This window comes from Haliotis rufescens, unplaced genomic scaffold (genome assembly GCF_023055435.1).
Source record: "Haliotis rufescens isolate VD_foot unplaced genomic scaffold, xgHalRufe1.0.p SCAF_13, whole genome shotgun sequence".
NCBI classification, from domain to species: Eukaryota; Metazoa; Mollusca; class Gastropoda; order Lepetellida; family Haliotidae; genus Haliotis; species Haliotis rufescens.
The window spans coordinates 29716293-29788381 of NW_025963813.1; the positions used below are offsets into that span (position 1 = coordinate 29716293).

The 72089-nt window shown below is 41.8% G+C and overlaps 2 protein-coding genes across 2 annotated transcripts; both read left to right on the plus strand.

Moving 5' to 3' along the window:
* Positions 1-5892: 5892 nt before the first annotated feature.
* On the plus strand, positions 5893-7026 carry LOC124152240 (uncharacterized transmembrane protein DDB_G0289901-like). Its single transcript, XM_048394663.1, has one exon. The coding sequence runs from the start codon at positions 5893-5895 to the stop codon at positions 7024-7026; it is 1134 nt and encodes a 377-aa protein (XP_048250620.1).
* A 19150-nt stretch (positions 7027-26176) lies between these two features.
* LOC125378720 (formin-like protein 20) lies at positions 26177-34389 on the plus strand. The gene is made up of 2 exons (XM_048394664.1): positions 26177-26533; positions 33292-34389. The coding sequence occupies exons 1-2, from the start codon at positions 26177-26179 to the stop codon at positions 34387-34389; spliced, it is 1455 nt and encodes a 484-aa protein (XP_048250621.1).
* Positions 34390-72089: the final 37700 nt, after the last annotated feature.

Consider the following 72089-nt stretch of genomic DNA (forward strand, 5'->3'; position numbering starts at 1 on the left):
CGACCCCTCAGCTGTCGATGATCTTTCTGATGATCCCTTGTATATGTCATTTTATAATCAAATCTGTGATTTACCGATTGCGAAAGGGGGGCAATAAAACAAATTAACCAATTATTTCCACAGAATCAATTTCATAAATTAAATAACATTATTTGTTACTCTAAATGCGGACTGTTCTTTGCGTGAAATTAATTGTTGCGTGTATGCTGTTGGTCGAACACTGGAGGACGGCATACAGTTTCCAAAGACATTGAAACACAAAAGGATAAAAAACAAAATCATCAAAAGAAAAACCGGTTGCAAATTAAACGAAATGAAACAAGGAAAGACATATCCTTGATAGAACTTACTTACAATAACGTTCCTAAGGGCAATCAATGTCAAAACGACCAAAAATCAATTTAGAAAACAAAATACAAGACAACAAAAGAGAACATTTTTAATCAAATTCTTGATTCTCAAAGTTAAAGGTTTGGACAGAAACAAAAAGAAAGTGGGACAGGAAAATTAATTTCATTAAACAAAACAAATTATTCAAATCTAATGAAAAACAATTTTACAGGCAACAAAATGCAACCAATTGCAGTGATGAGAAAAGACCCACCATCGATTCCAGTGAAAGGTTTTAGGAACAGGTGTGGTCTATACCCGGCATCTGTAACCTAGAGGAACCATGGGTAGAGAAATATAATGATTGTGAACGCGAAAACATAAGGTCAGTGTTTCATAACACCTGATTGCTTGGAAAATGTAATTAAAAAGTCCAAATCTAATACGGCGTCAGAGCCTGATGGTATCCGAAACCGGTTTCTGAAACTATTCCCATGTGTCCAAACACCATCACTTCACTGTTTTAATTCTCTTGTGCATACAGGGGATGTTTCGCCTTGGTTGTGCAAAGGTCGAACAATACTTCTCCCAAAGAAAGGTGATTTGACACATCCAAAAACACTTCCGCCCTATTACTCGTCTGAATACACAATTCAAAATATTTACAGGTAGTCCTACACATCTTGTGTCATCATACTGCCGTTCCAATGACATTATTTACACAGAGCAGAAAGGAGCCAGAAAGGGAAGTTGTGGTTGAAAGGACTAATTGCTAGTTCAGAAAAGGATCCTTGAAGAGGCTAAAGATTACCAACGCAACCTCTCAATGTGTTGGATAGACTACAGAAAAACTTATGATTCGGTACCTCACGAATGGATTTTGAAGTCACTGGAATGTATTGACCTTCCCTAACGACTACTTGTTTTACTTTATGAATTGCCCGTCAACTCAACTTGAGATGTATGTAACCCATTTCTGTTGGAAGAGGAATATTTCAGGGCGATTCTTTTAGCCCTTTGCTTTTCTGTTTGTCACTAAATCCTTTAAGCTTTTAGCTTAGCAAAGAGGAAGATTATCATCCGGAACCTCCTCAGCACAGATCCCCAACACCCCTTACTCACCTCCTTTACATGAGGCCCGTGAAGACGCCGGGGAAGAATAGGTCTTCAGCAACCCATACTTGTCGTAAAAGGCGACTAACGGGATCGGGTGGTAAGGCTCGCTGACTTGGTTGATACATGTCATCGATCCCAATTGCGTGGATCGACGCTCATGATGTCAATCACTGGACTGTCTGGTCCAGACTCGATTTTTTTACAGACCGCCGTCATATAGCTGGAATATTGCTGAGTGCGGCGTTAAACAACAAACCAACCAACCTTTACATGGATGACCTTGAACTCATTGCCAATGGAGGATCCACACTCAAAATTCAGATTCTCATTGTCGGGTCTTTTTCTGATGATTTCGGCATGTCCTTTGGACTCGGCAAATGCAACATTCTTCATCTGAAACGCGGCAAGGTAGAAGAGGGAGGATCAGTCAGTTTACTTGGGGGAGGAGTTATTGACCATCTCGTGGAAGGTCAGGCCTATACGTACTTAGGGATTCAGATTAGGGAAAAACTCCAGAATGTCCATATCAAGGAAAAACTCGGGCAGACTACAATTGTAGACTTAAGAAAATCTGGAGTTCAAGAGCTGAACTCTCGCAATGAAGTTAGGGCCACAAATACGTATGCTGTACCCCGGACGAAACAAGAAATTCAGGCTACTGACACCCTCTTACAAAGAATCGTGTCAGACAATAGATACCCCCACCCGCATGACAGAATTGTATTGCGCACTTTTGCACACATTTATTTGTGTGATGATCCTCTTGTGAAGCATGTCAAAACTCATGGTGAAAACAGGGCATTCCACAGTTTTCTCAAAAGAGATAAGGATGTGGGTCATAATCTCAATGTCGGTGTTGATTTTTTTGTTGGTTCTGTACTGCTGGACGGTACAGAAATGAGTGTCAACCAAGCGAAGTGCCATATCAAGTCGGCCCAGGCTCAGTTTTTCAATGAGAGGCTATCTGAATGACCACTGCATCGGATTTATGTGCAGTTCTTGAGAAGATCAGCGACCCTTCGCTTTGAGTGAAACAGAAGATTTCCCAAGTAGTAAGTTGTCAGACTCCCCATTATTCTCGGTAATACCAGGAATAGAGCCCTTCTGACAATCTGGGTAATGCAGAAGGCTGCAGTGTTGGGGAATCTTCACATTCTCCTAAAAGTTTTGGGTCGGTTTGACTAGACAGCGCTTCCTGGGAGAAGTCCCATTCGCTGTCTGGGCTGCGTGTAGAGGGGGCAAGGGCCCTGAGCTGATGATGAGCCTAACCAGCCTGACTTGTGCCAGGATCACCCAAACCCCCTCTGCTGCATTTTTTATTTTAATCTGTGCAAAATAATTATAACTATAACCTCCCGCTTTAAGCTGACATGCAGTGACATAAGTGGAATACTGATCAAAAGCAAACTCACTCACTAACTGAAATTACAAAATGAATAATAACTTGTGAATAGTTTTGAACAGTGTCTCCCCAAAGTGTATAACAAAAACTGTCACCAAAAATATAACTAACTTATTTTTTCAAACATCACTTTTTTTCAGTAATCACGATATGTACATCAGGATGCTACCGTTTAAGAGTGAGTGAGTGAGAGTGAGTGAGTGAGTGAGTGAGAGTGAGTTAAAATGTAGAAGGTGAGACGAAATGGCTTATGCCGCTTTGTAGGACGCTTTGACCTTGATCGTAAATATATGACGAAGTGGATCCCAGGCTATCTGTTAAAAAAACCCTGAGATGTAGAACGAGGTAAATGACCTCTCTAGCCCCACCTCATATGGAATCATGCCTTTTTAAATCGAAAAATAATGATACGACTTTTTGTTTATGACAACATTTTAACAAATGTTTCCAATCTAACCAAACAGTCAAGAGTAGTTTTTTTAAATATATCATTGTGTATTGTTCCACATGGAATATTTGGAACAGGATTAATTGTTTCTATGTACAAAGTAATCTGTTATTGACCATTCTTTCCATGGCCTTACGAACACAGCTAGGAAGTGATATAGGCCTATAGTTAAAAGGATTAGTATGATCCCGGCAAGGTTTAGATATTGGAATTATAATACACTTGCCTCTTGAAAGGTAAATTTTGAATTGATCAAATATTTATATATATTTCTAAGCATGAATCAGGTAAATGTTTACGAAGTTGATAATGAACATTATCAGGCCCTGAAGCAGTATCATGAGCTTGGCCCAAAGCAGTATGCATCCCATGAATGGAATAGAATCATCATTATTAAAATTAATTTTCATTTCTTCTTACTTTTTTTTTTAATTTTTAAAATTGGTGGATAATTCGATGATCATGAGAGTTTTCATAAAGTTTCACCCAATTTATTTTCTTTATCTTTCGAAACACTAGAATTACAACTTCCCCCTCATCTTTTGCACCACATTGGAGATATCATCCAGATGTCGGTGTTCGCGAACACCTGGTATCATCACTATTTGATAGGGAGTCATAAACATATGCTCAGGATATAGTCGGAACCATCGCACAATGGACTTTTGACAAATTTGTCTTTTGATAATGACATTATTTTTTCGCTTTTATCTTTCTTGTAACAGTTTTACCATGACTGTTTCGTTTAATGGAATGACGAACGCGTTTTGTTTGTCCGTTCAGCGTTCAGAAATATTCCAGCTATGTGACGGCGATCTGTAAATAATCGAGTCTGGACCAGACCCAGTGATTGACATAATGAGCATCGATTTACGCAATTGGGATACGATAACATGCTTCAACCAAATCACCGAGCCTGACCACCCGATCCCGTTAGTCGCCTCTAACGAGTGTTGCTGAAGATCATTTCTAACCCTGATCATCGCAGGTGCGGAAAGCGAGTATTGTGAAGGACGAGTTTCTATGTATGAGTCAATATGTAGGACGTAATACCCCTGACACGTGTTGAGGGGTCACCCAAACCCTGAACCTGCCAATCCCTCTGATCCCCAATCAAGGTCATCGGTAATGCTGTGTCATATCTGTATTTCAGTGGGACAGTCAGTATGTGTGTCAAACTCACATCGCCGCATATATAACCACATTTTCGTAAGAAATCTTTTGTCAGTTTTTATAAACAATCAACTGTATAATTTTACTCATGACAAGCATTGACATGGTGAGTATTTGTTAACAGGTGGGTATTGTAACAACCCTCAATTGTTTTTTCATTGGACACGAATTGATCACATCCAATAAAAATATATAAACCTATTCAAAGTATTACAGATGGAAGCCTGACAAATCGAAGACATATCGAAGAGCTTGGACCTTTTGTCACCGATCTCCAGTCTGCTGAGTCATGGTGAGTTGCTTGTTTGATCCATCGACTAGTAAGAATGCAATCAGCGATCTGACACCCTTTCAATGAGATACCTGATGCCTTTGATAGATATGCGTTATTGAATCTAGAATAGGCTTTATTCGAACTCTTTGGTGCCAAGACCAGGCATCAATCTGACTATGGTATCTTGAATAGACGACCCGTGAAGATCCGGGGTAGAATAGCTCTTCAGCAACCCATGCTTGCCGTAAAAGGCGACTATGCTTGTTGTAAGAGGCGACTAACGGGATCGGGTGGTCAGGCTCGCTAACTTGGTTGATGCATGTCATCGTATCCGAATTGCACAAATCTGTTTTTTTATTGTTTAACGCCGCAATATTCCACCATGGTGACGGCGGACTATTATATATAATCAAATCTGGACCAGACAATCCAGTGATCGATATTGTGAGCAACGATCCGCGCCGTCGGGGTACGAGGACATGCTTTCAACCAAGCCTGATCGATCGCAGGGACTGATTCATTGTATAACAAGCATAGGTTGCTGGGGACTTATATTCCTACCAATAATCCCCACGGGGTTTGGTAGAGCGGTGCACTCGTCGTTACATGTTGATCGAACAAGTGAGTGAGTATGATTTTACGCCACTTCTAGCAATATTCCACAGCGGGGGAAACCAGAAATGGATTTCACAGATTGTACCCATGACGGGACTTGAACTCGGACATTCGGCGTGACGAGCGGAACGTTTAACACAAGGCTACCCACCGCCCTGTTTGAACAAGAAGATGCTGCGGTTAAGTAAGGGGATATTGGAATGAGGCAATGTCTGTCCAACATTCTCAGAATAAACGGCCAAAGGAGGATCGATACAGTTTGGCATATCCAATGTACGTAAACGGCTGGAAATATATACTGCTGTTTCGCAATATCCCTCTCGGCAATGAATTTCCCGCAATACACCATCATGTGCCGTTATCCCGGCGTGCTATTTGTAGATGTTGTCGCACAGAAATTTTGTCATTTCTTGTTTTTAAGGTCTGACAAATAAACTTGGGGAATCAATACATAATATATATTGGGACAACAGTATTTTTTCACAGGCAACAAGGTTAACACGGGCAACACAGGCAACGCGAGTAAAACAGGCAATGCAGGCAACAAGGATAACACAGGCAACACGAGTAAAACAGGCAACACAGGCAACGCGAGTAAAACAGGCAATGCAGGCAACACGGATAACAGGCAACACGAGTAAAACAGGCAACACAGGCAACGCGAGTAAAACAGGCAATGCAGGCAACACGGATAACACAGGCAACACGAGTAAAACAGGCAATGCAGGCAACACGGATAACACAGGCAACACGAGTAAAACAGGCAACACAGGCAACGCGAGTAAAACAGGCAATGCAGGCAACACGGATAACACAGGCAACACGAGTAAAACAGGCAACGCGAGTAAAACAGGCAATGCAGGCAACACAGATAACACAGGCAACACGAGTAAAACAGGCAACGCGAGTAAAACAGGCAATGCAGGCAACACGGATAACACAGGCAACACGAGTAAAACAGGCAACGCGAGTAAAACAGGCAATGCAGGCAACACAGATAACACAGGCAACACGAGTAAAACAGGCAACGCGAGTAAAACAGGCAATGCAGGCAACACGGATAACACAGGCAACGCAGGCAATACGAGTAAAACAGGCAACGCAGGCAACGCAGGTAACACGGGGAATACAGACAATACAGGTAACACAGACAACGCAGGTAACACAGGCAACGCGAGTAAAACACGCAACACAGGCAACGCGAGTAAAACAGGCAATGCAGGCAACACGGATAACACAGGCAACACGAGTAAAACAGGCAACACAGGCAACGCGAGTAAAACAGGCAATGCAGGCAACACGGATAACACAGGCAACACGAGTAAAACAGGCAATGCAGGCAACACGGATAACACAGGCAACGCAGGCAATACGAGTAAAACAGGCAACGCAGGCAACGCGAGTAAAACAGGCAATGCAGGCAACACGGATAACACAGGCAACGCAGGCAATACGAGTAAAACAGGCAACGCAGGCAACGCGAGTAAAACAGGCAATGCAGGCAACACGGATAACACAGGCAACGCAGGCAATACGAGTAAAACAGGCAACGCAGGCAACGCAGGTAACACGGGGAATACAGACAATACAGGTAACACAGACAACGCAGGTAACACAGGCAACGCAGGGAACACATGCAATACAGGTAATACAGGGCAACACAGGTAAAACAGGCAACAGCCAACATAGGTAACACAGGCAACGCAGATAAGAGGGGTAACACAGGCAACACGAGTAAAATGGCAACGCAAGCAACAGCCAACACAGGTAACAGGCAATACGGGTAACATAGGTAACACATGCAACACGGGTAACAGAGGGAACATGGTAACGCAGGCAACACAGGTAACACAGGCAACAGGGATAACACATGGGTTCGAATCCCAATGTTTGTGTGTCAACATCATACCCTGCCTGTGGCTGTCGCCCACATAAACGACCTACATCAATGTGTCGTCAACAGTCCGATGACAAGCAGTATATCACTGACACGCGGCTCACGGCGGACTTATATGAAACTCCCTCACTTACTCCAAAGCCAGAGTCTCGTATTCCAACTTACTTGGCCTTTACATTGACATACAAGTAGCTGTAGTTTCGTGAATAAGGGGACCGGTGGGTTAGCCTAGTAGTTAAAGCGCTCGGTCGTCACGACTAACACCCCGGTTCGATTCCCCACATGGGTACAACGTGTGAAACCTATTTCATGTGTCCCCCGCCGTGATATTACTGGAATATTTCTAACAGCGGCGTAAAACCATACTCACTCACTCATCGTGAATAAGAAACGCCGAAACCCGCAGGTATGTATGTTTTCTAACTTTGAAAAAACCCATCCCTACTTTCACAGGCTTCAAATACATATCCCTTCTTTCACAAACTTTAAAACATCCTTACTTTTACGAACTTAAAACACAAACATGAACCTACTTTCACAGACTTAAAACATATCCCTTCTTTCACAAACCTGAAACACTTCCTTATTTTTACGAACTTAAAACACATCCTTACTTTCACACTCAGTCACACTTAAAATGCATACCTGCTTTTAGACTTTGACAAAGCATATTTTTGTGGAAAAGATTTGAACTCTAATCCAGAACTCTTTGTAGTTTTCATTCATGCTGTGAATCGCCTTTGATTGACGAATCCGTCTTTACAATGTCTGGTAAAAGGCTCCTTAAATTTCGTGAAATCCCTAACGGTTATTTTATCAATCGATTGCTTGTTTTGGAATCATACTGATATGGATTACAGGAAATCTGGAGCCCTGAACAAGGATATAATCTTTATCTGGTGCACAGTTTTTCTCATCAACAGTTTTGCTAATTGCTTCAACATGAGTGAGTGAGTTGGGTTTAACGTCGCTTTTAACAGTATTCCAGTTATATCACGGCGTGTCAGCTAAATGTGGGAGGAAAGCCCGAAGTGATACAGGTCTTAGACGTTTACCACTTTGGTGAAACCCACGAGCACGGGTATGGTGATGATAAACCTAGAAACATAATCGGGGCGAAATATGTTTTAGCATGAATATCGTTATAGGAAGCATAATGTGTAAACAAATATCTGTTGATTTTTCAGTGTTCTGTCATGTGACCCTGTAACCGACATTGGCTGTCATCACACGGGACAGGTTCGAGTCCCGCCGGCGTCACACGTTTTCCAACAATATTTCAAATCATTCACTTGTTTGTAAATTCACTTGTTAAAAACGTCTTTCTTTCTTTCTTTGTTGTTTAACGCCGCACTCAGCAATATTATAGCGATATGACGGCCTGTAACTAATGGAGTCTCGACCAGACAATACAGTGATTCATGAGCATCGATACACACAATTGAGTGAGCGTGAGCGAGTATGGTTTTACGCCGCTTTTAGCAATATTCCAGCAATATCACGGCGGGGGACACCAGAAATGGGCTTCACACATTGTACCCATGTCGGGAATCGAACCCGGGTCTTCGGCGTGACGAGCAAACGCTTTAACCACTTGGCTACTCCACCGCCCCTCCACGCAATTTGGATCGATGACATGCATCAACCAAGTCAACGAGTCTGACCACCCGATCCTGTTAGGCACCTCTTACGAAAAGCATGATCGCCTTTTACGGCAAGCATGGGTTGCTGAAGACCTATTCTATGCCGGATCTTCACGGATCTGTTAAAAACTAGTTCCGTCGTTCCAAGTGGTATTTGTAATGTGGGTTCAAGATAATATCAGAATGAATTATAACTGACAACCATTTGTCTATTCGTAAACATCAATGGACCGTTAAAACGATAATAGCAGCTCCACCAGCATCATTGAAGTGCTCTACATATATTCTACATATATTCTAATAAGAAAGCTCAACTATAACAAAATACAGATAAATTGTTATCATATATATATATATATATATATATGTGTGTGTGTGTGTGTGTGTGTGTGTGTGTGTGTGTGTGTGTGTGTGTGTGTACTAACAAAGCTTTTTGAAAAGCATTTAGAGTGAGTGAGTGAGTATGGTTTTACTCCGCTTTTAGCAATAGTCCAGCAATATCATGGCGGGGGACACCAGAAATTGGCTTCACACATTGTACCCATGTCGGGAATCGAACCCGGGTCTTCGGCGTGACGAGCGAACGCTTTTACCACTAGGCTACCCGCAAAAAAAGCATTTAGAAGTGATACACATATCACCTGAATCAGACGTAAGTATACACTCCGAAACGTTGTGTTCCTCGTAATAAAAAAAAGTTGCCATCCCTAAAATCTCTTCCTTAACTAACAAGGGCTTCACCAGCCTCCTAAAGCATAACAACACACAACCTTTCGTACAGCGTTTTACCATCGCGACCTTCAACGCCAGGGCTACACATTATAAAATGTCAATTAGACAAACTCAGTTGTAAAATTATTCAACCAAGCGATCACAAACATGACTTTAATTTGATACAAGCTGAATACACGCGACCTTTATCGGGCGATGAACGGAAATCAATAAAAGACGTACGTAAAACGAGTAGAACTGAAGTCTGTATGTATTTCCCCGGTATAAATAATGTATTGATGTCCAAGGCTGTTGTCACGTTGTGCGCCGTGTGAGACGACGTCTGTGAAAAGGCACGTACGCAATAATAAGCTCATCTGTGGACAGATGTGGACTTTAGGGGTCCAAGCTGGACAATGTACTCTGCTTTTAGCATATATTTTGATGCGGACAATTCCAAATAGTAAGTGAGTTGGGTTTAACGCTGCTTTTAACAATATTCCAGTTATATCAAGACTTGTCAGCTTAATGTGGGAGGACAGCCCGAGGTGATGCAGGTCTCAGACGTTTACAAATTCGGTGAAACCCACGAGCACGGGTATGGTGCTGACAGACCTAGAAAAATAATCAGGGTGAACCGGGATTCGAACCTACAATCTTAGATTTCTGGCGTGCCCAAGGGACGCAACTCTGCACAGCGAATAGCGGCGCCTTAGACGATCCAGTGATCCAGTGATCCAGTGATGCTTAAAACTGTCAAGGCCAATCAGCAGCACCCACCATGTTTAAATGAATAATGAAAAAAATTGAAAGTGAACACAGCGTTTTTGCTTGCTTAAGATGAATTAGGGATACATTTCATTTTTCATTTTTTTATTACGTGTTTGTATCGTTATCGTGTAGTACTCCGATTTTCGATCACGTACGTTGATACTACTTAATTTCGTTTATCCGACATACTCGTTAATCCGACATAATCATATGCAACCAACCCTGCGGCTTAACGGGACTTGTTTGGATTGTATTTGTACCAAAAGGAACAAATAAAGTTTCAAATTAAAAACTTGACAAATCATGCAGCGTTACAGGGATGACACCTAGGCCCACTTGCACAAAGCGATCTTAGCGCTAAGATGATCGTAACTCCCACACTTTAACATAGGCTTACAATTGTCGTAATGCTAAGATTGCTTTGTGCTTTTAAAGCCCATTTCTCCTACCCCATTCGTATGCACCGTTCTTTTAACGTCAACAAACGTCGCATGGCGGGAGTAATGCTGTGCGGTGTCAGACAACGAACACGTGTTAACATTTTTTATACAAATTGTGTAAGTTGCGGTGCTATCGGCAGGGCATGACATGCGAATCCGCGAACACCCCGTGTCATTAATGTTTTCAGTGAACCAATATTCAATTTTCACAATGTTTTGATTTTACGCCCAATGGCATCAGGTTCGGCGGACAACCGTTACCGATTATACCGACTGACGTTGTATATTTCCACATGACAGTGACCGGATTTACACTCAGTGGAACGTTGGAAGGACGGTCTCCAGGGGATGGTACCTCCTCGAGAAACGTTGTGATGGGAATTAATTATTCCGTTATTATCGAGAAGATCATCCGTGAGTGAATTGTTTTATGCCGCCTTTAAAACTCATTTTAGGAGACGACAGCGGGGACACCGTGAACTTTTCAACCAGTGTGTTATATTTATCGATCCCCTTGAAGAGATGGCGGCTGCAGTTTGTAAACAGATTCAAGAGAAAAACAAATTGGCACTGCTATTACTCCATGTGTGTCTAATTTCGGGTCAGCAGATCCATGTATGTTTTGTTGTTTGTTTGTTGTTTAACACCGCACTCAGCAATATTCCAGCTATATGACGGCGGTCTGTAAATAATCGAGTCTGGACCACACAATCCAGTGATTGACATCATGAACATCGATCAACGCCATTGGGATACGATGGCATGCATCAACCAAGTCAGCGAGCCTGACCACCCGATCCTGTTAGTCGCCTTTTACGACAAGCTTAGTCGCCTTTTACGGCAAGCATGGTTGCTGAAGACCTATTCTAACCCAGAACCCATATATACCATGTTTCATATACACAGCGGAATTCGTTAATTCAAAATGAAATCATCCGGATTAACGAATGTCCGGATTGGAAAATCACGGGTACAAAGTAAAGTCCCCTTTGGATATTTTGAGCATTCCGAGTACTTATCTTTCAACACCACCTCGTGGTCTAGTGGATAGGGCGTCTGCTTGTAGAGTATAAGATCGGTGGTTCGATCCCCGGGCGCGTCAAACCAAAGGTCGGTAAACGGTTGTATTTGTTGTGACCCAAACTGACGCTCGACATGAAGGGGCTAAACCAAGGACTTGCCGGATTCAGTAGACTGTGTTGTATGCAGGTTAAGCTGTTGCATGGTATCTCGGTGGGCTAGCCAGATGAATCTGACATTAATCCTGACTGGTACAAGCACACACACACACACACACACACACACACACACACACACACACACACACATACACATGCATGGGTTACACTGTAGTTGAAAAACAATGATACAGTGAAATCTCGTTAAAGCGGACCCCGTGTATCCGGAAACCTTGCATTCGGACCATTCAGTACCTGCACCACTGTCTCCGGATTAATGTTCTTTCAATGCACTTGTACAAAAATCCATATTCTCTCTTTCTCATGGATCGAACCGATATATATATATATATATAATATATATAATCGTTCCCTTCTGAACAACGCCATCTGTCCCTTTCTAAATTTTGCTTAAATCGTGCCTTATCTTAGTGTCCTTGAAATCCGATTGCTTGATTTGTTTCATAAGCTAAATGGTAAGGCTCGCCCGCGGCCTTGGGACCGATGTGAATCGATTGCTGACGGTGTTTTGTAACTTCGCTTGATATGCACCTGTAGTGGAACGTGCGTCTACCTCCCGGCCGTAAACGGAAAATGTCAGAATAGATAATAATATCAAGATATCGCCTTTCATGACAGACGTTTGTTGTTGCCTTGTTTCTTTAAGTTAGTGATTGGTGTATTCCAAGTACATGTGTACCTACGATAGAGGTACATGGACGAGTGAGTGAGTGAGTGAGTTGGGTTTCACTCCGCTTTTAACAGTATTCCAGTTATATTACGGCGTGTCAGCTTAATGTGGGAGGAAAGCCCGAAGTGATGCAGGTCTCGGACGTTTACCACTTCGGTGAGCACGGGTATGGTGCTGACAAACCTAGAAACATAATCTCGGCGAACCGGGATTCGAACCAACAATCATAGGTTTCTGGCGTGCCCAATGGACGCAACTCTGCACAGCGAATCGCGGCGCCTTAGACGACTGGGCCACCCGTGCCAACCTACATGGAGGACCTGTGGTAATATCTACTATAAGTATAATTATACATATGGAAATGATACATCATGTAGATAGGATCCGTGAAGATTCGGGTTAGAATTGGTCTGCAGGAACCTACGCTTGTCGTAAGAGGCGACTAAAGGGATCGGGTGGTCAGGCTCGCTGACAAGTCCGTTGTACGATTCCGACTATATCATAAGCAAGTGTTTATGAATGACTATCAAAACGTAATGCTTCAAGGTGTTCGCGAAAAGGTGGCACCCGTCACAAACCCATTAAAAAATCTTATCACCTGAAAAATACATATGGTAAAAGTAAAAAATAGGGAATTGCATAAGATATCAACTTTGCCACTGAATCGTTCTCCACGTGTCTTCCAAAGAACGCCTGAAAGCTTTACTAGGACCTTGAATGTTGTAGCCCTGATCAAACAACTTTTGAGCAAGAGTTCTATGACGTTGTTTGAATCTTTGAAAAAGGAGCATGATCGATTGTACGTCACAAGCTGTGAAATATAGAACCAAAGGCTGGAGCTGCTGGAATATTGCTGATAAACGGAACATTGACTTTTGGAAAGTGGCAGTCATCCATCTGTAAACTATAAAACTATTTTCATAATCATAAAAAAATCCCCGCGGAATGCCGAGTCTATTGTACCATTACAACTCAACTGCCCGGCGAAAGACTGTACACACCCATGTTTGATGGTGGCTAATATGAGTGAGTGAGTGTGAGTGAGTGAGTGAGTGAGTGAGTATGGTTTGACTCCGCCTTAAGCAATATTCCAGCAATATCACGGCGGGGGACACTAGAAATGGGCTTCGCACATTGTACCCATGTCGGGAATCCAACCCGGGTCTTGACGAGCGAACGCTTTAACCACTAGGCTACCCGACCGCCCGGCTAAAAAATGAAGCAAATGGTTATTCGATGGTGATGTATTTCCTCCAGGTATCACAGCTGTAATTTTGACCTTAAGTTTGTAGCGTTTCAGCTGTTTTCAGTAAAGTTTTGATAACGTTTGTTATGTTTTGGTCAACTCCAAGATTTAAGCGTAAGCTTTCTTTTGCCCGGCCGTTTATATCATAAGCATGGCAACGTCCAATGGACCAGGTAAGAAAAAATTGTCGTGTTGAATAGTGGTATATAGCGTGATTAGGGGGGAGGATCTAGACCCGACATGAAGAGTGGCTTCTATGCCAGAGCCACCCGGGGGATTCCGGGTATGCATGTGTCCCCCTAGCAACCCGTGCTTGTCCTAAGCTGTGAGTGAGTGAGTGAGTATGGTTTTACGCCGCTTTTAGCAATATTCCAGCAACATCACGGCGGGGGACACCAGAAATGGGCTTCACACATTGTACCCATGTCGGGAATCGAACCCGGGTCTTCAGCGTGACGAGCGAACGCTTTAACCACTAGGCTACCCGACCGCCCCCTAAGCTGTGACCAACAAAATCGGGCGGCTGATCTCGCTGACTAGATTATATACATAATAAGAACAAGTTGTCCCTGTAAGAGACTCAGCCCATGCTTGTCGTAAGAGGCGTCTAACGGGATCGGGTGGTCAGGCTCGCTGACTTGGTTGATGCATGTCATCGCATCTCACTTGCATGGATCGATGCTCATGCTGTCAATCACTGGATTGTCTGGCCAGATTCGATAATTTACAGACCGCTTTCATATACGATAGCTGGACTATTGCTTAGTGTGGCGCTAAACAACAAACAGACAAACAAACAACACAAAAATCATTTCCAGACCGAACCTCTGATGGCAGATTTACGGTTTAAGATCAGTTGTAGTTGTACTGGGTGAATGTTGTTTTATGCCATTGTCAAGTATTCGGCTATGTCACGGCAAACTGTAAATAATAACATGTGTCTGAGGCTAACCAGGGGGCAAGAGTTTACTCCATCAGTGAACGATGCTATTCACCAGTATCTTCTATTGATGGCGGATCGGGAACATCAAGATGAGGGAGTATACGTTTCTTACACTATTCCGGTCGTATCACGACCGGCAACATTACGAATTGGTTTCACAAGTTGTATTATTTAACCAATAAGCTCCCCCACCGGCCCCAGTAGTAACAGGAGTAAGTGAGTTGGTTTTAACGCCGCTTTGAACAGTATTCCAGTATCGAAGTGATGCAGGTCTTAGGCGTTTACCACTTTGGTGAAATATAGTCTATATGAAGGGTGAATGAATAAGAAAATGTACGCTTGGTTTCATGCAATAGGGAGGTGTGTGTGTGTGTGTGTGTGTGTGTGTGTGTGTGTGTGTGTGTGTGTGTGTGTGTGTGTGTGTGTGTGTGTGTGCGTGCGTGCGTGCGTGTGTGTGTGTGTGTGTGGGCGGGCGGTGGGGAGGGGTGGTGGTGGTTGTTTTAGGCGTGCCAGAATCCTATGAACGCTTGTTCGAATTTCCATTCATCCCGATTTTTGCTTGTATGTTTGTCAGCCCATACACGTGGGTTTCACCTCTAAAACCTCTAATATCTGCATCACTTCTGGCTTTCTTCCCACATCAATCGAACACGACGTTATATAACTGTAATTCTCTTCAAAGCGGGTTTAAACTATTTCGACTCATACCCACGCTTCAACACCAACAAAGCATCATTCACGTACCTTTATTCAAAGAAACGAATGTATAAACGTGCATAATGGCTACACATACATCTGAATGCCATCTGTTTTAATGCCAATCTCTAAACGACCCAACCACATTTAAATGTTGGAAATAAAATCACTCCTCTTTTAAGTTCTGCAGTAAACCATAATCCCGACAGTCCCTAACACAGCCTTTGCCAACAACGGTGTATCAACCGTTAAGGTTTGTATTATTAAACATAAAGCCAGAAATAGTTCCATACTTTGCGGTTAAGCTGACTTCACTCTCGCTTCCCGCTGAGTATCGATTAAAACAAGTTTGAATGGCGACAGGCATCATTCAGTTAGCGTTGTACTGGCACTGTGTCGCAGAGCGGCTATTTCTAGCCTCTACGAGCGTCACAATCTATTGATCCAATCTCACTCACGGTATTTCTGCAGGGTCATACATTTCGGTCAATCAATGCGACACCTCGTAGACGTAGTACGCATGCGTCGACCAAATGACGTCAATAGGTGTCGTCTGCTGAGATTTCCCGCCATAGGAGCAGACGTGGAAGAAGGGTTGATTTGAGAGATTGACCGTCGGCTTGACTTTAGGGGCTACGATCGTCTGACCCAGACGGGGGTCTATTTGGGTTAATATGGGGATTAATAAATATCACAAAAGAAGAGCAATTAAATAGGAATGCATGAGGCATGCGTAAGGGAGGTGATTGCTTTGATACCCCAAGTGACGTGTGTCATACCACATGCAAAGTTCAGGATTGCTGAATTTCAAATAAATGGCATTTTCGACTCTTAATGAGTTTGCAATACCCTTAAGACTGACAATGCTCAATCTGGAGAATTCTGGCTTGATCTTGATTGTAGCAAAAGAAGATGTGATTAGAAATCGGCAACGTTTGGAAGCTGACGATTCAGGCTTAGTTTTAAGTATAATTATGTATAGTTCAATAACTTCAAAATAGCTTGAGTGAGTGAGTGAGTTGGGTTATATTTTATAACTTCGTGTCATATTGACGTTGGATGGTGAAGCATTTGCGCATGGGCGTGTGGTGCAGTTGGACTGATAACGATAATCAGAGTTAATATGAAACCTGAGCCCATGATAAGCCGATCCTGTCACAGCTAAGGGAGAAGGTGTCACTGGTGTCGCCTCCAAATGTGTGTTCGGGTGAGGGACATCAGTGATTTTTTAAACAGACAGGGTGTTTTACGGCCACCGCTTCAAAACATCTTCTGTGAAAGGAGGCGCCGTTCAAGTAATTGTGTTTAGTAACACAACACAACACAACACAACACAACACAACAACACGCCATCCTCCGTACTGATCTGCTTATATATGCATGTCGATGATCTGATGTCGTTCAATAGCGGACAATAGCCAATTCTCTTCCACTGATTTACCCACCTGAACTAGAAAAAATAGACAAGTGAAACCGCCTCAACTGTTTCATATTTAGATTTATGTATGAAGGTTGAGTGGCAAAACTGTATGCATCCATAAGACTGTATGACTTATAAGAGGGATGACTTCAACTTTTCAATAGACAACTTTCCAAAAGACATCTTTCCAATAGACAACTTTCCAATAGACAACTTTCCAAAAGACAACTTTCCAATAGACAACTTTCCAATAGACAACTTTCCAAAAGACAACTTTCCCAAAGACAACTTACCAATAGACAACTTACCAATAGACAACTTTCCAATAGACAACTTTCCAATAGACAACTTTCCAATAGACAACTTACCAATAGACAACTTTCCAATAGACAACTTACCAATAGACAACTTACCAATAGACAACTTTCCAAAAGACAACTTTCCAATAGACAATTTTCCAAAAGACAACTTTCCAATAGACAACTTTCCAATAGACAACTTTCCAATAGACAACTTTCCCTCTATGTCGAGCAATATCCAGTAGCACCAGCTTTTGATGTCCACAACTTTTGAGGTTCATTCGAATATTTTCGTTCTGCGACGATTTCAAAGAGCGCCTTGCCCCAAAGTTGTTGGATAAGGGTTACAACATTCAAGAAACGCTTTCAGAACGTTTTACAGTAGACATGGGGATGACATTTCAAAAATGACGCATAAGTGACAAAATCAAGACGATGCAATTCACTATTTTGACCCGTACCAATGTTCAAGTGAACACTTGCCTTGCCTTTGCATGTGTTTGTGAAATGTGTCACCGGTGGGGCAGGATACGTTACCTATTTCGCGAATATCTAGTTTTCATGACAATTTGATAGTGATTCATAATGACATGCTTTATATAGAGTCGGAGTGGCACAATGGACGTTTTCTACAGATGTCGTAAGATTGTGAAAATGTATTTTTAGAAAGAAAATATGCTCGTGTCGGCCCTTTTATAATTGTTTAATCTTTTTTATACCAGTATTTCAAGGTTTTCGGAAATTTGCCATTTCCTGTTGACAAGAACTTCTTTATCCTCCCACGCCTTTTTAAATTAATATAATTCATTGCACGCGTGTCGTGAGGACGTTGTCAGTGGTATTGTTCGCCACCTGCTTTTTTCACTGATGACGTCAAAGGATAGAAGGCATATTAATATCCATTAATTTACAGTTTTTGTTTTATTAATTCAGTACCATGAATCACTGCATTTATGATGGGAATATTTTAGCTGGGCTAACCCAAGGGCTGAAATTGCATTTGTAGCCAATGTGTGAAGTCCTTTGTTCGTCTAGCAGAAGTCTCGGGTTCCCTGTCTTTGTGGAATAGGAGATGTCAAATGACAAGGCGGCCACATTGGATAACAGTCAAGGCCAATGGTCAAATCAAATCAACATTTCTAAATAACTTTCTAAAACAACAACGCAATAACGACAGTAAAGCTTGTTTCCAAAATTAACCATTAATATTTCTACCAGTATTATTCAACCCTTGCTCAAAAGTTGGTTCATTAAAGTTAGAACATTCGAGACCTTAAGAAAGTTTCAAAACAGTTTTATGGAGATATGTAGATAATGTCCAAATGTGACGCATCATTGATAAAAAAAACTTATGTCCGATGCAATTTCTTACTTTGTCATTGACCATGTTGTTTTGTAGGCGAACAATTGACTTGCCTTTGCATGTGTTTGCGATAGGTGCCACCGGTAGGACAGGACATATTTGATAGTGATTCATAAAGAAAATTAAATTTATAAAGAAAACAAATTAAAATGCCAACAAATCACACACAAGCCCACACACATATCAACAGTTGACAATATGTTGGTTGGTTGGTTGGTTGGTTGGTTGTTTAACGCCGCACTCAGCAATATTCCAGCTATATGACGGCGGTCTGTAAACAATCGAGTCTGGACTAGACAATCCAGTGATTGACAATATGTACAGTAACCGGAAGATAACTACTGGTCAAGCTGTCATGTATGCACGCACATATACACACACCTGTCATTCAGATGGAACCTTTATTTTTATTAAAATCCTTTTTTTTCTAAATCTCGTTTTCTTAATGTTAATGTAAATGGTACTACTTAAAATGTCAAGACCTACGTTGTCATTGGCACCAGACCACTTAATGTTCAACTTGATATAATATAGTTGGAATTGAGGCAGTCGGGTAGCCTAGTGGTTAAAGCGTTCGCTCATCACGCCAAAGGTTCTATTCTCGACATGGGTACAATGTGTGAAGCCCATTTCTGTAGACAACAGTCTAAAAGTTTCACAAAATTCTTTAAGAGTTATGCCATCTATTATCTGCCATGCGTCCTACTTGTTTATACTCTATCACTCACGTTTAGCCGAAAAACGTGCTTCTATTTATTTATATTGCGCATATTATCAATGGTTATTCGTCTTCTTCAAGGTCAAGATCAATGCCACAAAGAGCCTTAAGCAGAGAGTCATGAAGACAGAGCGGCAGCTTGAATATACTGTATCGATTTTATACCTGTTTGTGTTAAAGATACACATATTTCACAATAATGTAGGTATTTGTGTCTCACAAATGTGTTTCGTGTCCAGCCGCCATGATTTGTGACGTTATATAGCAAGGGTGTTCACTTTCTTCGGGGGCGGTCGGTAGCCTAGTGGTTAAAGCGTTCGCTCGTCACGCCGAAGACCCGGGTTCGAATCCCGACATGGGTACAATGTGTGAAGCCCATTTCCGGTGTCCCCCGCCGTGATTTTGCTGGAATATTGCTAAAAGCGGCGTAAAACCATACTCACTCACTCACTCACTCACTCACTCACTTTCTTCGGCGCGGCACTAAACATCTAGCGAAATTACAATGTCCGGGTTTGATATTCAGCATCCCATGCTTATCCTTAGAGGCGACTAACGGGACCGGGTGGTAAGGTAAGGTTGATGCACGTCATCGTATCCCAACTGCGTAAATTGATGCTCATGATGTCAAACACTAGATTGCCTGGTCAAGACTCGATTATTTACAGAATGTAGCTGGAATATTGCGGCGTTAAGCCACAATAAAACATACTTTTTAACATATGAATCAGATCCAAAACATCAAACTTTGAGGGGCGTTTCATACGTTTTAAAAACAAATCAGAGTAATATTTGTTTGAGTCATTGTATACACACAGTGGACAATTTAGAGTAATGCTTCGATTTCCCGCTCTGAGATTCCAAGATTATGAGGGGCGGTCGGGTAGCCTAGTGGTTAAAGCGTTCGCTCGTCACGCCGAAGACCCGGGTTCGATTCCCGACATGGGTACAATGTGTGAAGCCCATTTCTGGTGTCCCCTGCCATGGTATTCACTCACTCACTCACTCACTCACTCAAGATTATGAACCTTGGCCTGACAGCATCCATGACAATGTTGAACTCTCCGTCGTGATGCAAGTGGCATATTGTTAAATCTCACTCACTCACTCACTTTACTATTTCTAACAGAAATGTTGCGACTACGTTTACTATTGCAACTACTAATATAAGGCCGGACTTTTTAAAACTTGGTTAACGAATCCGCCAACTCTCAAGATTGAAAAGTGAAAAAACCCGAAAAGCATTGTCTTTGTATTCTGCCGACCAGAAATAAGTAAATTGTTTAAAAAAAACCTCGTTTACTGTCGCTGTCAACATAAATAACTCATTAAAATACAATGATTAAAATTATTAAAAATGTTTCATAAAAACTACTTAACATTTTGAAGAAATCAAATATATTTTTACATATTAAACGCAACATTAAACCCCATTTTACCCCTCCCCTTTCTGCAGCCTGCTCTATCAAAGCATTACAAAGCAGTCCTGTGCCTGGCAAGACCACGATTTAATATGTAGATGTATTGAAGAAACCTCTGAAACCGCACCTTTCATAATTCGAGGACAGACCTCTAAAAGTATTTGTTTTGAGTAGTGTTAAACAATTATGGGCTAAATTCGTCTCAAAGTAGTCAAGCACGAACTAATATATATATATCCAAACACGTGAAGGATATTCACGTGGAACACTTTGGAACCCACGTTAAACGCGTCCACTATTACACCCCCACACTTGTAGATTTCAATGTCAAGTTCAATGTTACGTACGTCACACACGGTAACCGAAAACGTTGTCTCTCGAGTGTTATTCTGGAATGGCCATGAAAACCGCTCGATACTACAAAAACAAGACGAAGTGGATTTTAATGTACGCTGTCTGAAGTTCAAATAACCAATTACTGTGAATACAAAACAATTATGCGTTTATGTGGGAGTTAATAGACAAATGTTGCAGCATCCTGTCTTTGCCAAAAGAAGACGAAGTTGCCATGGATTTGGGGTTGTGAATGGAGGGAGAAGGTAATGGAATATAAAAAAGCTTTTTGAAACTGTAAGCTGTTCCCGAAAATACTCATTATTTGTATCATAGTAATTGGAAACGTGAAATTGGCCTCCCTCTCCAAACGTCTTTCTTAATGAATTGTTAGATATGAATCCGCTGTCGATGCTGTTGTCACTTCTGGCAGATAGTCAGAGTTCCATTGACCATGGGGAAAGGGTATCAATACATGCTGATACAATACTGATGTGACTAACATACCATATGCAAATCTCTCCATCTATCGCTATTGCTACACAATACGGCAGTCAATACAACAGTGCCACTTGCCACCAGATCTGTGCCACCTGCCACCAGAACTGTGCATGACGTCTTTGAAATTCAATACAACAGTGCCACTTGCCACCAGATCTGTGCATGACGTCTTTGAAATTCAATACAACAGTGCCACTTGGCACCAGAACAGTGCATGACGTCTTTGATATCCAATACAACAGTGCCACTTGCCACCAGATCTGTGCATGACGTCTTTGAAATTCAATACAACAGTGCCACTTGGCACCAGAACAGTGCATGACGTCTTTGATATCCAATACAACAGTGCCACTTGCCACCAGAACAGTGCATGGCGTCTTTGATATTCAAAACAATAGTGCCACTTGCCACCAAAACAGTGCATGACGTCTTTGATATTCAAAACAACAGTGCCACTTGCCACCAGAACAGTGCATGGCGTCTTTGATATTCAAAACAACAGTGCCACTTGCCACCAGAACAGTGCATGACGTCTTTGAAATTCAATACAACAGTGCCACTTGCCACAAGAACAGTGCATGGCGTCTTTGATATCCAATACAACAGTGCCACTTGCCACCAGAACAGTGCATGGCGTCTTTGATATTCAAAACAACAGTGCCACTTGCCACCAAAACAGTGCATGGCGTCTTTGATATTCAAAACAACAGTGCCACTTGCCACCAGAACAGTGCATGACGTCTTTGATATTCAATACAACAGTGCCACTTGCCACCAGAACAGTGCATGACGTCGTTGAACTTCAATACAACAATGCCACTTGCCACCAGAACAGTGAATGACGTCTTTGATATTCAATACAACAGTGCCACTTGCCACCAGAACAGTGTATGACGTCTTTGATATTCAATACAACAGTGCCACTTGCCACCAGAAAAGTGCATGACGTGTTTTTGTTATTCAATACAACAGTGCCACTTGCCACCAGAAATGTGCATGACGTCTTTGATAGATGGTACATATTCAACAGTGACGCTGAAGTGAACGTGACTTTTTTGGTACTTGTTCAGTACAATCAGGACAGACATTTTCTGTTACCAGACATGGAAATGGCATTTTCGTACTTTATGCGTACAGAAGTGTGTCACGGTACACGACAGCGTCCCCCAAGGGACTGGTGCGTGCCAGGGATCCCATCCTAGCTGCGCCTAGGGGTATCACAGGCACCACTGAGACACTCGCGACAAGCAAGACAAGACAAGACAAGTCAGACCACATGCATGCATCCTAAACTTTCTGCTGGTAGTTAACAAGAGCGACAAAACATTACCATCATCATTAGATATATTTTCTTAAAACAGAGTTCACTGTACGGTTCGGACTATGTCATACGCATGTGTTTATGCAACAACACGAATACCAACTGAAGTAAGACAAAGTATTCAACTAAGACCAGGGCGGTCGGGTAGCCTAGTGGTTAAAGCGTTCGCTCGTCACGCCGTAGACCCGGGTTCGATTCCGTCTAAGGCGCTGCGCAGAGTTGCGTCCCTTGGGCACGCCAGAAACCTATGATTATGGGTTCGAATCCCGGTTCGCCCTGATTATGTTTCTAGGTTTGTCAGCACCATACCCGTGCTCGTGGGAACTGGTAAACGTCGAAGACCTGCATCACTTCGAGCTTTCCTCTCACATTAAGCTGACGAGCCGCGTTATAACTGGAATACTGTTAAAAGCGGCGTTAAACCCAACTCACTCACTCACTCACTCACTCACTCACTCTCACTCACACACTCACTCACTCACTCACTCACTCACTCACTCACTCACAAATGTACCCATATCCAGTGAACGGCCCGAATCAGCTGTGGTGTGACCCCACCGTGGGGAACTTTTCCATGGAAGGGACACGACCGCCGTATTTTACTCTGACTCGGACCTAGGAGGAAACAATAGCAAGGACGTTGTACAAGATACTAGTGGAGAACATCTTGGTGGCAAAGTGTGTTTGTAGTAGATTTAATTTATCAAATTTACATAATCAACAATTAACAAACAATAATGTTTTAACACCGTTTCGAAGTGCAGAGTAGGGCACAATTAGACAACTTTTAATTAGAATCAGAGCATAATTACTGACGTCATGTCTCTTGTCTCAGTAGGAATACTATTTTCATAATCGTAAATGTATCTTTCAAATCTCCTGGGATTTATGAAATGCCCACTTCACATGTATTTAGCAACAATATTAAGCTATATTACGGCAGTCTGTAAAATAATCAAGTCTGGACCAGACAATCCAGCGATTGGCATCACTCGCACCGATCTCCGCATTTGGTATACGATGACATGCATCACACAAGCCAGCGAGCCTAACTCACTTCAGCCTCGTCAAGCATGGGTTGCTGAAGACAAATAATTATCCTAACCCGGGTCTTCACTTTGTACATGGCGTCTTTGACTCTTGGTGAGGTGGTGAGATGAAATGGGGTTTAACGTCGCGTCCAAGATTATTGCACTTATATAGCGACGTGCATGCACGTACGTGTGTGTGTGTGTGTGTGTGTGTGTGTGTGTGTGTGTGTGTGTGTGTGTGTGTGTGTGTGTGTGTGTGTGTGTGTGCTTGTACTAGATCGGACTGATGCCGATTTATAGTGCTAGCTTACTGAGATACCATGCCGCAGTTTAACATGAATATCCCACTCAGACACAGTATACTGACTCCGAGCCGACCAGTCCTTGTTTTAGCCCCTTAATGCCGAGCGCCAGACAGGGTAACCACAAGTACCATCTTTTAACGTCTTTTGGTATGACGCGGGCGGGGATCGAACTCGGATCTTCCGCTCTCCGGGCGAACGCTCTTCCACTAGACCACAGAGGGGGTCTGACTCTTATAAAACAGTAATACTGACACCAGAACTATCCTGGTCATCCATGATACCTAGAACAACTGTGACATTTAATGCACGACCAAAAACATTTCCCGAGCTGTATCAGACGTTCTTACTCCAAGTAAATAATTAAGAAGCTAATTGTAGTGATCCTGAAAAGTAAAACTATATTGAAATTGTTTTACTGCGATTCAAAACAATAAATTCTCTTGAGTTGAGAAATCAAATGAAGAACATGGCTTCAAGGCATTCTGGTGTTCTGAAATTGGTTTCTCAAGATTCACGTGATTCACGTCTTTGCATCCATTGAAAAAAGTAGCTGGCAATCTCCTGAAGTTTTGTCTTTGTCACAAACATAACAAAGTGTTTATGTAACACCGAGATTAAGGGAGAAGGCCAGTGCCACATGTGTCCCGGCCTCACACGTAACGTTAGACTGCGAGATACATAGCTTCCTACACGCAGCTTTGACGATTCAAGGTCAAGTTCGAGCTCTTGGTAACCACCATGAAATACAATAACAAGTTCAGGGGCTTTTCATATCGATCGCGGTTTTAGAGCTACCACATATGTTCCAGAGATAAACAACAAGCTTATAGAGGACATTTCTTTTCGAATCATGGGCGTTTTCTCAGATAAACTCATAAGTATACCTCTCTGGACCGGTAGCGTCCGCCCGGAGAGCGGAAGGTTCGGAGTTCGATCCCCGGCCGCGTCATACCAAAAGACGTTAAAAGATGGTATTTGTTGTTACCCTGTCTGGCGCTCGGCATTAAGGGGCTAAAACAAGGACTGGTCGGCTCGGAGTCAGTATACTGTGTCTGAGTGGGGTATTCATGTTAAACTGCGGCATGGTATCTCAGTGTGCTAGCACTATAAATCGGCATCAGTCCGGACCAGTACAAGCAGCCACACACACACGTGCATGCACGTCGCTATATAAGTGCAATAACCTTGGACGCGACGTTAAACCCCATTTCACCTCACCTCACCTCTGGACCGGTTGGTGTCGAAACGTGAAAAGTTGACTTATGTTTTCCTGAGAGTGTATTCGTAATGCTCCACTTGTTTGTAGTGACCGGGTCTGTATGGAACCAAGAGGGAGATTGGCGGTGCAGTGTCCACTATTTTTTCATTACACATATAGGTTCAGAATATACACGCATTTGTTGTTTGGGATACTGGGATGTGTAAAAAAGTAACTACATATTTTTATTGTTAGTCTATTTGAAATACATACATACATACGTACATACATACATACATACATACATACATACATACATACATACATACATACATACATACATACATACATACATACATACATACATACATACATGCATACATACATGCCACCCATGCGGACATGGTGTCCACTTTAGGGGATAGCACTTCTACCTTTGTCACTATGAAGAGGTGGGCAGCGTAGATCAAGAGGGGAAGAAATAGCCCCGAATTTGATCCAAGATCACAAAGACATTCAACTGCCACCACTTAGGGGGAAAAAATACATATTATTATTATGGATATGGGATATCGACGGCTCACAGCACGTTACATAGCCAATGCAGTAAGCACATCTCATGAGTGGTTTGAGAACATCCTGAGGAATGAACTTGGCACGACAAAGGTTCAGCACGCTGGGTTCCCAGGGTTATGAGTCTTCATCAGAAACGCTCCAGGTTCAGCATATCTCGCGAGAATGTTCGTCGTTCTGAAGCAGACACAACTGATTTTGTTGAGCGATTTGTAACTAAAGACGAGTCTTGGGTTCACCACTATCTGCCAGAACCTACAACAGCGGAAACGTCTAACGTCTCCTCTTCCGGGGCAGGAGGTCTGTTCCATCAGGAGGCAAAGTCTGTTCAATCGGGAAGCAAAGTCTGTTCCATCAGGGGGCAACGTCTGTTCCATCAGGAGGCAAAGTCTGTTCCATCAGGAGGCAAAGTCTGTTCCATCAGGAAGCAAAGTCTGTTCCATCAGGGGGCAAAGTCTGTTCCATCAGGAGGCAAAGTCTGTTCCATCAGGAGGCAAAGTCTGTTCCATTAGGGGGCAAAGTCTGTTCCATCAGGAAGCAAAGTCTGTTCCATCAGCTGAAGAAGGCGATGCCTTCATTTTTCTGGGATATTAAAGTAATCCCACAGGTGTTCTAACTCCCGAAAGGTCAGTCCATAATGACCAATAATATGCTATGAAAACTGCGTGAGAAGGCTAAACATTGAGGAAAACTCATCAAAAATGTCTTGTTTCACCACGACAATGCACCTGTACATACCTCTGTTGTCGCCATGTCTGCAATCCATGACTGTTGCTTTGAACTAATTTGAACATCCTTAGCAGAACTGGCACTGTCAGATTTCATCCTCTTCCAAACCTTCAAGAAAGAATTGTCTGAGAAGCAAATGATTTCTTCTTCTTCACTTTTTACGCCATCTTCTATACCGCCTTCTGTACCAACGATCTAGGCACTTCGGCATCGTCAGGAGCTCGAACGGATTTATTTTGAAAATTAAAAGCAACATACTCCACCATCTCATGTATGATAGCTAGCTCAGAACTTTAAGGTTGTCCGGAAACAAACTGAGGTATAGTTGTTCGACTCTGTAATGTCTTTCCCCTTACGCCTTGCATTGTGTTGGCAACGCCGTCATGTTTGAAGAGAGCAGACCGCTTCCGTGGTCTAGTGGTAGAGCGTCCGCCCGGAGAGCGGAAGGTCCGGGGTTCGATCCCCTGCCGCGTCATACCAAAAGCCGTTAAAAGATGGTACTTGTTGTTATCCTGTCAAAACAAGGACTGGTCGGCTCGGAGTCAGTATATTGTGTCTGAGTGCTAGTACAAGCACACATACACACACACACACACACACACACACACACACACACACACACACACACACACACACACGTGCATGTCGCTATATAAGTAAGCAATACTCTTAATAATCTTATAAAAACGTTAAACCCCATTTCACCTCATCTCACCTTTGAAGAGAACACGTACAAACATACAGAGGTACATTTGCTGGACCCCCTCACTGTATCTCACTTTGTGTCGTGTATGCTGTCGACAAAGCAACGATTCTTGAATAGACATTTGACGTGATATTCCTTGAGGCAACAGACAAACACGACCAGTAGAATAAGACATGCTCTAATACCCCTCCCGTGTCCTTACTGATGCTCGGTGATCCATTCATATAAATTGTAATCATTATTTTGACTTTTACTCTAAATGGAATCTGTTTCGGCAGATAATCAAGATTGATTATTCTCTGTTGCTGATGTTCTTTATTTACATTTGAACGAAATACTATACGTTACTTACACGATTCGACTATTGATATAATCTTAAATGGCAGAAACTTGTTGACAAAAAGGTAAAGGATGCCATTACATTTTTGTTGGATGTTTGTTTGAGCAGGGTTACAACTTTCAAGGCCTTACCAAAGCTTTCAAAATGTTTTTTGATAGACATGTGGTGACACTTCCTAATTTGACGCATCCGGGACAAAAAATGATGTCCTATGCCCTATGTTCCCGTGTTTCTTCAGGTGAACAATTGACTTGCCTTTCCGTGTGTTTGTGACGGATGTCACCGTTGGGGCAAGCTACGCTCACATTTTCGCGAACACCTCATAATCACATGATCCTGCTGTAGTGGGAATCGTAAATCGATTCGCGATTGCTTGTAACTACGGAAAGTGCTTTGTCGCTTTTATTAAAATGTTCTTCACCCATGGTAATATTTTCATAAAGGCTCCAGTAAGTCTTTCATTATTTGCGATATTTAGTACCATTTAGGAACCTGTTCAATTATATAAATTATGTTAAATACATTATGTTCCTATCCATATGACTCCTTTACAGACAAGCAACTATAAATAATCATATATCATTGCCGTTTTAAATTTAGTGTCTTCAGTTTTTTTAACTGACTAATACACCATAAAAGTATCCTATTTATCAGCCCAAAATATCATTTCTTCTTTGAAACACGTGGCTTGTTTGCACGTGAAGAAGGTTATGTACTGTTAGCAAGTGGCTGCGCAGAAATAATATCCCTGATATGGTCAGCGTATATTGCGATTCTCCCACACATAATCTATTTGAAAGTCATTGTCAAGTTTACTCGTGGCAGCTCTCACAACCTACACGATTATAATTTTCAATGTCATAGGATCCGTGCTTGTATTGTATGCTTGCCGTTAAAGGCGACTATATTTGTCGTAAGAGGCGAATGACGGGTCAGGTGGTCGGTCAGGCTCGCTGACTTGGTTGATGCATGCCATTGATCCCAATTGCGTAGATCGATCCTCATGATGTCAATTACTGGATTGTCTGGTCCAGACTACACAACAAACAAACAAACAAACAACAAATATTATTGCGTTGTCTTGGTGACAACATTTGCGACTGATGCTACCATTATTGAAATGGCGGCGTACGGTTTTCAAACACCTTCTTTAAACAAGCAGCATCCATTCTGATGCAAAAGGAATACATTAATTTGTTAAACGTTTTTCATTAATTATAAGCAGCAGAATCTCGATCTGCACTTGTACACAGCAGACATAATTCAAAATCAACTATCGTTTTTATTAGTCTCAACAAATTCAGTAAATGTTCTATAGTGTCACGGATTTTCTGGTTCATCGATCACTTGATTGTCTGGTTTGTTTACAGGACGCCGTCCAAGCGTGGCGTCAGACAATACATACTTCCTTTTTTATGCACATTGTGTGAGTGGTGGGTTCTTCAGGTAGGGCAGGACATGCTTACACTTTTCGCGAGCACCTGGTGTCATCACAGATTTCCAGTGATCCATTCATAAAACTTTCACAGTTATTTTGCCAAATGGAATCTGTTTCAGCGGATAATCTAGACTGACTATGTCCTTGTATTGACTATTTAATTTGTCATATTCAGAGAAACGAGTTTAAGCAACGCCATGAAATTAACCTTTAAAATCAAAATATTTGTTTCAGGAAAACTAGTCAGTTATTTAAACGTTCCCCAAACACCATACCGATGCAGATACATTAATCACACTTTGTAACTAATTTCAGTAAATTTATATAAACATTTACCATAATTGATAACATGAGTCACCAGTCAATCTATCTCACTGTAATTCGACAACAACAGAAACAAACATTTTCAATGACTTTTAAACACAGACGCCAAAATGTATCATTTTTTTTGTTCGCATAAACATAAACTCGTTGTGAAAAGATAAATATCTTTTCCAAACATGAATTTCCCTTTAAGCACTGTACAAAAGTTGAAGGGCAATGTCACCTACAATCTGCTTCTATGTTCTACACGCAATATTGACGTTTAAAGTCACATATATTATACTTCTTATATTAAAATCGACCTTAAAAGCTGCACGAGACCGACCATCACGTGTACGACTGTAACCTTTTCTGACTGGTCCTTTAGGTACCTTGAACATAACCCACGTAACGTTGTCCTTGTGGTACATAAAGCTTTTAACTTCTAAGCCCTTCCCACATGCTAAGTCTCCCAAGACCAACCAACCAGCAACGGTTCATAGATTCACGTAAACCAATCAGAACGTACACTGAGAGCGTCACCCTTGACAACCCACGCCAACTCCTAATACGGGTGTTAAATATCGAACCGGATTGGCTAAAATATCCAAATGATTTCATATCGATTATGATTACCTGACCCTGACCTGTTCACGTGCTTGAACGGCTTTAAAAACAATCTCCATAACCCAATTTCATGAGAATAGAACTCCAGCCGACCTTCCTTTACCTTCGTGCTCTGGTTTCACGTGATGCGTGGTCGGCATAGAACAAGTCATTTGATTGGATTGAAAACAAAAAAAAACCTTTTAAGAAGGTTAAGGTCTGTTGTTGGGAGATCACATGACCTAAAGCGTATTTACGGCGAGGTGCACGGGCAAACTGGCTCCGGTAAATACAAGTGGGTGAATATACCATGATTATGAATATGCAAGAGGCTACATGAGAAAAACGTGTTGACCAAGATGAATAACAAATGACAATACCTTCAAAAATGGCCAACAGTGACATTTATTATCCAACATAAAAACAATATTTTTTCCACTGCAATGGTAGGAAATTTATTGTTTATGTATTATTGTTTTTCATGTTTGTGCATTTATTGAATGATGACGGTAAACAATTGTGTAAAATTTGTATCATGATAAAAGAAGGAGTTATAATCAGAGCTGAATCACAGCCATGTCACCTACTGATCGGCACCTGGCATTCCATCAGATCTACTGGTCACATGTAACCATGTGGGCATTAAAACGTGTGTGATCTTGAAGCCGACAGAGCCTTATAGGCGATGACCACCCACTGTTACTGAACAAGTATGAATCATTGCCAATGTCAATGTCAAACCTACGCATCCCCAAGCCCGCCGCTGAGATGCGCAAGGAGTCACGATCTTCTAGATAACAATACAGCAACACGTTTTTAAAGAAATCGCCAAATGTCGTTGATGTTTTTCTTTTGTTGGAGAGCTGTTTGCAGCATCTACAGAAAGACTACCTCTTCGAAAGTAGGCTGTGGTAAGGATTAGAAAAAGGAGATTGTTTATGTTTTTTTTATTCGATACATGAAGTGTTCGTTTGGAGGTTATCCGACTAGTTAAGAATAGGAAACTTCTGTTTTAGTTGTGCATCACACATTCCGATGACGTCTTGGACATAACACTGCAAAGAAATCCGATATTTGGCCATTTAAGTTGATGAAACAGCGGGCTGTGATCCTTCAGGTGGTATGTTTATATCCAACATTTGATTATGATTATATCCGTTGTTTATTGATTACTGTTTCCTAGAATTCAGAAAAAGGATGACTCACATTATGTAGTCTAAGGCTTTGAGGGACTTTCGGGGTAGCCTAGTGGTTAAAGACCCCGGTTCGATTCCCGACATGGGTACAATGTGTGAAGCCCATTTCTGGTGTTGACCGTCGTGATATTGCGTGAATATTGCTAAAAGCGGCGTAAAACCTCACTCACTCACTCACTTAGGCTTTGATTACTCATATGATACTATGTCGTTAATAGTTTCAATGCAAGAAGTCACACAAAATACGACTCACTGAATCACACCACACCGTACTTCATCACACCGCGCCAAGCACATTGCAAGCAAATTCATCACACACCAAAGACTCGATCTGCCCAACCCATCGAAACTCCAAACAATATAGGAACATAAAGAACGTTCTTATCACACAGACCATAACCTATTTCTTACTCACCACCCCAAACCAATATTTTTACACCACCCATATTACGTGTCGATTCCCAAATTGAAACAACATGTTAACTCTGACATCTGTGCGTAAAAGAGCTTAGTGTGAAATCAACAACCAACCAACAAATGGTATACAATCAACAATTGCATTACAAAATTCACAAGGTTTACAAATCAATACAAATTACTACACAGCATACAATGGCAGTAAACAATAGAGTGGTAGTACAATACCCAAATGGCAATAGATCATATGATTGCAGGGGTCAGTATCAAATACACAAATACAGTGGTATAGCAAAAGTTAGTCACAATAATATATATTCACCCAGCGACGACAGTCTTCAAGCTTCCCAGATGGGCTGGGCAGCGAATCAGGAATGATGAGCGATCCTCACATGAAAGCTGGTTCCGATGTGATGACAATGCGTTAGAGATACATAAACATTCTTGCACCACTAAATATCCAGCCTAAACTTTTGCTGGAAATTTCACCATAGTCTACAGCCAACAACACAACACTCGACAGCCAACAACACCACGCTCCACAGCAAACTAAACAACAGCGCTCTCCCTTTACAAAAGAAAATACAACATAGCGAATTAAATGAGGTTTTAATACATCATTTGTAGTGTGGAGATTGGTTTGGTAACACTATCAAATAGTGATGACGCCAGGTGTTTGCGAAATGGTGAGCCTAATCCTGCTCCATCGGTGGCACTCGTCACAAACACATGCAGAGACGAGTCAAGTGTTTACCTGAACATATGGTGCAAGACAAAATAAGGAATTACATCGGACCTTATTTTGGCCACTGATGCGTCAAATTTGGAAATGTCCTCCCCTTGTGTTCCATTATTTGTTGAAAGCTTCACTGATGCCTTGAATGTTGTAATTTGTGGTGGCACGTGGTCCTGTGCACAGCGCACAGATCACAAATCAGGTAAAATTAAGAAACGTCGGTCTCGGAGAGTAGTTGGATGGGTGACCACGTTAAGCAGCTTGACTGAGAGATTCTAGGGCTTCGTTCCTGCCCCACACTGAAGCACATGTACCACATGTGGTGCCTCCTTAGGCAAGTGACTTTGTTCGAAATGTGCCTCTGTTCACCCAGCAGTGAGTGGGTACCCGGTATGATGAGATGGTAATCTGGCTGTTAACCTTCCAGCGCCTTACAGGCAGCTTGGGTTGTATACTCCCCAGGGAGGTGAGAATGAAAATCGAGTGCTCACTGATCCATTGACCGGGTTAATAATAGTGTAGCGCTATGAGCATCCACTTGGTGAATGGCTTCTGGCGCATTATAAATGCACTTATTATGAACCCTAATTAAACACCTTTTGAGCAAGAGGCGTATGACGCTCTTTGAAATCTTCGAAGACAGAACCTGCTCGATTGTACCTCAAAAGTTGTGAAATGTAGACCGAAAAGGGTGGATCTGCTGGAATATTGCTCGACATTAACAAAACTTGACTTTTGTCTTGTTCTCCAATGCCTACCATAGCCTTCTAAAGCACACCCCAACACGCCACAACCCCCACCCCAACATTCTAAAGCACACCCCAACACGCCACAACCCCCACCCCAACATTCTAAGGCACACCCCAACACGCCACAACCCCCACCCCAACATTCTAAGGCACATCCCAACACGCCACAACCCCCACCCCAACATTCTAAGGCACATCCCAACACGCCACAACCCCCACCCCAACATTCTAAAGCACACCCCAACACGCCACAACCCCCACCCCAACATTCTAAGGCACATCCCAACACGCCACAACCCCCACCCCAACATTCTAAGGCACATCCCAACACGCCACAACCCCCACCCCAACATTCTAAGGCACATCCCAACACGCCACAACCCCCACCCCAACATTCTAAGGCACATCCCAACACGCCACAACCCCCACCCCAACATTCTAAGGCACACCCCAACACCCCACAACCCCCACCCCAACATTCTAAGGCACATCCCAACACGCCACAACCCCCACCCCAACATTCTAAGGCACATCCCAACACGCCACAACCCCCACCCCAACATTCTAAGGCACACCCCAACACCCCACAACCCCCACCCCAACATTCTAAGGCACATCCCAACACGCCACAACCCCCACCCCAACATTCTAAGGCACATCCCAACACGCCACAACCCCCACCCCAACATTCTAAAGCACACCCCAACACGCCACAACCCCCACCCCAACATTCTAAGGCACACCCCAACACGCCACAACCCCCACCCCAACATTCTAAGGCACACCCCAACACGCCACAACCCCCACCCCAACATTCTAAGGCACACCCCAACACGCCACAACCCCGACCCCAACATTCTAAGGCACACCCCAACACGCCACAACCCCCACCCCAACATTCTAAGGCACATCCCAACACGCCACAACCCCCACCCCAACATTCTAAGGCACATCCCAACACGCCACAACCCCCACCCCAACATTCTAAGGCACATCCCAACACGCCACAACCCCCACCCCAACATTCTAAAGCCCACCCCAACACGCCACAACCCCCACCCCAACATTCTAAGGCACATCCCAACACGCCATGGTACACCACAGCCTTCTAAAGCACACACAACGCGCTACACCCCATCCCAACATTATTCCATTGACCACACCGGACCACAACGGACCACAACCACAACCACATAACACCACACCACACCACACCACACCACACCACACCACACCACAGTGTCTAAGCTTCACATCCAACAACACCTTACGCCACAGCACCCACCCTCCAAGGCCAGAGCCCAACCCCCCCCCCCCCCCCCCCCCCCCCCCCCTCCGCCCCCACTACTCACCCATCACCACCTTTCCTTGTGCACACAAGTGATTATAACACTACCCCTGCTAGTTATGTGAATAGCGCCTAGTGCAAACGTTTAGCAGCATACCCATAGGTAACAGTAACAAGACATATAGTACCGTTAGTATACCCCAGGAGAGCCGTTACCGCAGTTCTTCAGCAAGACACCTCGTTGACTAGTGTTGGGGAATCAGATCCCCAATTGCAAAATCTCTTCCCAGTGAAATGAAAGTTAGATTAAAATATCTTATGGATAAAATGACAGCAATGCGTGGATCGTGTTCCATCTCTGACGCAGAGAACGTAGTCACTTATTTAATATTTTCTGGCAGATGATTCTAAAATAGCCATACAAAAATGAAGATGGCGTAATTTCGTTTGTATTATCATAATGCTTGTTTCAAAACGAGGCTGGGAAAAAAGTGGCTTTGTTAACTTTCAATGATTACAAGGTAGACGTTTTGTAAACATACGCGACAAAACAATGGTGATTCGTAAATACATGTTCATGATATAGTCGGAATCGTACAAGGGACTCTGCTTTAAGCAGAGGCTTGTTTTGATTATAGAAACTGTATGTCGTTGTACTTATGATTTTGTTTGTTTATTTGTTGTTTAACGCCGCACTCAGCAATATTCCAGCTATGTGACGGCGGTCTGTAAATAATCGAGTCTGGACCAGACAATCTAGTGATTGACATCATGAACATCGATCCACCCAATTGGGATACGATGATATGCATCAACCAAGTCAGCGAGCCTGACCACCCGATCCCGTGAGTCGACGCTTACGACAAGTATAGATGAATGCATATCTGAGCTTGGCCAGAGCAGCTTCAATGAACCTTTCCATACACTTTCATGTTAGGATGCCATTGTCATACGTTTGCGGCCCAGTATTCAAATAGTGCAGATATGCAAATATGTGAAATATGTTAGGTTAAATAATTTTTAATAATGATAATTCCACACAATGTGAAGTTTGACGTATTATTATAATGTAGTAAATGCACAAGTGCACAAGTACTCAGCTGATTGGTCAGACCAAGCAATATGTCGTCATATAATATTTCGATAGTTCATAATAGTACGATATTACATCACCGATGTTTCATGACGCTACACCTGACTATGTCACGTGAGCAATAGGCTCAGTTACATGGCAGTCTCCTTGAAGGTCTCGTATTTCATAAGTTTGTCGTCAAGCAATTTGAGGTGGCACGGGTGTCCCAGTCGTCGAAGGCGCCGCGATTCGCTGTGCAGAGTTGCGTCCCTTTGGCACGTCAGAAACCTATGATTGTGGGTTCGAATCCCGGTTCGCCCCGATTATGTTTCTAGGTCTGTCAGCACCATACCCGTGCTCGTGGGTTTCACCAAAGCGGTAAACGTCTGAGACTTGCATCACTCCGGGCTTTCCTCCCACATGAAGCTGACACGCCGTGATATAACTGGAATACTATTAAAAGAGGCGTTAAATCCAACGCACTCAAGCAATTTGTATTATAATGACACGTGGTGATATATGGCATAGCTGTCCAGCGATATTTATGTTGTGGAGGGTGAATACCATTTTATATTGATTTGTTCTAAACACAGTGCGTTACGAGAGAGATATGTTCCTAAAAGATTCGTTATTTATCCAAATTGAACACTGCTTACATTTAATGCGTTAATCTAATGTAAAGATAATTTTTAAAAATGCTATGTACGTTTATCAGGCCAATACGTTTATGAAACAACCAACCTATGGTCTGTATTTCTTAGATTTGTGTTTGTGTACAGTTGGGCTACTTGTATGCTGTGAATTTGGCCGATGGTCTACATTGTACATTCTTACGAAATAAGATATAGCATAGTCTACTCGCAACTCTGAATTATAGATTGTCCCCCAAAATCAACAAAACCCATATCCAGAATTATAAGACATCTCTACAAGATACCATCGGGTATTATCAGTATATCATTCATAAACACATGTTTATGATTTAGTCAGAATCGTTATAAAGACTCTCCTTTAAGTAGAGATGTCTTATGATTATGGGAAGAAAAGTTTGTCCCTTTTATTTAATTTAGTGTTTACAATCTCACAGACTTGAAACACATCTCGTTTAGTCGTTATGTTTAGACATAGGTTGCTAAAGACCATTGTACCGAGAAGGAATTTTACCCTTGGGCATACTATTATGAGTAATACTATTCTCAACAAAAAAAGTTCCTGTGACACCAATATTTTAGTATATTTTTCAAACAAGTAAAGTTTGGTTTTCAATATTGTAGTACATGTATGGAATCAAGTTACATAAACGCAACTGCTACAGAAAAGCATGCATTCCATGCAAATGTTGACTTTTATGCAATCCCCATGCATTTCACTACCCAAGAATGGGTATAAAAACATGTGCGTTAATGGGATTCCATAATGCATTTGTTTACCACTCAGAAAAACAACAAAATTACGCAATTTTTCAACATTACGAAATGCCACGCCTGTCCGAAAATGAGCATCTGCGAACCATTGGTATGCTTGAAGCAGGATCGAGTCAACCTGATGTTGCAAGACAATTTAATGTCCACAGAAGCACCATTTGGTGTTTATGCCACCTTTGGCAACAGACGAATACAGTCAGAAACCATCCTCGGAGTGGCAGGCCACGCGTAACCAAGCATCGACAAGACAACTGGATTCGAACAACACACCTACGAAAAGGATTCCAGCCAGTAACAGTGACTGCAAGAAGCATCCCTGGCCTTCGACGAATATCTTCACAAACCGTACGTCGTCGCCTCAGATGTGCAGGAATTGTCGCCAGAAGACCCGCCAGACGTCCCATTTTGACAGGAAACCACCGTCAAGCACGTCTACAGTGGTGCAGACATCATCTACGCTGGACGCCCATGCAGTGGGGACAAGTTTTATTCACTGACGAGTCTCGTTTTCACCTCAGCCACATCGATGGACGGATTCGAGTGTACCGACGTCGAGGTAACGTCAATTATTATGTCGTTACGTCAATCATTATGTCGTGGAAGAAGATCGGTTCGGGGGCGGCAGCGTTATGGTATGGGGTGGGCTTACAGCAAGACAGAGCACCCGTTTGATAGTGGTAGAGGGAAATCTCACTGGACAGCGCTACCGCGACGAGATCATCGGCCCTGTTCTACCGTTTTTGCATCGTCATGGCCCAGGCATTACCTTTCAACATGACAACGCCCGGCCTCATATTGCTCGACTTGTTCAGGATTCTCTTTAACAAAACAACCTGAATGTCATTCCCTGGCCGGCTCGCTCCCCTGATCTCTCACCAATCGAGCACCTGTGGGATGAGATGGATCGACGCCTTTGACGTCAACCACGTGTTCCACAGGCACTCCAGGAACATGCTCCAGCAGATATGGACAGATATCCCACAGGACTTTGTTCGACGCCTTGTCCATTCCATGAGACGAAGATGTGTTGCTTGCATCGCAACCAGAGGTGGACGCACACGCTATTGATTTGTAAATTGACATTTTGGCATGTTCATGTTTTTTTTAATGAAATCACGCATTTTCTGAAGTCAGTATGGCAAATTAAACCATTTGAACAATTAAAGCAGTCTTTTATCTGTTGCAAACCGAAATTGTTTCAGATTTGGTAAAAAACATAACATTGCATTAAATCTTTTTTAATGTCACAGGAACTTTTGTTGTTCAGTATATATGATAGTTTTACGCCGCCTTTAGAAATAGGCTTCACACGTTGTATCATGTGGGAATCGAACCTGGGCCTTCGGTGACACGAACGAAACCTTTAACCACTAGGCTACGTTGCCCCCTCCAAATTCATTCCTCATAAGACGTATCAAGTTAACTATAGTTCGGATAAACCAGGTTTCACTGTGTACGGTGGCTGTGGCTAAACGAAATGTGTTTTAGAACACTCCCCATTTGGCTTCTTGCGATATCTGATCGATTGGTTGCATCAGGTTGAAACGTTCCTCCGAGACAAATCAATTTCTGACTGTTATTTATGTTAAGATCGTGGTGACATTCAGATCCAGTAGCCTTGACCTAGAGATAGTTAACCAGGTTCCTAGTCAGCGACATCGCATGGCATATAGAAATACAGTTAATTTATGAAAAAAGCAGTCTTGTGCAATACGCCAAGCGATACAATAGCCTAGGTCGCTATATTGCTGAAATGATGCCGATGCGACGATAAATTTTAACTCACTTACAACAGCCTATTGATGGTTAAGGATATTCTACACAAAGAACAGTTTATTGTACTGTCCGGTTTCATAGTATACCAGCATACTAAATATTACATGGTTCTATGTCGTTGTCCCCACGCTGTGATGCAAAGAATATATGCCGCATTTTCTTCAATATACGTTTTGCCTGGATTCAGAGAAAATGTGTTTTTGGGGAGTATTGATGACCTTCCAGCGAAAACATGGCGGGGTGGGAAATGGTAGGTGGGTGGTTGTGGTGGTTGAATATGCGGATTTTCTTCAATATACGTTTTGCCTGGATTCAAAGAAAATGTGTTTTGGCGATTTTTTTATTACCTTCCAGCGAAAACATGGCGGGGGTGGGATGGGGTAGGTGGGTGGTTGTGGTGGTTCAATATGCGGATTTGAACCCAGACTTCGGCGTTATGAGGGAACGTTTTCACCATAAACTGCCCCTGTTTTATTTAAAGAAACAGAATATCATCTTAGAATCATGATCAGCGTGAAGTCTCCGGATTACTATATATACCTTACTTAAACTGTATTATTTAAATGTTGAAACTTCAAACGATGTATCTTTGTGTTGTCTTTGTACGCAGTAGCTGGATGTTCAGAGAAATGATAGTTGTTCATATTTCACGTGGTTGGTGGTCAGGTAGGAATTCTTTTTTTGTGATTAAGACATGCAATTTCATGAATAGTAAACAAAAATAAATACATTTGGGCCATGAAATTATTTTGAAAATTATGTTGATGACAAGTTAGTCCTTTTGACCATTTCTAAACTGAACGATACATATTGATATTAATCCAAACGACATCGTTTGACTTACCATATGTTCCCGTGTATTTTTTGGTGATCAATTGACTTGCCTTTGCATGTGTTCGTGACGGGTGCCACCGGTGGGACAGGATACGCTCACCTTTCGCGTACGTCTTGTTTCATCACTGTTTGATAGTGATTCACAGACAGATGCTCGTGATACAGTCGGAATCGTACGATCGACGTTGCTTTTAGCCGCTTTTCTTGTGAGTGAGTCAGTCAGTCAGTTGGGTTTAACGCCACTTTTAACAGTATTCCAGTTATATCACGGCGTGTCAGCTTAATGTGGGAGGAAAGCCCGAAGTAATGCAGGTCTAAGACGTTTACCACTTCGGTGAAACCCACGAGCACGAGTATGGTGCTGACAAACCTAGAAACAAAATTTGGGCGAACCGGGATTCGAACCCACAATCATAGCTTTCTGGCGTGCCCAAGGGACGCAACTCTGTACAGCGAATCACGGCGCCTTCGACGACTGGGCCACCCTTGCCCCCCTTATCTTGTGATTATGGCAATGGTATGGAGCTTCTACATTAATATTTGAATTTCTATATTTTTTATTTGTTCGGGCATCTAAACACAAAAAAAGACAAACCCGACGATAACAAATCCCGATAGGTTACAAAGTCTATGCAGAGCCTATGACAGAGACAACTAGAATGAATATATCATTTTAACCTTTAACACTTACAATGAGCAATGACGTAAGGGGTAGTCATGTGATATCAAGCTCCTTTCCAGCGCGTGACACTTCGTAACACTCTCGGTAACATCGCTGCCACCAGTGTGGACGCGGCCATTACCAGAATCTTGAAATTTGCCCTTTAACCCCATATGTAGTAACGTTTATACTTTTGTTTATGTCTTTGGGAATGCCATCATATTTCATTTTGAAAAGGTTTACGACTGACCATGTTTTCCAGATGAATTTACTTTGTTGTTTTAATAATCAGATTGGTTCGAGATTGCAGACTAACGGAAAATCAACCAACTTCTCCCTTACATTATTACTATATCAATTAAAGATGATAGTTTTAATGAAATAGAAATTCAAATTGACAAACAAAGAAAGTAATTTAGCAGCGGTAAGTGTATTCGGCGTCACGACAGTCGTCACCTGTTTGTAAACATAACGGTCATTCGGTTGCGAGTTCATTTATCAGAGTGGGGAGTTATGACTTGTGGCAGCGAGCTTGATTTGACATTATATATTGTCATCACGTGACATGTTTGTTGATGTTCTAAGCGACACGAGTCGTGATGACCTTGACCGACTTTCCACAGATGTAACAAAACAGTGCAGAAAAACAGTTTTAAGTTAATCTAGTACGCGGTCACCAATATAGGTTTTCCATTTCTCTCGTCCGGTCAAAGAATTGCATCTGACCGATGATTCGGGGGAGGGGAAGGGCGTTCAGCGGTCGATGATGTTTTCAAATTACAATGGTCCCCGAGGTTGCAATCAACAACCGGTTTGTACCAAGACACACTGGCTGTTTATCAGGGCGGCCTCCGCATCCTGTATTACCAGATAGCATAATCTGCACGACGACAGTGTGTTGACCCTAACGCCAAGGACGCGTGCATCTCGTACAATGGTGTTTTAGAACGGGTGAATTGTGTCACATACTGCTTCGCCTATAACTATCAACATGTAAACACCTTGTTATCTGTTGTGTTGATTTGTTTACACATAACAGCTGATTGTGTTATCGGTATGACGTGTGCATCTACTCCGTATGAGGTAAATCATGAGTGTCGTGGTCGACATGTGTGAAGTACACACGTGGGGTATCTTCAAGGTTGGTTTGGTTGGTTGGCTTGTTGTTTTACGCCGCACTCAGCAATATTCCAGCTATACGACGGCGTTCTGTAACTAATCGAGTCTGGACCAGACAACCCAGTGATTGAGATCATGAGCATCGATCCACGCTATTGGCATCGATGACATGCTTCAACCAAGTCAGCGAGCCTGACCACCCGATCCCGTATCTTCAAGGTGTGTTAGCTTGTGAGTTTTGTTTAACACCGCTTTCAGTGAGTTAGTTAAAATTTAAAGTCCCATCGGCAGTATTTCAGCCATATCCTGACTTTCATAGCTTATATACATAATAAATACATTTAAACTATAAAAACCTGTCAACGGACAGTTGTTTGTTTGTTTGTTGTTTAACGTCACATTCAGCAATATTCCAGCTCTATGACGGCGGTCTGTAAATAATCGATCGAAGGTTTCTGGCGTGCACAAGGAACGCAACTCTCCACAGCGAATTGCGGCTACTTAGACGACTGGGCCACCGTGCTCTTTCAAGGAAATACCTATGTATTAGTCAGTTAGGGGACAAAGAAATAACAGCATTAGAGAAAAGAAGCTGGATAAAAGGATTCTCAGTTCGTTAACTAAAGCCCAACTGAATTCCCACGACCGATTCACGCATTCTTTCCATGACACAAGGGTATTACACAACGCTATAACACAGCACGAGGCTAGGATCCCGTCAGAAGGTAATGACACAAGGCAAGGGCACGAGGCACGGGGCATTGACGGGAAGCAATAACAGGAAGCAATGACACGAGGCAATGCCACGTCGCAATGCCATAGGCAATGATAGGAGGCAGTGCCAAAGGAAATAACAAGAGGCAATCACAAGATCAATGACGGGAAGCAATGACAGGAGGCAATGACACGAGGCAATGACACGAGGCAATGCCACGTCGCAATGCCATAGGCAATGATAGGAGGCAGTGCCAAAGGAAATAACAAGAGGCAATCACAAGATCAATGGCGGGAAGCAATGACAGGAGGCAATGCCACGAGGCAATGAAAAGAGATGGGAAGCAATGACGAGGCAGTGACACGAGGCAATGCCACGTCGCAATGCCATAGGCAATGATAGGAGGCAATGCCAAAGGAAATAACAAGAGGCAACAATCACAGGAGGCAATGACGGGAAGCATGACAAGAGGCGATCACAGGAGACACTCACAGGAGGCAATCACAAGCGGCGACAACAAGAGGCAATGCCACGAGGCAATCACAAGAGGCAAAAACACGAGGCAATCACAAGAGGCAATGCCACGAGGCAATAAAAGGAGGTGATGAAGTCATGGTGACATCATCGACGAACAACATCACAAAAGCCTTCCGTCGTAATTTGTAGAAGGTGAGCTACAGAAAGATTCAAAAGTTGTTTGCCATCTATGTACATCTAAGTCAGAAAGGTTGAGGTCATCTGGGCATGTGGACAGTACATATAGGGGAAATGTATCAGATAGGCACATAAAAATAGTTACATGTGTCCACTGGCAGTTGTCCCCCTCAGATTCGCTAATCATTCGTGACATCGATTTGGAATACGGAATGGGTCCTGGTTGAAGTGCAGAAGGGACAAGGTAAACTTAATTACAAATTATAGGTCGGTTGAGTAGGCGAGGGCATAAAGGTGCCGTGTTATATCAACTACCCACTCAGTATAAAGTAAGGAAAAAGTAGGGCAGAAAATATATGACACTTTGAATAAATATCACATGCTAATGCTCCATATATTTTCTAAACTACCGACGACGTACAGTAAACATGGCTTTATTGTTTATTCGTTTGTTTGTTGCTTAACGCCGCACTCAGCAATATTCCAGCTATATGATGGCGGTCTGTAAATACTCAATTCTGGACCAGACAATCCAGTGATTGACATCATGAGCATTGATATATACAATTGGGATACGATGACATGCATCAACCAAGTCAGCGAGCCTGACCACCCGATCCCGTTAGATGCCTCGTACGACAAGCATGGGTTGCTGAATATCAATTGTAACCCTGATCTTCAAGAGGTGGCATGGTATTTATTTGTGCCACGTAATATAAGCCAATTCCAGTATTAGTCACATCAATTTCATTGCAAGTTAACATGATTAAGAAATGTTAATAAAGTTAAATATAATAATTTAATTAATTCAGTTAATTCAAAAGCTTCCGTATAGAACTAACATGGCGACTGATAGTACTTCAAGTTAACAAGTTCATTTAGGCTGTAACCCCATCCCTGGTGTAGTGGATCAAGCGTCTGACGAAAAAGCGGAAGGTCGGTGGTTCGATCCCGATCGCGTTCTACCATACCAAAAGACGTTATAAGATGGTACTTGTCGTTACCCTGCCTGGCGCTAGGTAGTAAAGGGGTAAAACAAGCACAGAATAGTTTGGAGTCAGAATACTGTGTCTGAGAGGGGTGTCCACGTTAAACTACGGTATTGTACGTATCTCGGTAGCACTACAAAACCGTCATCAGTCCGGACTACTAGAAGCAGCCACACACACACACACACACACACACACACACACACACACACACGTGTGTATGCACGTCGCTATATCAATGCAATATTCTTGAACGTGACGTTAATCTCTATGTCGCCTCACCTTATTAAGGCGGGACCAAGAGCCTTCGTGCATAGGTGTGTGTACGGTGGCCCATAAGGGACATGGAGTCTTTTTTTCAATATTTTTAAAATTTCACTTACTGTAATCGTAACCTTTTGCAAATTAACACGATTTGTCATACAAATCATGTATAAAGAAGATATTGAATCGCTAAAAAGTGAAGCGAAAATGTCAAAAACTAAAATGAAAATGTCAAAAACAAAAACGAAAATGTCAAAAAAAAAAGCGAAAATGTACGGTGGCCAATAAGGGACATGTAGTCTGTTTTCAATATTTTGATATTTCACTTACTGTTATCGTCAACCTTTTGCAAATTAACACGATTTGTCATACAAATCATGTGTAAAGATGATATTGAATCGCTGAAAAGTGAAGCGAAAATGTCAAAAACTAAAATGAAAATACAGAAAACTATTTCCACCGCGGTGATAACATTTCAACCGAGGTGAAATTCGTGCATAGGTGTGGGAGTTTCGAGACAATACGTGCTTGGTCATTCGTACCTAATGCAAATGACCTGTAATTATGGGAAATAGTTGACGTCACACACCAACATACACTGGTCAGTCACCTCGAAGTGTCATTGGCTGGGATTGGTCAGTTTGCCGTTCTGCTGTCAGGGTCAGTGCCCGGTACATGATGGTCAGTGTAACTATGCGAGGGAGATCAACATGTAGCTGGTCGGCTGTTGGCCAAGGCTGGTCTAATTACAATAACTACGCAGTGACCTTGTATCACCAGGTGGTACGGTAGTCAAGACTCGCACATGAATGATTTAAGGAACAAACGACGACTGAGAGTTGTTTATCGTTCGATAAAACACTGCAGGGAGAATAAACCATGAGGGACGAAGCCCCTTGTAGTTTATGCTCCCTATTGTACGCTAAAATTCGACCACGAGTCGTTTATTTCTTATATGAGATATCAATATTATGTTGAGCATCTTTAAGGATGATGATGAAATGTACATGGGTTTTTTTAATATTTACCCGTATTTTGATAATGATTACTCCCTCAAAAGATTCCGACATCGGCATTTAATGCACTGGGCCCCGTTCCACAAAGCGATCTTAGCACTAAGGTGATCGTAAGTCCCATACTTAAACATAGGTTTACGATCATCGTAGCGCTAAGATCGTTTTAAGAAAGGTGGGTATTTCCCGGATACACAATCCTTACGTCGATCACCTGTACCTTTTCTCCCAATGACGATTGGCATATCTCTTCTGCTTTTGGATGCGATCGTTCGGCCGTCTCGTTTATCTGCACTGCCCAGCTAAGTCTTTGAGAAACAACTCACAAGACGCTCTCCTCTGAAAAAATAACGACGTCCAATATACGGCGTCATCAAGTTGCGAGCCCATGTTCGAATCTCCAGAAATGACGTTATGACAGAATAATGTTTTATCGTGAAATAAACCACACTTCGTTCTTTATTGTTCTTTCCGATGTATCGCGTAGCTATCTTATACATGGCGTTAATGAGCAACCGACAATGCAACTTGTAGTTTATAGTTATATGTAAGTTGCCTGTTAGACTTGCACAAGTCTCTAAAGCAATGATTATTGGTTTAAATCATAATTTCTAGATTTATAAGATTTTTTACAAGTTGTGCCTGTAAGTGACTCAACCCATGTTTGCCGTAAAAGGCGGGTGGTCAGGCTCGCTGGCATGGTTGATGCATGTCATCGTTTCCCAAATAAATGGATCGATGCTCATGATGTCAATCACTAGATTATCTGGTCCAGACTCGATTTTTTACAGACTGCCGTCGTATACTGAAATATTGTTGCTAAATACATGTGAAGTGGGTATTTAATAAATCCCAGGAGAATTGAAAGATACATTTACGATTATGAAAATAGTATTCCTACTGAGACTGGCTTCATCATGACGTCAGTAATTGTGCAATGATTCTAATTGAAAGTTGTCAAATTGTGCACTTCAAAACAGTGTTAAACAACAAACAAACAAATATAAGAGACTGGCGTCCTTGAACTGTCCGCTTATCTAGACTTCAGGATAGCATTACCACCCCCATGGAGTTATCATTCAGTACAGCCTTGGAGCAAGGCTAGTTGCCTGAGATAGTGTAGTGTGTGGGAGATGACGGGTACGATGTCATGGACACTGGGCTTAAGATGATTTATCTAGACTAATATTTAGTCTCTGAAATCTTATATTACACAATATCCTTCTTGACTCTAAAAACATTAAAAAAAATCCCTATGCTGTGGAATAGAGCTAGTTTGAGCTGGCTAGACTTGCTTTTGTATGCATTTCTAGATTTACTCTTTTTTTCATAAAATAAATATATTCCACGGTCATGGTGCAGGAATATGATTTATCAGATGGTGTGAGATAATACATTGATTATTATCTGAGTGTGTTTCGTCGACATAATACATATTTATTTATTCCAAATATTTGATATTTATGCTTTAAAAACACCCGAGGGTAAAAGCCTCTTTATTAATCGGGCCAAAGAATACATACACCTAAATTGGATCCAAAATGGATTTAAACAATATATTACAAACGTTCGGAATCGTTACAAGGATGAAAACAGTCGCCGAAACACTGCGTGTCCAAAACACAACCATGAGACCCGTATAAAAACCTTCACCATCGAATAACCATTTCTTGTTTTATTTTAGCCGCCGGGGGCACGGGTTGCCCAGTCGACTAAGGCGCCGCGTTTCGCTGTGCAGCGTCCCTTGGGCACGCCAGAAACCTATGATTGTGGGTTTGAATCCGGGCTCGCACCAATTATGTGTCTAGGTTTGTCAGCACCATACCCGTGCTCGAGGGTTTCACCGAAGTGATAAACGTCTGAGACCTGCATCACTTCGGGCTTTCCTTTCACATTAAGCTGACACGCCGTGATTTGACTTGAATACTGTTAAAAGCGGCGTTAAACCCAACTCATTCACTCACTCATTTTAGCCGCCATCAAACATTGATATATACATTCTTTTGCCTGGTAGTTTTAGATAATATCATTGGTAAAATAATCAATGTTTATAAGGTAATTTCGCTCAATGAAGTAAGTTCAGAAACTGCGTATGAATATAGTGTTTGAGTGAAGTAATTATTATATAGTGCCAAATGATTTGCAGCCATGTTTGTTTACATAATCACCCACCCATCGGGCACCCTGTCTAAATTTATTGGTTTGGAAACGTCAGTCCAATTGTTAATTTATATGTTAAGGGCAGGTAGACATTGAATATATGTATGGAGATTAAAAGTAGTCCCTGCTTGGTGCACACTCCGGTGTCGTGGTGACTTAGCATAACAACACTGCAAACAGGCTAATTTGCATGTCACGTGACCGGACCTTTTTCTTGCTTGTAAACAAACGCGCATATGCAGAAATCAGAACAGACTGGCCTAATGCAATCCTTTCGGTGCGCTTTACATACTGTTTAGCATGAGTATAGATGGACGTTCGACTCCAACTGAGACAGTGAGGTGCATGACAATATATATTTATACATCAAAGTGACCGTATCGCTAGCTCTCCGTAGGGCTTCGCTCACAGCACGTGTAGCCGAACAACCAATCTAAACAAAGGATAACTGAGCAAGTGTAAATAGTTCTTCAAGTTTTAGGACATTTTCTGAATGAAAGTTGACTATTCTATGATATGTTTATCTACATGTGTAGACTTGTCAAATATTAAACAGATGAAAAACATATGCAATATCTTGAATGGACTGTGTAAGATGTGACGAATCGTCACATGGCGCTGGCCTGTGGCAGAGGTACTGTGCTGGCTGCATGGAACTCTGGGTAGGACAGTGTGTGCTTGGTGACCTCATTTGGATATTTGTAGTAGTGGTAGCAGCAGCAGTAGTAGTAGAGGGTAGTAGTAGTAGTGGTGGTGGTAGTAGTAATAGTGGTAGCAGCAGCAGCAGCAGCAGCAGCAGCAGTAGTAGTGGTAGCAGCAGTAGTAGTAGTAGAGGGTAGTAGTAGTGGTAGCAGTAGTAGTAGTAGTAGTAGTGGAAGCAGCAGTAGTAGCAGTAGAGGGTAGTAGTAGTAGTGGTGGTAGTTGTAGCAGCAGTAGTAGTAGTAGTAGTGGTAGTAGTAGTGGTAGTAGTAGTAGTAGTAGTTGTTGTGGTAGTAGTAGTAGTGGTAGTACTACTACTAGTAGTAGTGGTAGAAGTAGTAGCAGCAGTAGTAGTAGTGGTAGCAGTAGTAGTAGTAGTAGTAGTAGTAGTGGTAGTTGTAGCAGCAGCAGTAGTAGTAGTAGTGGTAGTGGTAGTAGTAGTAGTTGTTGTTGTTGTGGTAGTAGTAGTAGTGGTAGTAGTAGTAGTGGAAGTAGTAGTGGTAGTAGTAGTAGTAGAAGTAGTAGTAGTAGTAGTAGGTAGTAGTAGTAGTTGATGTTGTTGTTGTGGTAGTTGTAGTAGTAGTAGTAGTAGTAGTAGTAGTAGTAGTAGTAGTAGTAGTTGTTGTTGTTGTTGTTGTTGTTGTAGTAGTGGTACTTGTGGTAGCAGCAGTAGTAGTAGTAGTGGTAGTGGTAAAGGACCGTTATTTCCGACATGACGCCAGGTCTTCAGGAAAGCAGGGAAGGTATCTTGCCCTGCAGACACCGTGCAGGAAGGCCAACATCACAGACAGGTGTTCTGAATTCCTGCCAGTGCAGATAGATCAAACACGGTGCAAAACCTTGGAATTGAGTAAGATGCTATATTTTGTAGATATGGGTTAATATCCCTCAAAATGTATAAGACAGAAACTAGGAACTAGATCGATGAATTTGAGAATTAACCATTTTATGTTGACGTAGCTGAAGAAGCCGTTATTTAGGTTCGCGGAATTCCGACTATTTGACCAACTTACTTCTATGGTACAGACAGTTGTCAGTTCCATTTGTTAACGGCCTAAACACGTGGCTTCCGTGATCACTTCGTGTAACTTCTGTCAGTTAGGAATGTGTCAGTCTTAGCGCTATGTATAATAAGATGCAAATCTCAGTACTTGTGGGTTACTGTGTTGTATACGTTCGCGACATCTCGGGTCATTCCGGGAAAAAACCGAATGGCGATTTGCAGGTTACGGAAATGGTCGAATGGTGACGATTGTACTTTGTGAATATCAAGGAATGTTTTGCCAGTATATCAATAGCAGCGTATACAGTTGAGTACAAATAGGTTATTACGTTCAAATAGACTATTATAAAACAAACTTTAGGAAATGTTTAATTAAAAATAATTTTAGAAAGAAATACTCGGGCACTTAAGAAGCTTACAGTATCTTAATATTAGGCCAAGAGCTGAAAAAAGGCTGCTAAAAGAAAGCTAGCTAAAGGCTGCTAGTTTTAATGTTTCAGTAAATATCTGCTATGAGGTCTGCTCTTAGCAGTATTGAAGCAATATCACAGCAGGGGACACCAGACATGTGCTTCACACGTTATAGCCATGTGGGGAATCGAACCCGTTTCTACGGCGTGACGAGCGAACGCTTTGACTGTTTGGCTTCCCCGCCGCCTCTTAATTCTGTCCGCTAAACGTCCGAAATCCTCCACTTGACGCCGGTCGGTGACACTTGGATGAAAACCACGAAAACGGTAGCTGCAGACAGACCAAGGGTGGTAATTAGGTCGAGTCCGGGATTCGAACTCGCAACCAGGGCTTCCCGACAGAGCAAAGTATTGGGGATTAATCAAAAGCACGAAACCGCGACAACAGCAATTTACACTTTGGTTACGTTTGTGTCTTTTTGTTTGTTTCTGTAATGGTGAGAGGGTACGGGTGGCCCAGTCGTCTAATGCGCCTCGATTCGCTGTGCAGAGTTGCGTCCCTTGGGCACGCCAGAAACCTATGATTGTGGGTTCGAATCCCGGTTCGCCCCTATTATGTTTCTAGGTTTGTCAGTACAATACCCGTGCTCGTGGGTTTCACCGAAGTGGTAAACGTCTGAGACCTGGGTTTTCGTCCCACATTAAGCTGACACGCCGTGATATAACTGAAATACTGTTAAAAGCGGCGTTAAACCAAACTCACTCACTCACTCACTCACTCGTTCCGTAATAATGACAACGCGACAATGTCCCTCCGAGGATTCCATAGCCTAGAAACAAACCCTGTAACGATTTTAAGCGACTCCTAACCGATGGCCTCCCGTGACCTTGGTCCCCAAGGTAAAACGTAACGTCAAACAATCTGGCTCAGATGCCATCTCAGGATACGTATGATCATAAACGAACTTTTCCTTCACGGTCAGCGCGTCGCGAAGTACATTGTCAATAATACGGTCAGCCCGATAACGCATTGACCTTCGGGTGAATATTGTACCAGGCGAAGGATTCAAGGTCAGAGTTTGATCGACGGCCGCACATGGAACGTACAGCTGACGTGCTCGCGCTGTTTAAGAGAGGCTCATCTTGTCAGCGTGTAGAGGCTAGTTGCTGTGACACACTGTTTACGTAGTTTGGTCTCCGTGATGTTGATTTGATAATATTTTGATGGGTAAATCAATAATTGGAATAAGCCTCTGCTCATTCGGTGGAGACTAGATTCCCAGTTGGATGAGATGAGTTAGAAGGGGACTATTTATTGTACATAAAGACCTACTGGGGTCATGTACAAAGCATGAACATGACTAGTTATAATATAAAGTTATAAACACCGACATACACAATGGAATACAAATATTGCTATTAAGGTCTAGTGGGGAGATGAAAATTTTCTTTGCATGAACATTTTGTCAATGAAATATGAGACAATTTTTTGCAGAAGGCGCTGGTGGATTTAGTACTTTTTTAAGTGATATTGGGTGATGATTTAGGCTCCATTCTCAAATCTTTGAAGAGGGGGCATTTTAACAGAAAGTGTTCCTCATCTTCTATTTCGTTAATATTACAGAAAATACATATTCTTTCTGCTGGTGGAGTGTTCGGCTATCTTCCTGTCTCAATTTGAAAGTCGCGAGCACTGAGTCTTAGCTTTGTAACTGCTTTGCGGTGTTCTAATACACGAATGCAAAACCTATCGCCTACACGGCAGTTTGGGTTGTATACTTCCCAGGGAGTTGAGAATTTAATTTAAATGCATGCTGATACAGGATAATGGGTGTCGAACCAGAACATGGTGTAGGGTTTGAGTGGCGTGAAACCATACTCTCTCACTTGCACTAACATCCCGATCCGAGAAGAGACATCTCGGTGTTTGTTAATACAATATTACAAATTCAAAATACAAACGATATAACTTTAATATGTGGGTCTTTGTTTTATCGCAAACATAGTTAATGCGTGCTCAATATTTCCCAATAACGAGTCTGACATTTGTATAACACATGTATAGATTGAGGCCAGGTAAAGAAGGTGATTGTTTGTGTTGTTTGTGTTGTTTGTTTGTGTTGTTTATAACCCATCCCACAGACATCATTTATATACCGTCGGTCAGTGCCCTCGGCCGTCCACGCTTTATGCCTTCATAGTGAATCCCAGCATGCTTCATTGACCACACAGCCCACAGCTGCCCCATGCGTTATTGATCTAATTGAGGTAAATAAGTCAGTTAATCGTTGACCGCTGTCCAGTTGACGATGGACATCGAGGTCACGAGCTGTACATTCAGTTACAGTCAGTGCCCGTATGTGGTGACGTGTTGTAGGAATATGGACGCCAGCCGACCCTAGCTATGGACCTTTGATTCGTGAAGAAAATAGGTCAAGGTGGTTTAGAGATCTTGTTAAATGGAAGATTAAAGCGAATAGTGAAAATATTTTAATACAGACTTTGCTAAGTTATATTGTCCAATAAAACCTTTCATATAGATGGGGGCTGACAAAATGGCAGTGATCACTGCATTGAATTCAAGATACAAGATGCAAGAAGCTTTATTTAACGTCCGGTATTATAGTACAAGAACACTATCTATGAAGCTATTTTTCCTACAAACAGTTTTAATGTGTGCAAAACAGACATAAAGCAAGGAAAATGATGTATATTCAGAGCATGAATGTGTGAAAAGATGACGAGGAAGGTCCCTAAGGATGGGGAGAGATATTAAATATATACTAGTGTTGCTGAGTTTGCGACGGAGTCATCGGCATATGGAGCAAGTGTATACGAGACAGTTGCTCCCCGGACCAGTCTGCGCAACTCTCAATGAGACTTTGAGGGTGAAATGTTTATGAGTAGACTAACATCTAGTCTCTGAAATGAACATATCGTACAGAAAAAAACAGTTGTTAAGTTATCTTAATAAAAAATATAATAAAAGGGAGCAGTGACTCTCTTCATTTTAAGATGCTGCAGTAATCTAGACTTGCCAAACATTATATACTTGCATGGGCTGTATTTGATATATATTTGTATCAGGGGCTGTAAGACAGACTAGTTTATGAGAAACAATGTATTTTCACGTGGCAACCGTTTCACCGTGACTTTGCGTGCATTATAGTGTGATGGTATTCCGGTTTCTTTCTACTGATGTAGATTGTCTCGCATTGCAAACGTATCACTTTTTGTAATATCCATATATTTAAACTATGAGAGAAAATATTTTCCGCAGCTTTTGAGATCATTCTACTTAAGAAAAAGTAACATTGTCATTCTATTGTCTAACCCCCTTGTTCATAACACGTAACTCAATTGTCAAGGTCTTACGGAAGGAGCTTGTCGTGAGAGGCGACTAACGGGATCGGGTGGTCAGACTCGCTGACTTGGTTGATGCATGTCATCGTATCCAAAATGCGTAGATCGATGCTCAAGATTCGATTATTTACAGACAGCCGTCATATCGGTTGAATATTGGGGAAGGTGGCGTTAAACAATAAACAAACAAACATGGCCAGGATTTAGTATGTTTGCAATAATATTGTATAACCGTGCGTGAAAGAATAAATGAATGAATATACTATAGCCGTTATGCATTTTAATTATGAAATCTGTACATGTATATTGCGCTAGTGACCTCTTTATGAAAGAACTGAATGATTGAGATATTAGGTTATAACATTCCTTTGATTGTCACTGCTGTCGGTTCGTCAATATATCAACAGGGACGGTCGGGTAGCCTGGTGGTTAAAGCGTTCGCTCGTCACGCCGAAGACCCGGGTTCGATTCCCGACATGGGTACATTGTGTGAAGCCCATTTCTCGTGTCCCCCGCCGTGATATTGCTGGAATATTGCTAAAAGCGGCGAAAAACCATCCTCACTCACTCACTCACTCAATATATCAACAACAAAAATGTCAATGTTCCCATTTTATTATAATATAAATATACGAGGCATTTATTTAACTGTTCTCTGTATATCCCACGGCGTCTGTCACACATGTCTGCATCATATCGATACATGTGCACTTAGTCGCCACACGTGGTGAATACAAGGCTGACCTCTTTCCCCCATTCTCCTGAAAATAGGTCACACGGGCGTTTCCAGGTCATACCCCTGCGGCCAGCGTGTCGAATTTGCATGTTTCGGCCAAACAGAGGTCAGTACATGCTTGAACTCTCTGCCCATGCGCTGACCTAGATTAGGTTATCGCCGTGTTAAAACATGTTAAATATGGCGATATTGGAGATAACACGGCCGTGGATTAAGGATTAATTATCCTAGTCTTGTGAACGATGGCTTTACAACCATGGGGCCGATTCAAGATTTCTCAGTGTTACGACGGGCGTAGGTTTACTAGAGTTACGATGTTCGTAGCGTTAATGGAACACGGGTGCCTTGTCAATGGCGGTTAGTTCAATGTGTAGAGTGGCAGCATGGTCTTGGGTTCGAATCCCAAATACATCCTAATTATTCTTCCAGATTGGTCATATCCATGCTCGTGGTTTTCATTAAGGTAGTGAACATCTAAGACCTCATCACTTGGGGCATCAAGATGACACCAGTGATACATCGGCGTGAGAGCGGCGTTAAAACCCATCGCACTCACTCACCCAAGGCCTAAAGTAGGTGACCGCCTCCGTGGTCTAATGGTAGAGCGTCCGCCCGGAGAGCGGAAGGTCCGGGGTTCGATCCCCGACCATGATGGTACAAGATGGTACTTGTTGTTACCCTGTATCGCGTTCGGCATTAAAGGGCTAAAACAAGGACTGGTCGGCTCGGAGTCAGTATACTGTGTCTGAGTGGGGTATTCATGTTAAACTGCGGCATGGTATCTCAGTGAACTAGCACTATAAATCGGTATCAGTCCGGACTAGTACAAGCAGCCACACAAACATGCACGTCGCTATATAAGTGCAATAATCTTCGACGCGACGTTAAACCCCATTTTACCTCACCACCCCACCTCTTCAATAATGAAGGTATTAGCATGGTAAAATGGCGTGTCGAATGCTATGCATATTTGAAACATTCTCAGTAAATATGACACGTTCATATTTTGAAATCAGCTAAAGCAGTACACGTGAAGAACAACACGATGAATTATCAAAGCTCAAAAAGTCTCAACGATAAATATATTATTTCCCCAAACACAGAGGATCAGCATTTTCCCATCACTTTAAAGTCACAGTGATGGCACGAGATGTACGCGAGTACGATACGGTAGAGCCACTCCCCAAGTAGTATACTAGTACTCGAGTACTCGGGAGAGTTATCTCCCTTGGCGCACGCAACTTACCTCCCTTTAAGAGCCAATGCGGCGCCGTTAGATATGTCGGACCAAAACAGATCCAATCAAAGACGTTTATAGCTATGTATATGCGTCTTTGGTCCAACGTATGGTCATATTTTAAAGTTTCTGGGGACAAATTAAAGACTGTATGTTCTTTTTGTGATGTAGAGTTGTCTTTTAAAGACCGCGCCATTTCAACGATGAGAAACCATGGAGAAATGCAAAACAGTCGGCTCTCTTCAACTTAACGAACACGGTAGTACGGTGGCCCATAAGGGACATGGAGTCTGTTTTTCCATATTTTGATATTTCACTTACATTTATCGTAACCTTTTGCAAATTAACACGATTTGTCTTACAAATATGTGATAAATCATGTGTAAAGAAGATATTGAATCGCTGAAAAGTGAAACGAAAATGTCAAAAACTAAAATGAAAATGTCAAAAACACAAAACGAAAATGTCAAAAACTAAAATGAAAATACAGAAAACTATTTCCACCGAGGTGAAAACTATTTCCACCGCGGTGATAATAATTACACCGCGGTGGAAATAGTTTTCTGTGTATTCATTTTAGTTTTTGACATTTTCGTTTTGTGTTTTTGACATTTTCATTTTAGTTTTTGACATTTTCACTTCACATTTCAGCGACTCAAAAGCTACTTAAAAGTACATTTTCTATGTTTTCGGATGTTTTTATACATGATTTATCACATATTTGTATGGCAAATTGTGTTAATTTGCAAAAGGTTAAGATAAAAGTAAGTTAAACATCAAAATATTGAAAAACAGACTCCATGTCCCTTATTGGCAACCGTACGGTAGCATATAACACACCTCAAAGGATTGGTGATAACAAAGACGCATGTTTCATTATTCAACTAAATACCAGTGATATCGACCTATATGTACCAACTCTAGTAACTACATATATAATAGCATACTTATGACGTTCTATGGTCAAAATGAGTTTGAAAGTACGGGGAATATGAATTTGAATATATATAAAATAAATTCAATCTAAATAGATAATTGTAAATTGAATTTTTTGTTTTATTTATATCTAGGCCTAATATGGTATACATTATGTATGCCTATATTTGATGCTTACTGGTGTGTATTATGAAGATCTTATAAGACCAGGATTAAACAGCTGAGACCTGGAACCCGTTCCACAAAGCGATCTTAGTGCTAAGTTGGTCGTAACTCCCATACTTTATCATAGGCTTATGATCAACGTAGCGCTATGATTGCCATGTGGAAGGAGACTCTGGACCAGCTGCACTCCGTATGGATATATCACTGCGATATGCCACTTTTTTTAAACAACATATGGTAACTCTGTTAGGTGGCTCTTGCTATGGTCACTTTAATATTTTTTTTATAGTTTTAGGAAATTGTTTTTCTTCGTGTAAATGTGCCAAATTTTGCGCTAAACATTTAAAACAAATTATTCTCAGATTGCAGGAAATTGGGATTTGGGAAGTTTTGCATGCCCACGATCACCCAAGATGTCTTGCTCTCTCCGCGATCTCGAGATTTGTCGCCTTGCGGTCTCCAATATATGGAATCCTAGGAGGGACATTATCGCGTTGTCCTATTGTCGCATTGTTGCCCTTCCAAAAATAAGCAAAACGTGCCAAAATTAACGAAAGCGCGACAATGTCCCTTTTAGGATTCCATACCTCTACGAGTACTCGGGAACTCGTGAGTAATGACCTTCGAGTACTCTAGTATTTTTTACTACCCTTTTCAAACAAAACCAGCAGACCGTGAAAGGCTTCCTGACCTAGACTAACATCTAGTCTCTGAAATGAACATGTTTTGCAGATAAAAACAGTTGATATGTTATAGTTATGAAATATAATAAAAAGTAGCCCAGAGACTCTCTTCGTTTTCAGGCACTGCAGTAATCTAGACTTGCCAAATAATATAGACTTGCATGGGATGTATTGGATATATTTGTTTTAGGGTCTGTATAACAGACTAGTCCTGCCTAAGCGATCGCATACGTCTTGATGTCCTAAAGGCTTGATGTCCGCGCATGCGGATTTGGAGGCAACGTAACTTCAGACTAACATTAAGTCTTTGAATTAAAAATATTTTATCTTTTAATATGAAGAAAGGAGCACATTTCCAGGGGAAATCCAGACTTGACAAAGTACTATTTGACTTGCTTAGGATGTCCAGATATATTTAGTATTCAGTGTTTGTATGAGAGATCAATGTTATCCCTGCGTGAGTGTGGGATTCAAACGCACAACCAAGCAGATTCTCGAAAACCTTTCACAACCAATTGTGTGGCTTGAGACCACTTGGCCCGCCATTCCCTTGAAAATACGGAACATGTTTGAATTTGTAGTTTGGGTATAATGTCAAACTAATTGGGAACAAGCGACCTGGAACCTGTGATATACGCTTAAGTACGTGTAGTTTCAGTTTCCATTGCTGAAGAATTGATTCTCGAGGAGACGATTTGACCAAGTGGGCATATGGTCTGATGTGCAAGATCCGAAGGCCGCTCTTTGATGCTGGATACATGACCAGATCAGCGAATGAAACAATGGTGATATTTCCGGTCTTTTTTTTTGTACAATGTGTATCTAGGCCACCCAGAACGTTGACCTCAGTGATGGCATAAATGCGGCAGGTAGTGACAGGCAGGGTGCGGGGGGAGGAATGAGGGTCGCAGATAGCTACAAATTTACCATCGCCGCGGGAGGATCACTTCAGAACTATAAATGTCAGTCACCAACATCCTGGAATGTAAGCCAAGGTTACAGGGGAAACGGACGAGGGGTTGATTCCAGTCCGTGGATCGATCTACTGGTTAGGGAGAGGGGGTGAGGGGGTCGGGTGTGTGTGTAGGGGTTGCCTTCCTACTTTTGCGGGGTTGGGGTGGGGGGTTCAAGTGCCCTGACAAACAGATTTGTTTGTTTGTTTGCTTGCTTGTTGTTTAACGCCGTACTCAGCAGTATTCCAGCTACGAGACGGCGGTCTGTGAATAATCGAGTCTGGACCAGACAATCCAGTGATTGACGTCATGAACATCGATCCATGCAATTGGGATACGATTACATGCATCAACTAAGCCCGACCACCCGACCTCTTACGACAAGCATAGTCGCCTTTTATGGTAAGCATTGTTAGCTGCACACCTATTCTACCCCGGATCTTCACGGGTCGACAATCAGATAAAAGGGTAGATGGTTGTGGCAATATTGGTGAGGTGCATAGATAGATGTGTGAGATGTGTGAGATGTGTGATCGATGATTGGGGATGGGGTGCATGTTATTGTGTGAGATGCATAGATGAATGGGGTAAGATATACTGAACCAAATTAAAAACTTCACAATCCTAAAACTTTAACATTTTGACCAGTTATCATTGTGGGCCCTTATTGTGTATTTTAACAGTAATGGCCACGTATTGTCCTCAGATAACACCCGTTTTTGTGCAGGTGAATCGATCAAAATCATGTGCACAGGACAAAAGTGGTTTTTCAAGTGCAACTGGTCACGTGGCCATAATACCGCTCGTGTTTTCAACCATACTTGTTAGCAGTCATTTACAAATAAAGAAAAACACAAGAAAACAAAAGTCTTTACGGCCATTTGTCATGCCACGCCTTTCAAATGTGCAACGTGAACGTGCCATCGGCATGTTGCAGACGGGAACGTTCGTAGCTGAAGTCGCAAGGACGATGGGTTGTATTCGACGGACTGTTTATGATTTACAGACGCGTCCACAGCAAACGGGTACCACCGCTGATCGCCCTCGGCCAGGTCGACCACGTGTGACGTCACATGCAGAGGATCGTCAGATTGTCTGACGTCACCTCCGTAACCGATTTTTGACGGCTGTATCAACAAGAAATGAACTGTTTATGGGTAGACTGCGTGCGCAAACTGTTCGAAACCGTCTGAGAGCTGCTCACCTTCAAGCACGACGGCCATACTGCGGGCCGATTCTGACTCAATTACACAGACGTCAACGTCAATTGTGGGCACAGCGACACTTACGATGGACTCAGAGGAATTGGAATCAAGTCGTCTTCAGTGATGAATCCCGATTTAATCTTCGATTTGCTGATGGTAGGGCGAGGGTGTGGAGGCGCCGTCATGAACGTTACGCCCAGTGTTGTGTACAGGAAATTGACATAGGCGGAAGTGTCATGGTGTGGGGGGTGCTTTCTGTGGCAATGCACGTTCCAGGCTTCTTGTCATCCGTGGCAACCTCAACGCTCAACCTTTTATGGCAGCACATGGACCCGGTTTGATCTTCCAACACGACAATGCCAGACCCAACACAGCAATTTTGACAAGGAATTTCCTTCAGAATGCGGGAGTCAATGTCATGGACTGGCCGTCAAGGTCTCCCGACCTCAATCCCATCGAACACGTCTGGGATGCTCTTGGCAGAAGTCTGCGCACTCTCCAGAACCAATTTGCAGCAACAATGGCGTCGTCTTCCCAATCATGTGTTCACAAGCATCACAAGGTCCATGCGGAGGCGTCGTGTGGCAGTTGTCAACGCACATGGGGGCCATACACGCTACTGAACCTGTGTGCCATCAGATTCTCGTGCTTGGGACTTATGATTTAAACTGTTGATGTTATTATCGAATACCGTAGGTGCTTGGAACAAATTATGGTTACCAACGTTAATTCAAATCCTTCTTTGGACATTAATGATTAAAAATTACCTTCTCTGATACATTTGTCCGTTGCATATCATATATGGGATTACTTTTAAAAATATGAAGTTTTTAATTTGACTCAGTATACAGACAGATTAGACTGACATTTAGTCCCAGATATAAAGTTATCTTATATAAAGATATATATTTACAAAATATAATTTATGAAATCAACATGGATCCCAGAACAGTCGTTAATTTCAGGGCTGAGGAAATCTAGACTGGAGTATGACTCCTATTTCAATTTTATTCTCTAGGGTCTTGGAGAGAGACTGCACATAGATGGACGAGGCAGGATGCATACATGGATGGGTCGAGATGCATATATGGCTGGGGTGAGATGCATAGATGAACGTGTGAGATCCATAGATGAACGGGTAAGATGCACAGATACGGTCTAGATGCATAGATGGCTGTGTGAGATGGATAGATGGACAGGATGACATGCATAGATGGATGTGTGAGATGCATAGATGGCTGTGTGAGATGGATAGATGGACAGGATGACATGCATAGATGGATGTGTGAGATGGATAGATAGATGTGTGAGATGCATAGATGGATGTGTGAGATGCATAGATGGACAGGATGACATGCATAGATGGATGTGTGAGATGGGTAGATAGATGTGTGAGATGCATAGATGGATGTGTGAGATGGATAGATGGACAGGATGACATGCATAGATGGATTTGTGAGATGCATAGATGGATGTGTGAGATGCATAGATGGATGTGTAAGATGCATAGATGGATGTGTAAGATGCATAGATGGATGTGTAAGATGCATAGATGGATGTGTGAGATGCATAGATGGATGTGTAAGATGCACAGATGGATGTGTAAGATGCATAGATGGATGTATGAGATGCATAGATGGATGCGTGAGATGCATAGATGGATGTGTAAGATGCATAGATGGATGTATGAGATTGATAGATGGATGTGTGAGATGCATAGATGGATGCGTGAGATGCATAGATGGATGTGTGAGCTGCACAGATGGATGTGCGAGATGTATAGATGGATGTATGAGATGGATAGATGGATGTGTGAGATGCATAGATGGATGTGTGAGATGCATAGATGGATGTGTAAGATGCATAGATGGATGTGTGAGATGCATAGATGTATGTGTAAGATGCATAGATGGATGTATGAGATTGATAGATGGATGTGTGAGATGCATAGATGGATGCGTGAGATGCATAGATGGATGTGTGAGCTGCACAGATGGATGTGCGAGATGCATAGATGGATGTATGAGATGGATAGATGGATGTGTGAGATGCATAGATGGATGTGTGAGATGCATAGATGGATGTGTAAGATGCATAGATGGATGTGTGAGATGCATAGATGGATGTGTGAGCTGCATAGATGGATGTGTAAGATGCATAGATGGATGCGTGAGATGCATAGATGGATGTGTGAGCTGCACAGATGGATGTGTGAGTGGCATAGATGGATGTGTGAGATGCATAGATGGATGTGTGAGCTGCATAGATGGATGTGTGAGCTGCATAGATGGATGTGTAAGATGCATAGATGGATGCGTGAGATGAATAGATGGATGTGTGAGCTGCACAGATGGATGTGTGAGATGCATAGATGGATGTGTGAGCTGCATAGATGGATGTGTGAGATGCATAGATGGATGTGTGAGATGCATAGATGGATGTATGAGATGCATAGATGGATGTGTGAGATGCATAGATGGATGTGTGAGATGCATAGATGGATGTGTGAGTTGCACTGATGAACGGGGTGAGCTGCATAGATGGATGTGTGAGATGCATAGATGGATGTGTGAGATGCATAGATGGATGTATGAGATGCATAGATGGATGTGTGAGATGCATAGATGGATGTGTGAGATGCATAGATGGATGTGTGAGTTGCACTGATGAACGGGGTGAGCTGCATAGATGGATGTGTGAGATGCATAGATGGATGTGTGAGATGCATAGATGGATGTGTAATTAAAAATTATTGACGCTTATTATACTTAACATTTTGTTCCATGCTCTGCATAGTATAGGTTTTCACATAATCCACAAACATGATGGGAATATGTTATAGTGCAGGTAAATCTATAAAATTATTAAATATATCAAATATTATAAACAAAATTAAATATATTAAATATTATAAAAAATATTGACCCTTATTATACGTAACATATTGTTCCATGCTCTGCATAGTATAGGTTCTCACAAAATCCACAAACATAATGGAAATATGTTATATGTAGGCTGGCCTTATCCGATGATTCCGTTTGGGCCATTCCAGTGTATACCAATTCCTGACATGGGTACAATGTGTGAAGCCCTTTTCTGCCGTGATCAGGAATATGGCAAAAAGCGGTAGAAAACTGCAATCATTCACTCCTTTCAAAACAAAATCCATATTTACCATGTAATCACATATAAATACATATTGAACGTAAAGGTTAACTAAATTATGAAAATCCGTTTCTCAGATATGACGTGGAGAGTTGTAGGATATCTGCGTTAATAAATCGGATGTTTATTGATCGATCAACGCCTCAAACATGTATGCCCGTGCGTGAGCTTATTCGGTACACATGGCCGATCTTAACAATCGCACCAGACATTATTGTTGGTGTTCATTCAATTATTCCCACTTTGTAGTAACCGTGTCTTACTCTACAGAATGCTGTCTTCTCACAAATACTATTACCAAACTGAAGAGATATATATACTGTACAACTCTCCACTGACTGGGCTCCGATTTTCCAACAACTGATTACATTTCCGCCCAATCATTGATGACATTTGACAGATGCAAGACGTTCATAGCTTTTGACGTCATTGGCATCCAGACCTTTGGGTCAATGACGTCATACCGCGCGCTTCTTTAGGTAAGTGGGGACATAATACTATCCATTATGGCTAATATAATGTCATGTAGCGTGTGTTATGTCACGCACGACAAGAGTCTACAACGTTGTGACAGTGATTAATGCAAGTTAATTATATTAAATCGATATTTCATATAAATGTCTACGTGTAAATACAAAACGTTAACGCCAGGCATAACAGATTCCAATGAGAGAAAAAATCTAATTTCAAACGCCTATATCAGTTTACATCCACGGTGTATATCTTTTAAAATAAAATAAAGAACGCATCCGTGGCTCAGTGGATAGAGAACGTTTTCCCCTGAGAGAGGATAATCGATGGTTCGACTCTGTGACATTATCATATTTACCTTCATGATATACCGAAACGGTTACTATTAGAGCAGGTATGAAGAAACGAAGTATGTTTTAATCATATCTCATTACTATCAAAATATTATTCATTATAATAGGAGTTTTTAATATTTCATATATGTGTTATATATATATGCAATTATTTGTTTGTTCCTTATTGCGTTTGTCGGAATGACACCTCGTAATAGCTAATGATATATGGTTATATGACACTGTTTGAATCTTGAATCTTTAAGTAAAAAAGGATGTGCTGATTCACCACGTTACAGTATCACGTAAATATAGACTTCTATAAACATTACTATCAGAGAAAGTATAAAGAATGTGTATGTTTCTTCGCGACGGTACAATATTGTGTAAAAATGACATATCTTTTGGACAGTCGGGGGTTACAACAAACTTTTTTGGAATAAGAGTCTTATCGGAAGTACGAATCCCTTGAAATAAGTAAAATTACTAGAAATAACTAGAAATTACTAGTTTCTAGTATGCAGTCTCAGAGGAGGTGGGTGAGGTGAAATGGGGTTTAACGTTGCGTCCAAGATTATTGCACTTATATAGCGACGTGCATGTACGTGTGTTTGTGTGGCTGCTTGTACTAGTCCGGACCGATGCCGATTTATAGTGCTAGCTCACTGAGATACCATGCCGCAGTTTAACATGAGTACCCCACTCAGACACAGTATACTGACTCCGAGCCGACCAGTCCTTGGTTTTGCCCCTTTATTGCCGAGCGCCAGACAGGGTAACAACAAGTACCATCTTTTAACGTCTTTCGGTATGACGCGGCCGGGGGTCGAACCCCGGACCTTCCGCTCTCCGGGCGGACGCTCTACCACTAGACCACGGAGGCGGTCAGTCTCAGAGGAAATACCCTAAGGAACTCAAAAGTGTATTTCGAACTTGGGGAAACGTTCAGCGCACACTTCAGCCGGCTCAAATGTATGTTCAGGGACTATTTTTTTTCTATTTTTTCCCCTTCCATTTTTGTCTGCGTTTGTTTGTCTGTATTGAGATGCATGCCCAGTGTTTTTCTTTTCGTATATACCATACTGTTATGGGTTTTCGAATTTGGTCTTGATGTATAAGCGGTTACTGACGGACAGTAAAAATCACCGAATTTTTTATTTGTTTCAACCATTCAAATGGCCTTAAAGTTATTATTTTGGTGGTTTTTATTTATTTTAGTGATACTATCGAATGCACATTCCTGAGTGCTTTCCATATACCTATAACACATGGTATGGTTTCTAAAAGGGGTCACGTGACCAGCTCCTAATGTATTATGGTCGGAAATTACGTTTGAACCCGGTTTGGAAGTGCAGAGGATATACGATGTTCACTGTGTGTGTGCGTGCGTGCGTGCGTGCGTGCGTGCGTGCGTACGTCCGTGCGTGCGTCCGTGTGTCCGTGCGTGTTGTTCACTATATGTATGATTCACTGGTATTATTAGAATAGGTATTAAATAGTGCAGGTAAAATATGTCAGTGTAGAAAATATAAATACGTCATGACTCACAAATATTTTGAGAACAAGTGTTAAACAGTGCAACTAAATATATATAAGCGTAGGAAATATAGATTACGTCACATTTCACTAGTATTATGAGGCCAAGTATTAAAAAGTGCAGGTAAATATATATAACAAGTATTAAATAGTGCAGGTAAATATATATATATCAAGTATTAAAAAGAGCAGGTAAATATATATATAACAAGTATTAAATAGTGCAGGTAAATATATATAACAAGTATTAAATAGTGCAGGTAAATATATATATATCAAGTATTAAATAGTGCAGGTAAATATATATAACAAGTATTAAATAGTGCAGGTAAATATATATATAACAAGTATTAAATAGTGCAGGTAAATATATATAACAAGTATTAAATAGTGCAGATAAATATATATATATCAAGTATTAAAAAGAGCAGGTAAATATATATATAACAAGTATTAAATAGTGCAGGTAAATATATAAAACAAGTATTAAATAGTGCAGGTAAATATATATATCAAGTATTAAAAAGTGCAGGTAAATATATATATATATAACAAGTATTTAATAGTGCAGATAAATATATATATATATAACAAGTATTAAATAGAGCAGGTAAATATATATAACAAGTATTAAATAGTGCAGGTAAGTATATATATCAAGTATTAAATAGTGCAGGTAAATATATAGCAGAGGAGGAAATATAGACTACGTCATGTGCCGGTACAAGTTATAACACGAACTGTTGGAGATCTGAATCCCGACATTGGGTGTCGAGTATTTGCAAGATCAGGGGCCGCGTGCCACGAATACCGCCCTGTAATGCCCGCTTCTGTTTTTAGCTTTTATTCCACAATTAGTTTGAAATCATGTCACAATAGAGACCCGGCAGTGATTGATAGCATGGCTTAAAAGAGTCGGTAGCTAAATATAGGGCAAAGCAGATCTTGTATGGGGATATATGATTAATTATTGTGCACCCTGTATACGGCTATAGTCCTTTATAGTTGGCTTGCGCTGTCAACACCAGTATATTGCGGTATATATTCTGCCCCACAAATGTTTGAATACAATAAGTACGAACATTTGAAAATATTTATAATATTTGCAATTAAAACAGACATAACAAGGACTCGTCGGCTCATAGTCCGAATACTGTGTCATGAGTGGAGTATCCATGTTAAACTGCGGCATGGTATATGAGGTTAAGACTGAAAAATCCTGACTAGGGCAGGAACACATCCAGATTCACACGCACGCGCACACGCACATGCACATGCACACGGACACCCTCGTGCATGCACGTCGCTATACAAGTCAGTGCAATAATCTTGAACGCAACATGCTATTTCTTGTCGTAAGAGCTGACTAAATTGGTTCGGCCTCCGTGAGGATCCGGGGTAGAATAGGTCGACAGCCACCCATGCATGCCCTAAGAAGCGACTGACGGATTGGGTGGTCAGACTCGTTAACTTGGTTGATACATGTCAACGTATCCCAATTGCGTGGATCGATGCTTATGCTCACAATCACTGGAATGTGTGGTCCAGACTCGATTATCATACAGCTGGAAGAATATTGAGTGCGGCGTCATAAAAAAAGAAAAAAAAAGAAAGAAAAAAGATAAAAGGCGGCGGTGGTCGGGGTGTGTGACTTGTATGACGTGGGACTTTGCTGCCTATATCAATCACTGGTTTATCTGGGCCAAGCTGGGTTGTTCGCCGGTCGGTATATTGCTGAGCACGGCGTTAAACAACCAAACCAAGCAAGCAATACACGAATCACTGCATGCAAAGGCCTCTTTGATTTCCATCACAACTGACAATGACACAAAAAGCACTGGAATCATCTGACTTTTGAGAGAAATAATTCCGTAATGGCACCGGAAGTACCGGGTAATGGCACCGGAAGTACCGGATAATGGTACCGGGCGTGTCCAGCAATGGAGTCAGTGATTCAAGGGCATTGGAAAATCAATGTTCGTCGCGAGAAGGAAGATTTGCGTCACAACTGGCCTAATTCCTTTATCCCAGAACTTTGAATGTTAAGCCTCGATATCCTATATTTGACGACATTAGTGATCGATACATTTGCATGCATTTGATAAAAAGTAATGGAACGGCTTTTTAACACTAATGTAAAGTTAGCCGATTGACGTCAGAGAATGCCGGCCGGTGTCCCGGTATACTCTCCCCCGTACAAATTCTCCCCCCGGAGACTTTATACCGGTACAGATTCTCCACCCTCTTTAGCTTGGAAGTATGTCTTGTGTTCTTGACAGCTGGTGCCAGCGCCCTGACTAGATATATAACGTGAAGAATAGGTGTATGTATATATTATTTCATTCCGGGGATAATAGATACATATGCAATGCTTGTGGATGCCAGTATGATGGTTTTATGCCTTCTTCGACATCGTTTCCGTCATTTCATGACGTCATCCTATTTGGGACCACATTGGGACAGAGGTCAAATGTCTAATTTGTTAAACCTTGTGACACAGTCATAATCAGACAAATCTGAGATCACAACCCCAAACAGCGTATCCTGAAATGGCCAAGGGGGCAACTCTGCACAAGGTTCATCGTATCCATTTTCCCAATGGCAAATGAAATTTGGCACCTATTAGTGGTGTGCTCACAATATCAATCACAGGTTTGATTATTTACAGGTCGCCTTCATATAACTGCGATATTACTAAATGAGACCAAAAAAAAACAAAAAAAAACCAAAGCAACCAAAACAAACCATGCATGAATTTGACTGCCATATATGATTAAAAAAAAACTAGCCAAAGAATAAAAGAACGAGAAATAATACCAACTACATTACGTAAATATTACTTGTCTATACTCAATACAACACATCGATCACGTAGAACTGCACCGAAAATATACATGTTTCTGACAAATGATCTGTTTACGAAACGGCTTGAAATAGGACGATGCAGACACAACGTATGTATTGATTTGATCCATCAAATGCTATTCTTACAAAGGAAATTAACAACCTTATGCAACAATCCCATTAGTGAACTCAAACAGGTAAAGTTTAATCAATAACATTATATATCAGGTCAGTGAGGCCATCTCTGAATGATGACAGCCTTTGTGAAATCTGCAGTTGAAGCCAAGTTTATACATTTCACTCCGTGTAAGTGAGTGAGATGGTTTTAACGCCAGTATTCCAGTTATATCCCGACGTCTCAGATAAATGCTGGAAAGCCCGAATAATGTAGGTCCCAGGCGTTTACCACTTTAGGAATCCCACGAGCACGGGTATTATCTTGTGTTAAAGGTATCAGAGTGAGTGAGAAGTGTTTTACACCGCTTTAGAAAGTGAGTGAGTGGGTTAAAAATTAAAATTCATTGTTTTTTCAACCATTTAACGACCACTTTTTAAAAAAAAAAAAAAAAAAAATTACTTAAGGTGTTTAAAGATTTTCTAGGAAATCAATATGCCTCGAAAACTGACAAATTGTAAGGGTACTGGCTGTTGTTCTTAATTGTTCAAGGTTTAATGAGTGAGTGAGTGAGTGAGTGAGTGAGTGAGTTGGTTTACCGCCGCTTGGAACAGTATTCCAGTTTAATCACGGCGTGCCTGCTCAATGTTACCCAATATGATGAAGGTGTTAGAAGTTTTCCAAAGGAGCACAGGTACTGGCAAACCAATGATTATAATCAGGATCTGGGATTCGGACCCATTATCATATCATCATATCATATCTTAATAAATAAAGCAAATCACTTCCCATTTCCCATAAAAATTCCCAACCGCTAAAACACCGTTGTGCGCGGCGCCTTTGACGACCCGCCAACAGTTCAACTGACACGCTTTGTTATGTATAACTGAAATACCGTTCAGAGTGTAATACTGCATATTCATCACTTTACTTTTCGAACGCTTATTATCTCTTGTATATATATACAACATATACGGTCTGACAAAAGATGGCTTACGCTTGACCAAAACGCACAAACATTATCACAACGTTACAATCCAAGATTCGTCTAAATGTGTTTGTCGTTGCGTCAGTCTTAGACCCAAGCTAGTGGGTTTCACCAACGTGGTAAAAGTCTAAGATCTGCATCATTCGGAGCTTCCCGCCACATCATGCTAACTCATCCAAATAAAATTAAGTGCAAAGCGGCGTCACCAACTCTCTCACTCACTCACTCACACGAGTGTATGCATCAGTGACTAAAATTATGCCCGGTGCAATTCTCTATATTGGCTTCTACCATATGCATGTGTTCCTACAATTGACTTGGTTTCGCATGTGTTTGTGACGGTTGCCACTGGTGGATCAGAAAACTTCACTTTTTGTTGGTTTTATCGTTTTTATTTTTTAAATGAGCATGGTGGTATCAATATCACAGCAGCCAAGGTCACAGTGTTGGGGTATGTTGCTGATCTCATTGCGGGGATCCGGAGTGGTCTTCTTATTGGTCTTTGTATTTCTTGGTGTGTGGATTTTAGGTGAAAAATACACGTCAGTAGGTGGGGGGAAATTACATAAAAAGGACATTCCAGATGAAATTGTTTTGGCCTAAAGTTCTTCGTATCGTAACCTATTGTTTTGCTTTATCACACACTTAATTTTGCTTTAAAAATAAAATTGTTTGTCGGATTTTTTATAATCCCTTTTCATTCTTTATGGTCGTTAACATCTGTAAACCGATTAAAAAGTCTGCCATAAATTCAATTTAACACTATGACATTATATAAGAAACACATCAGCATCTTTTGATAAGAACTCACCAACCTCAATTCAAGCTTCGTGTTAAATTCAGTTAATGTTGTATAGGTCAATACGTGAGTGCAAGCCTGAACAGTCCCGGGGCGCTTCAACTGACCCAATATCAAGCCATTAATATACATTATATATACATGTATTGATTGTAGGTCACAAGATTGAACAGGGTAAATAGGTCAACGTTCGGCCGCTTGGATTAAAGGCATTGATCACACGTCATTGCATCGGGACGGTATACACACGCCAATAGCTATTTCATGGCCACGTGCTGAACATCATTCTTATAGACATTCATGCGTACTATTTATTTCCGATGTGTATTATCACGCTTTTAAAAAAAGGTAATCATGTTTATTTACGAATTACGGTAATGTAGTAGTTCATGGGCGTTTCAATAACAGACTTTTAAACGAAAAATGTCTTCAAAATGTTTGAAACTGTCCCTGAACCCACTTGACGTGACAAAAGCATGTGCTGATATTGATAATCGATGTTTTGATCTTTAATGTCAATATTTACTTTCGTTTGTATAGATTGCATGTCCTTTAAATGTATGACGAGTTTTAGTTGTGATGAGAGCTTTTGGTGACACAATGGCCCTGAACATGGATGAATATATCTGTATGTGGATCCCACGCGTGTATGTGCCAATTCCATACCACAAAGCTTGCTCAACGCGCAACACTATTACTCCGGTCTGTGAATCAGCAGTGCGCATTTGATCTTTATTCTCAGCTCCCTGGGGAGTATACAACCTGAGCTTCCTGTGGGGCTTAAAAGAGGTATAAAATAAATTCCCCCCCCCTTCTCCCCCACCCCCCCCCCCCCCCACCTGTCATAGAGTGACGATTGTGAGAATTCGAAATACCGAATTCGGGATACATGAAGAGGACAGTGGTGACTGTATTATCGCCCACGTGTGTGTGTGTGTGTGTGTGTGTGTGTGTGTGTGTGTGTGTGTGTGTGTGTGTGTGTGTTAGTCCGGACTGATGCAGATTTTATAGTCTTAGCACACTGAGGTACCATGCCGCAGTTTAACATGATTACCCCACTCAGACACAGTATACTGACTCCGAGCCGACCAGTCCTTGTTTTAGCCCCTTTAATGCCGAGCGCCAGACAGAGCAACAACAACTACCGTCTTATAACGTCTTTTGGTATGACGCGTCTGGGGATTCGGACCCCGGACCTTCCGCTCTCCGGGCGGACGCTCTACCACAAGACCACGGACCTCTGACAGAATGGTGGCACGGGTGGCCTCATCGTCAAATGAGTCGCAAACCGCTGTACAGGGCTTGGTTCGAATCCTGATTCTGTTTATGACAGCCCCGTATCCCGGAATCTTGAGTTTCCCAAAAAGTGGTAAATGTCAAAGAACTGCTATACTCCCTCTCCAAGCTGCCGACCCGTGAAGTTCCGGCGTAGAGTTGGTCTTCAGCAACCCATGCTTGCCGTAAATGGCGACTATGCTTGTCGTAAGAGGCGACTAACGGGATCGGGTGGTCAGGCCCGCTGACTTAGTTGATGCATGTCGTCGTATCCCAATGGCGTAGATCGATGCTCATGATGTCAATCACTGGATTGTCTAGCCCAGACACGATTATTTAAAGAATGCCGTCATAGAGCAGGAATATTGTTGATAGCGGCGTTAAACAACAAGCAAACTCCAAGCTGCCACGCTGTTATATCACTGAAATAGTGTACGAGGAAGCGGAAACAACCTCCCTCATTGATTAAAATAATAGCTTGGGGTAAAAAGTACATAAAACTATGATAAAATAGGATAAAAATACATGAAAATACTGACTTTATATGACATAATTACACAATTAGGTTTATTATATGATCTATACACCTTGGCCCCGTTCCACAAAGCGATCTTAGCACTAAGACGATCTTTCAGCAGATATTTCGTATGATTATCGAAATGGTTTTGTCCTTTTTATTGAAACTATTCCATGACAATAATTAATTGACTACCCGTTCAATAGCTTCCACTGCTTCTTCGCGTCATACGGTATTTTTGAGTTTTATCTGGAGCAGCTTTTTGTACTGAGAAAAGTCATACAAACTTTTCATTAATTATCGGTGATATCTTAGACGTGTATCAAAATAAGGCAAATGTAATACGTATATATTAATAAAGACGGTTTTACGCCGCTTTTAGCATTCCAGTAATATCGCGGGGGTCACCAAATGGGCTTCACACATATTATTAACGAACGGGAAGTTCCGAATGTATAAAAATAAAGACGCTGAAAAAACTTTTCCCAGGTGTATACCCGCGAACTATTTATGAAAGAAACGGAGACAATGCCGTAATGAAAGACAGAACACACACGTCATGTGCAATCTATTTGACAATAAGTCTATATATACATAAGTGATGCACAGGGAAGGGCGTTCTTTAAGCGTTGTTGTTTAACACAGGAAGCGACTATCGATAAAGTCTTTTTATATCCCGAAGTCAAGTGGCATCAGGCCAACAGGACAATACACTACTAATATAATCTATCGACCCTATAAGAGCAAGCCCACGTGGATGACGTCATTGTTACACGTGACATAAGTGGAATGTCTTCTTCCAACCATCGACCAACTATCTGAGAGTTTATACAGTTGTGGAGGGTCCCACTGCCTATCATAACAGCAGACATTATTGTCTTAATCTTCCAGTCTATCGCTCCTGAAATGTTGATTGTTTATTGAACTAATGAAATATTATTTCTGACAACATAACAGCAAGTGTTGTTTGTGCTTATATTGTTTTACGCCGCTGTAGCACAATTGATCGAGTTTGGACCAATCAGACCATAGCATGATAGGGTCACGGTGGCGTGACAGAGCCTAGCCACCCGATACCCATTTAAATCAGTTCCGGGATAGGCAAGCATGAGGCCCAGGGGATCTTTCTGATCCTGACCTCAACAGGTTCGAATCCTCATATGGGTACAATGTGTGAAGGCCACTATTGTGTTCCCCTCCGGAATGTTACCGGAGTGTTACCGGAATGTTACCAGAATATTGCTGAAGGGGCGTTAAATGGTTTTTAAACTTCGAGCGCGTTCAGTTCGAAATTTAATTGAGCTTTGTGAAATCTACAAGTAACCTGAAGACTTCACTGAAAACATTTTTCGAAATATTGATAACTCGATTGTTATGTACAAGTTTATGTCGATAACTCAAACATTCATAG

Excerpts from the sequence above, each read along its gene's own strand:
- LOC124152240 (XM_048394663.1), top strand. The coding sequence starts at position 5,893 with ATGCAGGCAACAAGGATAACACAGGCAACACGAGTAAAACAGGCAACA.
- LOC125378720 (XM_048394664.1), top strand. The coding sequence starts at position 26,177 with ATGAGTCTTCATCAGAAACGCTCCAGGTTCAGCATATCTCGCGAGAAT. Across the intron at positions 26,534-33,291 it reads CTGTTCCATCAGGAGGCAAA|CCTTCTAAAGCACACCCCAA; the intron begins GTCTGTTCCATC and ends TGCCTACCATAG.